Source organism: Schistocerca gregaria, chromosome 8, assembly GCF_023897955.1.
Source record: "Schistocerca gregaria isolate iqSchGreg1 chromosome 8, iqSchGreg1.2, whole genome shotgun sequence".
Lineage (NCBI taxonomy): Eukaryota > Metazoa > Arthropoda > Insecta > Orthoptera > Acrididae > Schistocerca > Schistocerca gregaria.
This window is the reverse complement of record NC_064927.1, coordinates 326,072,896-326,144,984: the sequence shown is the minus strand read 5'-3', so window position 1 is coordinate 326,144,984 and position 72,089 is coordinate 326,072,896. Positions and strand designations below refer to the sequence as shown.

Genomic DNA, 72,089 nt, shown 5'->3' with positions numbered 1-72,089 from the left:
ATAATTTTTCCCTGGCCGCGCGGGGCTAGCCGAGCAGTCTTAGGCGCTGCACTCATGGACTGTGCGGCTGGTCCCGGCTGAGGTTCGAGTCCTCCCTCGGGCATGTGAATGTGTGTTTGTCCTTAGATAATTTGGGTTAAGTAGTGTGTAAGCTTAAGGACTGATGACCTCAGCAGGTAAGTCTCATAAGATTTCACACACATTTGAACATTTTTTTAATTTCTCCCTGTGTAGGTGAGTGTCAACAGAATGTTTCCGCAACAGGAGGAGAGAACTGGTGACTGAAATTTCATAAGATCCCGTCTCAACGAAAAATGCCTTTGTTTTAATATTTATCACTCCAGTTCACGTATCATGTCTGTGGCACTATCTCCCATATTTCGCGATAATACAAAACGAGCTGCTCTGTCAACCTCGTCTCCTATTAGTAATTGAGAGTAGTAGTCTCCGTAGTGCACTGGAATGGAAATGAGCGTTTGGCGCTATTGGCCGGAAGGCCCCTTGCGGGGAAGGTCCGGTCGCCTTATTGCATGTATTATTACATTCGACGCCACATTGGGCGACCTGTGCGCCTGATGGGAATGAAATGATAATGAAGAAAACACAAACCCTGAGTAGACAAAATCTCCGACCCAGCCGGAAATTGAACCCGGGCCCGTAGGATGGCAATCCGTCACGATGAGCACTCAGCTACCGAGACGGACCGTAGTGCACTTATCGCCAGAGTTAAATAGCACCGACCAGCTGAGGAATGGTTACTTTAAGGCGGCCAACTGTCCCGGATTCTGCGGGACAGTCCCGGATTCTGCTGCACCGATCGACATTAGAAGACTTAATAAAAGTGTCTGGCAAAATGCCTAATTTGTCCCGCATTCCAGTAATTTTCACATTCTACCAAATGCAGATTATTCCCACGTATCGTAAGCACTACGAATCAGTGTCACTATGTGCAGTATCATTCGTTGTCTAGTGTACACAAAAAAGATATATATAGTACGACTGGGTAAAGCACCACTTGCTGTTAGCCCGGGGTGACCATTCCTATTTCTCCGAGGTTGGCTGCGATCTGAAAAACAATAGGTTCCAGACGAAACATTTCGCGTGATGCCGAAGTTCAACTGGCGATTGCTTGGTTTGTAAATTAGACCGCGCGGAGACTCAGCACTCTTGATTTGTGTTTGCGTTCAAAAAATGGTTGAAATGGCTCTGGGCACTATAGGACTTAACTTCTAAGGTCATCAGTCCCCTAGAACTTAGAACTACTTAAACCTAACTAACCTAAGGGCATCACACACATCCATGCCCGAGGCAGGATTCGAACCTATGACCGTTGCGGTCACGCGGTTCCAGACTGTATCACCTTTCACCGCTTGGCCACACCGGCCGGCTGTATTTGCGTACTTCGCCCAAGTCCGTGAGCTAATTTGGTTGTTTTTCTTAGCAATGCCACCGACTGTTAAAAAGAGAAGTTGTCAATTTACGGCGTACTTGCAAAAGGACTTGCCTTTTTTACGAAAGTGTACGACACCTTCAGAAGTGCGGTACAAAAAGTGTTCTGGGGTGTTCTCCGTTGCTCACGGTGGTAAACAAGATATACAGTGTCATTTAACATCTGACAAACATAAAAGGGCGCAGACTGCTACAGGTACATCAGCATTCTCAACTATTTCCGTCACAGAAACTTCGCTGACTACGAAGAACTTGCAAGAGCCGAAGGTTTGTGGCCTTCCCACACGGTAAGTCACAATCAGAGTTTTAGATCGATGGAATGCACTTCTAAATTGATTCAAAAAGTGTTTCAAAAGAAGTTTCGGGGCGGGAAAACTAAGTGCGAAGCAATAATAAAGAATGCGATTGATCCTTTTTCTTTAGATTACCTACAGACAGAACTGAAAAACCAGAATGAGATTTTCACTCTGCAGTGTAGAGTGTGCTGATATGAAATTTCATGGCAGATTGAAACTGTGTGCCCGACCGAGACTCGAACTCGAGACCTTTGCCTTTCGCGGGCAACTACCATTTGAGTTACCCAAGCACGACTCACAACCCGTCCTCACAGCTTCCGTTCTTCCTGGAGTGCTAGTTCTGCAAGGTACGCAAGAGAGCTTCTGTGAAGTTTGGAAGGTACGAGACGAAGTACTGGAGGAATTAAAGCAATGAGGACGGGTCGTGAGTCGTGATTAGGTAGCTCAGTTGGCAGAGCACTTACCGCGAAGGCAAAGTTCCCGAGTTCCAGTCTCGGTCCGGCACACAGTTTTAATCTGCCAGTAAGTTTCAGAACTCCAAGACGTTCCCTTTATCTGTATGTGTACAGACGTTTCAAACGACAATGAACTCAAACACTAGTGGGGTACTGTCATTCAAAGACTTCAATTAATCTAAAAATATTAGATATCCTGAATTTACTTCGTGACCCTGCACTAATTATATATGATTCTTTAATGGACATTCTGAAAAAAACATGGGCTTAAGGAGAAAGTCATGGGAATTTGTGCAGTTAATACCAACACAAATTTTGCCGGAGTTCAACGTAAAGGACAACACAATGTTTTCTTCAAACTTCAAGAGGGCTAAGGGACAAAAATAGTTGGCGTGGGGTGCACAGCCAATATTGCACACAACGCTCTACAAACATTAGCGGATTTGTAACCATTTGGCGTCGACTATATTGTTACGAAGATTTATTCGAACTTTTATATACACACTGCGTGTAGAAGCTCTCAACCATTTTTACGAAGAAGCAGAAATGCAATACAAAAAAATCCTGGGATGTAGTGAAACACGATGGTTTTCACTTGCAGTAGAGACAATCCTGCAAATGTATGTACCATTGAAACCTTACTTTCTGTCGAAAGGAAACTGCCCAGCTGTGCTGCACGCATCCTTTTCCAATGAATGTTCGCAGCTTTGGTTGAAATTTGCACATTTACAAACCCCTTTATTTAATGACTCTGTGAAGGTGGTGGAAGGAGATAAAATTTCCTTTCGGAAGTTTCACAACTGTTTATGGATCTCAAAAACAACAACACAAAACGATTATATTCCTACGAGCATACGATATGAGTGGAAAACTCTTGTGGATGGTGGGAAAATCGACAAACATTATTTTATGAGACATATACGTAACTTCTATGCTCGCTGAATCAAGTACCTGCAGAAGTATGTGAGTCAGTACAATGAATTCAAAGCATACGACTGGACTGAGTTAAAAACAGCCTGAAATGGACTGATGTAGATCAACGTACCAACAATTAATTGTGCAGATGCCAACGACAGCAACGGAAGATAGATAGCTTGACAAGGTAAACTACATTTCAGATTATGTTAGTCACGATTTTCTGAAGAGATGGAAAGATGTGAAGAGAAGCAGGGAGGAACAGTGGTTAGAAATGTAATCGGCTTACCTGGGACGAAGGCACCTTCAGATGGAGTATTTTCGTTGATGAATACTATGTGGACATAAGGAAAACATTCACTTAAAGTTCAAAACCTACGTGAAATGCTGATAGTAAAATTTTTATGGAATATTAAATCAAAACAAAGATTTAGTAAAACAACGTCGCTCATGTTAGATATATGATTTTAAAAATAAATTAAAAATTAATAAATTATTTTTCATTTCTAATTTTAGCATCATCAGGATACCTAGTCACTTACCGTCAGTTCCCATCCACATGCTACAAAAGGTCCTACACTGACCTTGGCCATCTTAAGCAACAACCATTAAAAAATTAAGAAATGAAAAGCACCAGTTAGGTTATGTTCTACAGTATTACTTTTATTGTGTTAAGCGGCTTCCGACTTACAAGGCGCCTGCGAAAATAATCATGAAACTATAATAAAGCTCTAAAATTAAAAATAGAACTTCACTTATGTTACATACGTTATTTTAAAAGTAAATGATGTCTTCTGTCGCCTAAGTTTCTTCCCTAGTTTCAGAATAACCGACACTCTGAGTCACGTGTTCATAGTCCCCATCCACGTCCTCGAAACGACCCGCGATTGGATTTGAAAAAGTTAGCCGTCTTAGGTTACTTCAACAACAAGGTTTATTGAACAGACGTTAAGCGGGCAGCTATTAAATAGCCACTTCTTTTTCATTCTAATTTTTCATTGTATTTTACATAAAAAGGTAAATACTTGCACTACTACATGCCACCATTGTAAGGCACTGAATAGTTAACACTTTCTCTACTAACATGCCACAAACATTAAGTGCAACATATCTGCCACGAAAGACTATGAAATTTCATGTAATAAAATGTGAGTTTCTGTGAAGTGCACATTATCTTTGCGTTACTTCTCGTAAATGCTGTTTACACGTTTCTGTACTACATTCTAGTTAAATGTTGACTGCAATGTTAGTATGAGGTGCTACTGCACCTCCAGTTTACCACTGCCCATTTATTTTGCAAGATCCAGAGAGAACAGCAAATGAGGAATCTTTTTTGTTTTAGCGAATACCCGTTTACGCACCATGCAATGACACCATCTGCTAAGCCCTCATGAAGGTTACAAAAACTGAATTTACTACAATACACAACATTCGTTCTCCTGGGAGGATGCGTCCATCCTGATTAAGTACAGAAACACCGGAACTCGTCCGAAAAGGCTACGTGGTGGTAGCGCAGCTGAAGTGCTTTCGTCGGTCGCACTGGTGGCATGGCTCTCTCTGCTGTCGCACAAAAGATAGCCGCTACAGTTTACACTGTGCTTACAATCCGTCTGCCTGCTCACCTTTCGGATATTTGCTGCAAGGAAACATTTTTCCTGACTCTGGGAACTTCACTTGGCAAGACGTTCATGCACGCCCAAGCGAACAAAAACCCTGTTCTCTCGGGCCGTTCTTATGCTGCATAATGCTGAGCGATTCCCCACAGTCGTTAAGTACCGACCTAAGTGAACAACGAACAATGACCGACAAACTCCTGATCATGACCCTTATTCAACTGTGACATCTTCATGTAGAACGTTCTTCGCCTTACAACAAGGATACCACGATGTTCTCACAAACAAACGAGATTAAAATGTAAAAGCTGATTGACTATTGCTGTCATACTTCCGGGTTTCCCATTTCTGTCCTGTTTTTGACTGCGGGCGGCATGGAGAGTCCCGGGGAATAGAAATTGTACAATGTCAAATGCAAATCCGGACTGATACTAGTTTCTGGAGAAGTTCAATGGACTGGGAAGTAACGGATTTCAATAAACCACAGCTAAAGTGGTCTTTGCGAGGACTGCCGTGTTGGTAGTTCGTTAGTTTTGTTTGAAACGTTCATCGACAACCACTCAAAGATGATTTCCTAATGAAGCCCGTTTTCATAACTGAGAGCAATGATAACCCGCCAACAGTCGACCATCTCATGTATCGCACAGCCGCGCCATTCGTCAGACTCTTTGCGCAGCAAGCCCAATGTGCAAGTGTGCGTTTCACTCCACACGTCTGTGCCACAAACATAATATCTCGATACAGCGTTACTGCGAAATGTATAACTTTGCATCGGTAACATTCTTAACCTGTATACCCACCTGTCGAAAGGATTCTACTCAAGACACGTAATCAATGTTTTAAAAATTTGGAACGATATTTACTGTTTTTAATGATTTTCATTTATTTACGGATTTACAGAATAAAAATCTACATCAGTTGCTAGTAATGTTCGAAACCTATTTCACGACCGCTTCCGTAGCTTAGAGCTTCATCATCAGGTGTCATCAAATATTTATGGAAACATAAATATGTTCGTGTTGGGCCAATCAGTCACTGGGCATCATACCCACATGAAACAAACGCGTGGGATCGTACGATCAGGAACCACAGAGCCCACCAGGACAGCACGATTTCTTTTACCAGATTCCGCACTTGTTTTAAATTTTTCAATAAAACCTAACCTAAAATTTTTATCTTAGTAGTGAATCTGCCTTTCCTCAATAAATTTCTTATTCATATTTCTATGTTCAGGACACTTATTAGACATCTATATATCTTTAAAAGGTGAATAAAAAGCAATGATAATTAACAAAATTTGTATTTTCATTAAATTTTTACTTTGGTCATAAAGTGACCTTCTCCTAAGTGTACACATTACGGAAAAGTCGTTGGTATTGCTGAGATCGTATTAAACGATAGTTTATGGCTCTGGACACTACTTATACATCAGTATCTACTTAAAAACGATGTTGTTAGCAAAAGGTGCCATCAATAACGAAACTTTTTGTTCTTACTTTTTTGTGGTCGCCATAAACTACCTCCACCTCCATATTACAGGTCATCGAACAAGTGTTGATATTTCAAGGGTTAAGATCGTCTAACGCTATGATATTATTTGTGTGAAAGTTGCTGATCGGTACAGTGCAGCCGGCCGTGGTGGCAGAGCGGTTCTAGGCGCTTCAGTCTGGAACCGCGCGACCGCTACGGTCACAGGTTCAAATCCTGCCTCGGGCATGGATGTGTGTGATATCCTTAGATTTGTTAGGTCTAAGTAGCTCTACGTTCTAGGGAACTGGTGACCACAGATATTAAGTCCCATAGTGCTTAGAGCCATTTGGACCATTTTTTGCGAATTTGCTCTGAGAATGGTAAGCTAATGTGCGCGTGTTTTCATGCTGGTACAGTGCACGCGTACTCAGGCTTTGTCAGCACTCAAAGACAAACGAGGAAACAATCCGCGTCTCATGTCCCCTCTGTCCGCTGGGAACTTCCGTCGATAGCTACACTATTGCTGACAAACAGCTGGAGACAGCGTCTGCCGTACAATATCCTGGCGTAACTATCCAGAGAGACCTTAAAAGGAGTGACCATTTAAAACAGATAGTGGGAAAAGCAGACACCTAACTCACATTCATCGGAAGAATCTTAAGGAAATGTAACTCATCCACAAAAGAAGTGGCTTATAAGGCGCTTGTTCGACCGATTCTTGAGTATTTTGCATCTATCTGGGATTACTATCAGGTAGGACTGATAGAGGAGACAGAGAAGATCCAACGAAGAACGACGCGTTTTGTCACGGGATTTAGCTGGCGAGAGAGCGTTACGGAGATCCTAAACAAACTCCACTGGCAGACGTTACAAAAGAGGCGCTGTGAATCACGGACAGATTTGAAATTTCGGGAGAGCGGTTTTCATGAAGAGTCGGACAACATATTACCTTTCGCTCCGACATACATCTCGTGTATGACCACAAGAAGAAAATTCGAGAAATTAGAGCCAATACAGAGGCTAATCGACAATCATTCTTCCCACGACTATTCGCGAATGGAGCAGGGTTGGAGGTATCAGATAGTGGTACCGAAAGTACTCTCCGCCACACACCATTAGGTGGCTTGGGGAGTATGATGTAGATATAGATAGATTTATGTGTCCAGGAAAATCAACCAATTTGACCCTAACGTCCGGTTTCTTCCAAGTCTTTGGCCGTGTTAAGTAATTTAAGTAATGGCAGGTGTATGAATAAGTGACGCATTCCACGACCTTTCCATATATACGGGATGTAGATGGTTTCACTCCTAGCTGCTTCGTACGGTTGAACTGAAATGATAATTTTTCGCATATCTAGGCATGTGCTAAACTTTCCACCAATTTCACGCTTCTTGTATTCCTCCATCAAGGTGTTTCAAATACATTGGTATTCAGTATACTAAACAGTATCAGGCAGTGAGTAATTTTTAGTAACAAATATCAGTTTGAGGTCTGACTGGTGCTAGTTCACTTTAATGGTCTACAAAATCTTTTCGTTACTCACTTTACACTGACGTAACTATTGCCATGGAATAGCAACATGCACATATAAGGTGGCGGTAGTACACAACGTATAAAAGGGCAATGCGTTTGCGGAGCTGTCATTAGTACTCCAGTGATTCGTGAGAAAGGGTTTCCGACGTAAATTAAAAGACTTAGTAGCATGGGTCAGTCCATTTCGGAAATTGTTGGGGAATTCAGTACTCCGAGATCTACAGTGTCAAGAGTGCGCTGAGAATACCAATTTTCCAGCATTACTTCTCAACACGGACAACGGATTTGCTGACGGCCTCCACTTAACGACCGTGAGCAGCGGCGTTTGCGTAGAATTGTCGGTGTTAACACAGAAACTACACTGCGTGGAATAAAAATGGTTCAAATAGCTCTAAGCACTATGGGACAACATCTGAGGTCATCAGTTCCCTAGACTTAGAACCACTTAAACCTAACTATCGTAAGGACGTCACACACATCCATGTCCGAAGTCGGATTCAAACCTGCGACCATTCAGCAGTGCGGTTCCGAACTGAAGCTCCAAGAAACGACCGGCCACAGCGGCCGGATGCATGAAATAAATCGTGAATAAATGTGTGATGTACGATGAACGTATCCTTTAGAAACAGTGCCCTGAAATGCTACGGGAGTACCTATTCCAACAGCACGACGTTGAATGCAGCGTCTCTCCTGGGCTCGTGACCATACCGGTTCGATCTTAGACAACTGGAAATCTGTGATCAGGTCAGACGAGACACCATTTAAGTTGGTAAGAGCTGATGATAGCATTTGACTATGGCGCAGACACCAAGAAACGCCGGCCGCGGTGGTCTCGCGGTTCTAGGCGCTCAGTCCGGAATCGAGCGATGCTACGGTTGCAGGTTCGAATCCTGCCTCGGGCATGGGTGTGTGTGATGTCCTTAGGTTAGTTATGTTTAAGTAGTTCTAAGTTCTAGGGGACTGATGACCACAGATGTTAAGTCCCATAGTCCTCAGAGCCATTTGAACCTTTGAACCAAGAAACCATGGAGCCACTTTGGTGGCTCCATAAAGGTTTGTGCTGTTGTTTCTCTACTTTGTTCAAATAATAATTATGAAAGTTATTGATTCGTTGTAGTAAGCTTGGAATTTGTTCCTTTTCGAAATTATTTCAATTCCCTTTAAGCTGTGTTACTCGATTACAGCATAATTTGTCCTCTAGCTTCTTTTGTGTCAATTTTACATAATTATACAGTTTTCCAGACATTCGTTTCAGTATTTTCATATGTCTATAACATCAAAGCAGTTCCTGATCTAAGGATAATCTCTAAATCATTTTTATTGCTATCATTCTCAGATACTAATGTTCTACATTCCAATTAATGCCCCTCTACATTACTTTACACCTACTACTCCCTAATCAGCGTATCTGACCCTTTTCGACCTACTTCTTTTATTTAACAAACTTGTACTCCGCAATAATTTTCTGCATTCTGATTCTGCTGCGCTTAATGAGGCACTTCTTCGATATTTCTCTTCTCTGTATTGCTTATATAATCAGTAATCAACTCTTTAGAGATTTTCTTGATACTATCAATTACGGTTGCCAATCTAAATCTGAAAAATTCTCAAACTGTTCTTGCGAGGTGCAGATTAGAATTCATTGCTACTATCGATCCAGCTTTGACGCTTCCGAAAATTATGGGCGATTCTGGGAAGTTTTCTGAATGATCAGAGATGCCATTAGTTCTCCGATGACTGTGTTATCGATATAACGTCAAAAAAACTTGAGCAACTTTCGTGGTGTTCAAAGTGGCGATGAACGCAGTTTCGCTTGTGCTCACATATTACAGATTCTCGGCCAATACCGAGGTACAATTGACCATTGACCATTCTTTCTATGCTGACGCGCAGTGGCTAATGGAGGGATTAAACCCTGGATCAATGCACGTACCTCGCTCAGTACTGTTTCGTGGCGTATTCTCTATCTGCCTTAAAATTAGTGCTTCACTGCGTCAAGAAGCAAACAGTGTAAACGTACTACATTCAGATTTACTTCAGGCTAACGAAGTAAGCCTTAATGTTACTTACACCAAAGATGTTTATATTTCATGTTGTCCATGCTTCGTTTTTTAATCCTTCAATTCGGTATTAGCTAACATTTTAACCTTTGCCTTCTTCCTGAACAAAACAATCTTTTCCATGAAAATAGGCATTCATTACAAAAACGTTCATCGCAAGAGACTCAAGTCGCACTTTTAACACGTGATGTCCTCAGTGCTAGAGATAACATTTTGATAGAGGATAATTTTTTATTTCGTAATATGTCGGGACATTTTGAATGTGTCCTCGTGGGATATATAAAACTAGGTTTAAAAGAGGCCGAAAATTGTCTGACAGACAGGTTGCAGATACCGAAACTGCATCTCGTGAGCCCCAGACAGTGTAGTAGGGTCTTTGGTTTTAAAGATACACTCCTATGACTTTGCGTACGAAATTACAAATCTAAGGCTCTTCTTAAATGATGCAGACACCACTGAGGAAATTCTGAACGGTAAAAATGAGAATAACGTGCAGTTATATCTCGAAGAAATATAGGATTGCTGTAGAGAAAAGAGAAGTGGTGCTCTTTACGAAGGGGTACTAGCATCGTATCATTTGACTACTGGATTAACTAACATTCGTATCTGGTTTACTGGAGCTGCAATACTGTACCGCTACTGCGAAACGCTGAAAATTTGATTCCAGGGCCGGTTCGAGAAGGTGTTATTCCACAAAAGCGGTATATGATTACCTCCCTTTTTTTCTATACAACATAAGATTTTGCATCTTTATCCCCTTACGTCCGTCTCACATGCAGTTGTTGCCGTTATTTGGGTTCTTTGCAAGATATTTACAGATAAATTTACATCTGTTAAGCGTGCGAATGAGTTAATTTTGCCATTATTTATGATGACGCCTTTGTGACAATATCGCACTATGGCTGATCCTGGCGCTCTTCTGAACTTGCCCCTCCCCCCCCCCCCCCCTTCCCCGCCCTTCCCACGTGGTCGAGTGTAATGCTTCATGCTTTAAACCGGCCCTGGGTAATATGCACAATCTGTCGACCTGGATTGCACAAAGGTGCACATTTCATTGGCAAGCAACAGACATAGGGGTCATGTGCACAGTTGATGCCACACATATGACGATGCGAAACCATGTCCCTGTACTGGATACAGCCTTAACGAAACGCAGTCACACACTATATCACTAATTTGTTTAGTTTGAACAACGTTTCATGTTATATTAGATAAGGTGCAGTCATTATCATGCACAGTCTTAAAACAAAAATTTTCCCCGATCTTTTTCCCGTATAATCACGCTTCTTTATGAGGTACATATCCTGTAGTTTGACGGCGGGCTCTGTGACGTAAATATTTTAATAATTCACACATGGTGTTTAATTTCATATAGCCGTCAATATTTTATTCAGCTTAATAATGGTCTCGCGTTGTCACACCTTCATATAAATGTTTTAAATGTGAAACTTAAATTTTGAAATTAAAAGCTGCCACCAAACTGTTTGAGAGTTTAGAAGAATGAGAAGTTTTCATAATTTACGTCCATCGACGAATTACGTTTGTTTCCTATTATATAACTCAGTCGGCACTGTCTGCAAATGAATCTAAATAACTCATCCACAAAATGCTGCAGTCTGCCTTGATAATTCACAACTTACTTCCGCCACTGCAATTTGTAATAGTTGCAGCCATATAGATGTATTCATATATAAGAGACAGCCTCGCCCTCGGTGACAGAAGAGAATTAGAGGAATGCAGAGGCGTTCAGTCGACTTTCTTCGTCTCCGTATCTCACGATCCGTACCTGGCAGGGGCAGAAAGTTGCTCGCATTCGGTTTCCAGACAGGAACTGTAGTTACGTCGAAAAGATCTTAAGTACTCGCTGTAAGACGGGCCGGATAAGAGATACAAAGCACCTTAAAATGAAGGATAATTTGTCCTGGGCAGCCAGTGGCAACTCCGTTCTCAAGCTTAACATCCGACACCTGTCGCTGTTGGGAGTTTGGGAACTAGGTGAATCCCGCCTGCTCAAATTCCAATCTACCTTCGCATTCGGATTAGGCTTATGGGGCACCGTGGAGTGTGTCCTAGCTGTTTACTGCATCTGGGGAGATCTGGAGCAAACCACCCTTGTTCTCCTGATCACCTTCACCTGCGGCAGCGGCGTCGCTAAGATGGCCGTCTTTCTGTACGACAGACGGCAGTACAACTCCCTGGCTCATCAGCTCGACAAGCTACTGTCGCTCCAAAGCGATTCCTGCTCAGAGGACCCTAACTTGGCAGCCATTTCTGAATGGTCTCGTCGGAAAGCTGCCCGCCTCACGCTGGGTCTGCTGCTTTTCATGCTGTCGCAGAGCTTCTTGTGGAACTTTGTGCCCCTCTTAGTCTACCCAGAGGAGCGGCGTCTGCCTTATGTTCAGCACCAATGGAACAACAACAGCCTGTACGAGCTCTCCTACGCCGTTCAGGGCCTGTCGGCTATCTGGGTGAGCCAGATAAGCTTCGGCGTCGACTGCCTGTTCGCGGTCGTCATGATTTTGGTCGCAGCCCAACTGGAGATCCTCGGACAGCGTCTTGTGAACCTGAAAAACGACGTGGGCATCGTCGGCGAGGATAAATCCGTTTCCGAGAAGAAGGAACTTGACAGCAAAACTGGTGAAACCATGTACGACGATTTGTGCCTTTGTATTGAAACTCACCAAGAAATTCTCAGGTAGGTTACTTGGCGCGATATCTGATTGCAAATACATTTCTATACATTGCAGTCTTTGTTCCTTGCAGAACAATTTCTTAAATATTTCCGTAACCGCTATTTATTTTGAAGAATGAGTGTTGTAGCAATAATTTGCCAGATTTAGATGTCATGTAGCGCTTTCATCAGCAGTTTATTATTTTCGCACTTTGATAATAACATTTTGATTTATCGTCATTTTCATATTTTCAGTAGTTCCTTAATTACTTTATTATTGTTCTTACCATTACGATTTATATCCTCTTGGATAAGCCGTCCGTCTGTGGAACTAAACAAAAAGCTGTTGATATCTATACTATATGCGTTACGCTTCGATCAAAGAGCTTTTACTCTAATAAATCTCAGAGATAATTTCAACAAAATATTCGTTTGTTTTATGATTTATGCAACAAACAGACTGAAACTGGCTAATGACCAGTTGTAGTACGTAACAGATCTTCAGTTGTAAAGCTTATATCAAACTATACTCCCATAACAACATATCTCACGTTCCAAAGCCTTAAATATTGACAGATACTGTTTCATAATAAAATTTTATTAAGTTGCAGATGTGATGTATTCCAACAACTTGCACATAAGCTGTAATATATTTTCATTTACGATTCTAGAAAGGTTCGATAATGTGTGTTTTGCCCAAGTACCCTTCACTGTGATGTAGACGTCGTAAAATCTTGACCGGGATTCAGAAGAAAAATTGCTAAGCGAAAATATTTAAGCTTTTACTATACCATTAACGTTAGTGAGCAAGTGAATCGAAATATCTCTTACCATGGTATGTTGGGGATTTTAATTACACATATCTTCCCCTTTGTGCAGTATGTTATAAGGAATCATAGCTTCATGTTTAAATAGCTCACGTATCTATCGTTTTCTGGCCCATTTACGAGGTAGTTTATACATGTATGTAGAACATTTATTTTCCGAGAAACGTTTCCAAGATTCACGATATATGATCTGGCTAATTTATGTACGTTCACACAAATATATTAACTAGCAACAGAACGTCGTTTTACCAGATACTTGTAGGCTTAAGAAGTGCATCTTTTCATTGTTGTGCCAAGCGTAGCTCTTTACTCTTCGCTTTGAAAATTATGTGCTGAAACTTGATAACGACGCGCGACAAAGCTTGTTACTAACAAATATTCCTTAGCACCATTACTTTATATCTTCTGCAGTTTAACGGTAGCATAAATTTGCATTTTTACTGTTTCTACTATAATTCAGTCTCAAAGTACCACTAACAAAGTGAAAGCACGTGTTCCTTTTTTAGAATGTATTGTCACCCATGTACTTTGATCTAGAATACAATTTCCTATCCTACTTCTGAACACGAATATTGGCTATGCAAATTACTTTCACTATATACAGCACCAATGACTCTAAACTGAATCTATTTGTAACTGAATACAAAGAATGGTTGTCAATAGCACCCGGAATGGCTTCATCATCATTCAGTCACAACACGCTGGCTAATAGTCCCATATTGAAAACCATGCTTTGTTAGAGAAATGCACCAACTGAATCATGCGAAAATATGAATACAGGTCCTAATTCCAACTCAGAAAGTTCGTTTAAACCCTCCAGTTGTTTCTTACTTGCAACGGACCATTCAACTCTGCATTGTCTTGTTCCATTGTTACAATACGGAGTGCAGAAATGGAATAAATCATTGAGCAGCTAACTTCATTATCATTCACTTTAGGCTACTTTGTAAAAATGCAGCTAACTGTTTACGCAGTTGTGTAAGGAGTGAGCGTGTGTGAATATTACTATTTGCCGTCAGAGGTTACACTAACACGAAACCATAATATTCCTTTTGCATTGTAATATACAATGTAAACTAATACGAATAAACTTTATTTATGTTACAAATTGACACTTTACTCTCTCTACAAAACACTTCGAACTAAAAGTGATGGATGGCTCAATAGTCATTAAGATTCTGAACACATGACCGATAATTTGTTCTGGCTACAAAAACGTAGATATTGTCGAACATAGCGTAATCTTTACACTGCAATAATTACTCGGCTTGTGCTTGCAGCAGAGAAGAAGTACACTCCTGGAAATTGAAATAAGAACACCGTGAATTCATTGTCCCAGGAAGGGGAAACTTTATTGACACATTCCTGGGGTCAGACACATCACATGATCTCACTGACAGAACCACAGGCACATAGACACAGGCAACAGATCATGCACAATGTCGGCACTAGTACAGTGTATATCCATCTTTCGCAGCAATTCAGGCTGCTATTCTCCCATGGAGACGATCGTAGAGATGCTGGATGTAGTCCTATGGAACGGCTTGCCATGCCATTTCCACCTGGCGCCTCAGTTGGACCAGCGTTCGTGCTGGACTTGCAGACCGCGTGAGACGACGCTTCATCCAGTCCCAAACATGCTCAATGGGGGACAGATCCGGAGATCTTGCTGGCCAGGGTAGTTGACTTACACCTTCTAGAGCACGTTGGGTGGCACGGGATACATGCAGACGTGCATTGTCCTGTTGGAACAGCAAGTTCCCTTGCCGGTCTAGGAATGGTAGAACGATGGGTTCGATGACGGTTTGGATGTACCGTGCACTATTCAGTGTCCCCTCGACGATCACCAGAGGTGTAAGGCCAGTGTAGGAGATCGCTCCCCACACCATGATGCCGGGTGTTGGCCCTGTGTGCCTCGGTCGTATGCAGTCCTGATTGTGGCGCTCACCTGCACGGCGCCAAACACGCATACGACCATCATTGGCACCAAGGCAGAAGCGACTCTCATCGCTGAAGACGACACGTCTCCATTCCTCCCTCCATTCACGCCTGTCGCGACACCACTGGAGGCGGGCTACACGATGTTGGGGTGTGAGCGGAAGACGGCCTAACGGTGTGCGGGACCGTAGCCCAGCTTCATGGAGACGGTTGCGAATGGTCCTCGCCGATACCCCAGGAGCAACAGTGTCCCTAATTTGCTGGGAAGTGGCGGTGCGGTCCCCTACGGCACTGCGTAGGATCCTACGGTCTAGGCGTGGATCCGTGCGTCGCTGCGGTCCGGTCCCAGGTCGACGGGCACGTGCACGTTCCGCCTACCACTGCCGACAACATCGATGTACTGTGGAGACCTCACGCCCAACGTGTTGAGCAATTTGGCGGTACGTCCACCCGGCCTCCCGCATGCCCACTATACGCCCTCGCTCAAAGTCCGTCAACTGCACATACGGTTCACGTCCACGCTGTCGCGGCATGATACCAGTGTTAAAGATTGCGATGGAGCACCGTATGCCGCGGCAAACTGGCTGACACTGACGGCGGCGGTGCACAAATGCTGCGCAGCTAGCGCCATTCGACGGCCAACACCGCGGTTCCTGGTGTGTCCGCTGTACCGTGAGTGTGATCATTGCTTGTACAGCCCTCTCGCAGTGTCCGGAGCAAGTATGGCGGGTCTGACACACCAGTGTCAATGTGTTCTTTTTTCCATTTCCAGGAGTGTATATTCATGTTTTCCCAAATGTGTCGTCTCTCTATGAAAGGATTTCAGAATTATTGTCTACTCCATTGAGTATCCAGATTAGATTCATTCCTTATCCAGCACGTACCCTATTGGACTTTTACTGGCTAGCTGAATCAAGACTTCTTAATCTCATAGAAGATGTCTGGGACTGTTTGGATCAGCATGTGAAATACAGTGTCAAAATACCCACACTTTTGTTGCTCTACAGTATCTAATCTTCTATGAGTGCCTTCAGCTGGATAGGGCACTAAGTAAGGCCGAAAAAGTTTTCCATTGACTTTCCTTGTTACTAAGTCTACGTGTTCGAACAACTTCATAGCATTGGTCCTAAGTATTTAAACCATGCGACAACTCCAGATGACTACCACTGAGTTGTAAATCGGATGTAGTCAAACCATTTCTCTCTTTTATATGCATTAGCATATTACCATTTGGCATAAAATGTAGAAATACTGACTAAGCTAAGATTAATGAAATTTTTCTCAGGGCTCAGTATGCAATCCAAGTGTACGTCCTCCATTATTTTCAGGTATTAGATGATTAACCGACGTTGCCCAATTACCTCGAATTCCACCCCCCCCCCCCCCCCCCCAAAAAAAAACAGAACTTGAAAATTTTTTTCTAGTAACTTTAATCTCCGATAAACCATGCCCTATTGTTCTAAACCTTTTCAAAACTTCGGTATCTCTACTACACCTGGATTTAAATGTCATTCGGACCATTATAAGTGACGCTAGTATATGTGGCACCGAAACCAAGAACTGTCATTTCGATTGCTCTTTTATGTGACGCCTTCCCTTCACCATACCCGCCTCTAGGAGTGATACGTACGTTACCACCTACCCAACATACACAGAGCGTAGAGGCAATAGTTGGAATGAAGAAGGTTTGAAGTCCACTATGCATAGTTCTACTGGAGATGAGGTTCCAACCCAGCTATTGTGCGATCCACAATTTAAGGTAGGCTCCGAACCATCTAAAAAGCGTTTTCCACATTCACAAGCATTGCCAGAATTAATAAAACAGTCTAGAAGACTAGGAGAGAGTTTCTGCTAGATGGAGAAGATAAGCACTTATTAACGTCTTACTTATAGGGTGAATTGGCATCACTTACCATCAGTAAGAAGGATATAGAGGAATAATAGGCAATGTTTAAGCATTCTTGAGGGTATTTTTGTTGTGCCGTTGCAATTACAAAAATGTTCAAATGTATGTGAAATCCTAAGGGACCAATCTGCGGAAGGCATTGGTCCCTAGACTAACACACTACTTAATTTAACTCATACTAACTTATGCTAAGAACAAGAGACACACTCAAGCTCGATGGAGGACACGAACCTCCAGTGGGAGGGGCCGCGCAATCTATGACTTGGCGCCTCAAACCACGCGGTCACTGCTCGCAGCAACTACAAAAATGCGTAATTTTTGAATCAGACGCGTTTCGCTTTCTTGAGGTAAAGCATCAACAATGGTCTGTAATTTGGTTATCCACATTTTGATTTGCATTTAGATCTATAAACGCTTCGTTAAGGATAAATTGATTTGTACTCACGGTGATTTTCGGTTGACCTCTTGCTTACATTGGGAAATGCTGTCTGCAAGCACATCGTTGTTTTTATGCGTTACACACTGATATTTTTGGTCTATTTTTTATGTGTTCTGCAACACTATGCCTTTCTTATGTTCATCACAACACATTTTTAAGCTCACCACTTTCGTTTTTGTACTTCACGTATGAGTTGTGCTTTGTGGTTTAGTGTTGCCAACATAACCTTTCCACTAATTTGTCTTTGACCTGCAACGTTTCTTTTCAGATGGGTTATTGTACGTGGGTAATTCTATTTAATTATCTTTCTGTGTATTTACTGTGTGGCTGGTCCCGGCGGAGGTTCGAGTCTACCCTCGGGCATGGGTGTGTGTGTTTGCCCTTAGGGTAATTCAGGTTAAGTTGTGTGTAATCTTATGGACTGATGTCCTTAGCACTTAAGTCCCATAAGATTTCACACACATTATACATTTTATGTGTATTTATGTACTGTGTAAGAGTAGAGATGGAATATCGATGGAGGGTTTTTTTGTGTGTAGGGGAGGGGGAAACTGTGATGAGTGGACATAAGTATGTAGCAGTGTGATGTAGTGCGAATTAGAGGAGAATGTGAGCTCACAGTTTCATTACACTTCTTGCTCCTCACTTCAATTTGTTGTAAGCAAAGAACTCCCTCTTACAAGGGGAAGGCCTCATACACGGCCAACCGATTCGGCTCCAATTTGGCAGTTTGTTGGTGTACAACCTAAAACGAAGGACTCCAAGATATTTTGGGTCAGCACCCCTGCGTCTTTGATAAAATCACTCCTAAAGGTTATGACAAGCAATCGACTCAAAATTGGCGGGATCGAAAGATAATTGTAAATAGAGCATTATTCATCATCAGGTCCGAAAACGCATACTTTTCCAGAAATATATTTCATAACCAGATATAGTTCATAGCCAACTTTCAGCACCGATTTTTCAGGCAATGATATCGTATTCGTGGTTGCATCAAAAATAATTCCCGAAAAAGACATTTTTAAGTGTAAACCAAGTTTGTTTTCCACCGACTCTTCGGAAGGAACAGTGTAGCTGTCGAAAGATGGCATTCGTTAGATGTTCTTGGTGCAGTGAGTAAATTTGCTTCGAATGTTTATATGACAAGTACCATCCATCTAGTTGTTCGAAGAAAAATGAGGAGATGTAGTAGTGACTGGAAGAACAATTGTAAAGTGACCTGGAGTAACATTTTAGTTGTTTACTATCCCAAGAGGTTTGGGAAATTTATTTGCCTACCTTATTATTATCATTCCTTATTGATTTACTTAACTTATTAACCCTCCTATCCCTACAACTGAGATATGGAAATATACAAACGAAAAGAAGAACATCCGCTAGGTTTCTTGGAGATTCGGACCTGGGTTCTCCTATTCCCAGCCATTTATCCTTTTTTTTTTAAATTCTTCGTTGGTCTCATTTTGTTCTATTTTGTTCGTTCTATATGTTCGGGGCGGACGTCTCATTACACCCGTTCAGGTTGTTCGTTAATCCGTTCATTCAGTTTTTTTGTTACACGGGATAGTTGCCTTGGCCTATGTGTTGGCGAAAATCGTTACCTATGTGGGTATAGAAGCGGCAGTTGTAAAAGTTTCTTTACTCGATTTCTGGAAAAGTTTGCGTTTGCGGACCTGATGATTTACAATTATCTATCGATTCCTCCAATTTTGAGTAGACTGCTCGTCATAACATTTTGGGGTGATTTTCTCGAAATTGCGGGGGTGTTGACCGAAAGTATCTTAGTGTCTTTGGTTTTACATTGTACACAAGCTACCTGCCAATTTAGAGCAGAATCGGTTGGCCGTGTCTGAGGCCTTTCCCTTGTTAGGGGAAAGACAGTAGTTACTTATTTTGTGGCTCTGTACCTGGCATCCTCACCTCATGTGTCTCATTCTACTTCCCTATATTCCATTTACCCCCTCCCCCCCCCTCTCTCTCTCTCCCTCTCTCTCTCTCTCTCTCTCTCTCTCTCTCTCTCTCTCTCTGTCTGTTCCTCTCCCTTATGTGTCTCTCTCTCCTCCGTCCCCCTCTGTGTACGTCCTTGTCTTCCTCCTCCCTTCTGTGTCCACATTATTGCTCACAACCTTATTGTATATTGCAGATCCTTAACCACCACAATATTTCTTTCCAGAAGAAAATAATGTTTACCAAATATGGGCGAAATCGAAACAGTAGCTACGCTACGCTTTTTACCTGTGACTTTGCCTGCATAAACTCGAACATGTTTGAGACTGGTTCTGATCTATAGTCCTACCATAGTTGCCCAAGGATGCTCTGTGAGTGTTTTAAAAATTTGGTTTTGAATCTATGGCCTGTAAGGTAGGATGATGCCCTCTCACACATGAAGAGTTCAGAAGAGCTGCAGTAACGACAGTGATGTAATCAGACAATTATCTCAATGTCGGTTCGACTACACTCCCTGCAAAGGAAATATCACCGCTAAAAAAAATTAATGTACAGGCTGAGATGTAACTATATATTAGCAAAAGTGAAATATTAGATTTTCGTATTTAAGATTTATTTTAACTTTAAGTATAACTCCATGACATAGAAATATCACAAAATTTATGTACAGGGTGGAAAAATATTATTACTGGATCTTCACAACTGCGAAAGGAAATTCCTAGATCTTATAAGGTTCTTTAATGGAAGGATGGTGATGACCTTGTCTGGGGGTTGATAAATATCCAAACAAATTAAATACAATTCGGGCGAGAGATATCAATTGCACTAAAATGCAAAATGAAAATAATCCAAATTAAATGGGATCAGTAAAGAGCAATCAAAAAGAAGTACACAGTTAAAAGAATTCTTAACTCTGTAGTGAATGATCAAATCCTTTCGTTAGATGGGACATCTCATGTTTCAACTTTAATTAAGCCCGTCAGTTGTAAATATGTTTAACTACAGGTCATGGTTGAATGCACGAAAATTAGGAGGGATGGAGAGTACGGCAGTTCCGAGTGTCCATCGAATATCGCTTGCTATCGTGGGACAAGCACTTGTGATTACCTTGCATTGGCTGAGGCAGTAGCAGCTGTTCGTGCGAGCAATGAATCTGAGAACCTATTCTAAACCTCTCTCGATTATTAAACACCAGTCTGATACATTTCCTACGTCTTTGGTGAAGCTGAGACTCCTATTTTCCCCTAGCTAAGTAAACTGGTATGGTACACACTATTTGACAGGAAAGAAAGTATGTTGTTGCCCCTAAATTCGCTCACAAGCATTAATTGTTAGGTGCGATTCTCTGTGCTTGGAGACTTTGTAATTTAACTCCTTACGACTTAAGAGGAGTCTGTGAACAAGTGTTCTCATAATGACTCTCTCAATCGTCCCAGCATAGTCCGAGTGACCTTGCTGAAGCCCTTGACGATTTTCTGCAAGGGAAGACGCTAATTACTCTGCCTGAAGTTTGCCTACATCAGAGCTGGTGGCCACATGTTTTCTCTCTGGCCAATGAGGGCATACGTGCTTGTTTCTTTCGAAGGGCAGAGTTTAGCTTCTACTGCCTAATACTAAGATAAACATCTTTTTCTTTAGTGCGAGTTTTAAAGCAGTTGGCTACAGTGAGTCACCAATGTTTTGAGTTGGATTCCCCGCACGTTTATCTGCGATTTCCGGCGGTGACCCTGTAGAAAGGGTCTCTGAAGGTCGTCGTTAAAAGCAGGGAGATGGGCTACTTTTCCAAGCAGCCTACATAGTGGGTGCAGCGTCTCGCTGTATCCACTGGGTATCCCGTGATCAGGGTTTCAGCTGCACAAGAAGGCGTGCCGTCATAAAATTGTCCTTTCTCTCAGAACTGCGTCTCGTACCGCAAGTCAGGGAAATTACTTGCGTTCAGTTACTAGTGTGAGTGTCAGTGGTTTATCTTCACGAAATGTCGGTTTCTTTATTTGCTTCACTTTGTCTATCAATCAAAAGCATGTATTTTTACATGGGTATGTTGGGTGACGTACTGAGTTAACTGAAAATGTTCCAGGAATTCAATGTAAGGTACGTTATTTGTTGACACCTAACATATCACCACCCTTTTGTACTGAAGTTAGACAATGGTTGAGGCATTGTCTAAGTCTGTCGAAAATTATACTTTATCTCAAGCATTGAATATTGTTCAACCACTTGGTCTAGTCCTTATTCTATATGATGCTATTGGTTTGTATACTTTGTTATATGGTTAACTTTGTTATTCATTTAATTGTCTCCTTTAAGTGAAGACTATAAATTTTTATACTGACATCAATTTCTTTTTCTTTTTTATTTAAATGTGTTGCGTGTATTTCAGATTTTATATTGAAGACAAGGAGCCTCTCTCATCGATGTTTTAATACTTTTTTGTCAACCACTTACTATTTAAATCAGCTTAAAAGATTGGATACTTTATACATAATCCAAAAATGCAGTCTTTACATTCGCTGTTTCTCTTACAAAAATTATGATTCAAACAACTAATGTGAGCATCAAAATATTTCTTTGGCAAATCCAAATCACTTCAAAATTTTAAGTTTCTGTTCCTGATTTATGGAAATTCAAAAATATTGTAGCCACAAACAATGCTCATGCACACGTATTATTCTAAAAAAAAAAATAGTCTAAGAGACAACAAGGTTTCTAAGAAATGTTGTATTGATAATTATGCATGAATAAAATTTTAAAATATTAAACGCATAGGCAGTAAACTAGCTTCACAAAAACGTTATCTTCAAGACACAATATAGATGAAAAGGTTTTCTTTTTAACATTTTCTTCTAATGAACATTATAAGTAAATAAAACATTTCTTTACGAAAATGCTTCTCCTGCATTGCTCATGAAACAGATGTTATGAAAATACTTTGATACAGTTCTCATTCAGACATTTTCACATATTGTATGGAGAGTTGCAAATTGTATGAAATCGATAGAAAACGCCGATGTCCTATGTTAATTGCTGTTCTCTTTCCAGGTTTTTCTCTGTCTGACACTGATCTTTACCTAAGTTCGATACTATTTTCACACGATGTCTACGAATGTTCTTGCGTGAGTTTGGCAATAATTGTCTTTGCACGAAGCTGAAGAACTAATACCAGATGTTTGTCAGCAAACCTTTGAGAGAGCAGCGACATTCTTCATCGAATTTTGCAATAGGTTGTTGCCATAGTTTGGTGTGACCCTCATAATAATGTGGACCTTTTAGTGCTGAGTTCATGGAGTATTGGCTTTAAAGACATGACTTTTTCATCTTAAGACATTGATGGAGATAGTTTGTTTTTATAGCACTTCGTAGACTACTAGTTTACTGTAGGATGTGAATTTGGAAAAAGAGTATCTTGAAATATTTTCGCCCATCCTCTCTCTTCAAAATCAGTCTTGGGGCTCTTCATCTTCTACTCTTCCAAGTATCTTTCTTTCTCCAGACTTGAACCTTGTCTCTTCTCTGGGTAGCATATAGGAAATTATTGACTACTAGTTGCTTTGTAATTTTATGTTCAGTAGTGTTTAAGTCATTGATTAGGATGTGTGGTTCTGAATTGATTTATTGATTTTATTTCAGCTCTGTAGTTCAAAATAACATCGCAGTCTAATGACAACAGTGCGATTCTACACGTAATATGTTTTTTTCCCAATTGTGCCTCAGCCCGTCAATCCCTGCAGTCTTTCAAAATCGAGTATCGACCGAAAGTGAATTTTCGCAAGGCCTGGACCCAAATTCGATCTTCTCGTGCTCAGCTATCCTCCTTGTACTTTTTTACCACTGCAAGATTGCTACCGCAGTTAGGTACAAGGGTGCCTAAATTACAAATTGCCATCCTCCTCGTATCCTTGCCAGCACCTCTGCATTGTAGAAAATAGTTTATTTCTTCCATTCACATTCGATATACATTTTCAGTTCTCGTCTGCCGCATCGTCATTGGCAGTAGACGATTGTTTCTTGCAGGAGGCCGAGTACAAGAATATTTTCTTATAATCTACCTTATGCCTAATGCCTAATTTACGCGCTTAAGAAATTCTTTACATGGTCCGTCGTCCTACCTTTGTGTCACAATCGTCGTTTCTCTGTCAGGTTGCAGTTTGTTTCTGATATCTTAAGCTAACGAAACTCATTATGTTCGATATTTGTGTTGTCGTGGTGTGGCATGTTAGTAGGTCATGCTATTAGATCATCACATTTGCAGACTCTATATATTATGTTAGTTGCTACATATGAAAATTTAAGGTACTTCTCAGTTCTCTGTTTCTTCTTTCATCCATACTCCTGGTCACGTCCTGTTTGGACGTACTTGATGGCTTCTTTGATATTATTTACTGATGCTTATGAGTGATTATTTATCACAATTTTTAATATGGCTTACATGATGAAGTCCTAGAACATAACCTATCTCATTCTGTGCTTCGTTCGTTTTGTCTACACCACTTTGTTTGAGTGGTGGAACATCGTTACTTAGGTCTGGAAGCTCTTGCTCTTCCACCTATGTTCGACAGTGTTCAGCCATGGCTCAAAGAGTAGCGCAATGCTCTCAAATGTCACGCTACCCTTTCCCATGTCTAACACAGCTCGTCTTTCATTCGAAAATCCGCACCTACTACCATGCCCACCGTTAATTTCCGTATGATAAAGAAATTGGCTTCGATCTTTTGACCTTGGCTGAATAGCATTACATTGTTTGTTTATTGACACCTGCAGCATGAAGTTTGTAGAGACCGTTCACTTTAATCTCCTTCGTTTTCAAGTTCGGTATTTCTTCGTTAGCATAGCATTGGTTTAATAAATTTTCTGATATCGCGGTTAGCTCTCTTCTGCTGCCTGTTGACTACCTTAATTTTTGATTTTTGCTACCAGGGCCTTCACAACTGGTTGAAACTCGACCGGTTTTCACTTTTCTTCCTCATCTCCCTGCAGTAAAGCATCCTCTATGAATCATATATGAGTGGTTTTAGAATTTTTACCTGTGATATCGAACTTCCTGTCAGGTATGCCTCGACCACTATCTCTCTCTCCTCTACCAGTTCTTCTTCACATTTAACTTAGTCTTACGTCACTTCCACTACATTTGCCTTTTAATTCTTTGAGTAAACTCCCAAATGGTCGCATCTGAATGCCCCTGGTATATCTCTGTAACTTTCATTCATTGTACACATTGGAACCTATGCCCAACAGATATTTATTTTCAGCTTCTGTCGACTGTGGATTATCGTCCTTGAGTTCGTTTTCCCTGGACTCATCCCCAAATAACTCTGCCAGTAACCACCCAATTAATTTCTCCCCAGCAAGATGTTATTGTTATCCTGCCTTTGTTTGATCCTTGCTATTCTAGTTCCTCATTTACTACCTGTTGTTACTAAATGTTTATTTCTGTCGATGGTACGTTGTCCTTTTGGAATCGGCTCTCCCCAGTTTCAGTATTAAATAACTCTGCGATGCTAATTACTTTACCTGTTACCTCGATTTCCGTTATGCTTGCTTCGCTTTGTTATGGTTGTCCCGTTTTTGTTAAATCCTCCCAGCTACTTCGTATCCAACCTGCTGTTTGCGGTATCTCGACTTCTTTTGGCGCCTGCGATTCTGTTCACCTCCCGTGGTTAGGTGCATATTTGTCTTATTACGTTGCTGCTGCTTGCAGGAGTAGGTGCGCTGCACTCCTTGTCTTTGCCGCTCTTTCTTCAATTCGAAGGTTTATTGGGGAATGGTGCTCTTATCTCCACTCCTTCTTTTGGTCCTTCCCGTCTATGTTCGACCTATTGACACGGGTTTCGTTGCTGGTAATCTGTCAGCCTGTTTGTCCTCCAATACCCATTACAATTACCGTTATTCCCCCTATAATTGTTATTGCCATTCCTGTGTGGATAACCGTTGCCACTTCTTGTTCCGTACCATACCCGTTTCTCTGTTTGAATGTATTGTCACTTCTGTGCCCCAAGTTATCATGCTGTTTTGTAATACCTGACATTCCCTCGTGCGGTCTTTGGCGCATTTCGCTGTCTTTCATTCACGTTTTCATTCGGGTTTTACTTTTTTCTTGCCCCATCTTCCGGGAATAAAAAATTCTACTTCTTTTAATATTCGTTTGAAGCCATCCACTTCGTTGCCTCCGCGTCCTGCTAGTGACTGTTGATACTTTAGCGTGGCCCCTCCCGCCGGAGGTTCAAGTCCTCCCTCAGGCATGGGTATTTGTGTTGTTCGTAGCATAAGTCAGATTAAGCAACTTTAAATGGAGTGTAAGTCTAGGGACCGATGGCCCGGTTACGAATTGGACACTGCCGGTTCAGCCATCGCCATGTGCTGACGGCTGCGCCGGCGCCGTTCTGCCCATGTGGGCAATTGCTGACGGTAGGCCACATTTTAACGTCCTGTCCGAATGTTAATACACTGCGCGTTGATCTTGGCCTGCCATGTACTCTGGATGCCATTTTAGCAGATGACCCAGGAGCAGCCGCTCGGATTCTTCGTTTTACCCACTTGACGAATCTGTCTCAGGACATTTGATTATGCTGTTTTTTTACACTATGGCTGTTAATACGTCTTTTATAGTGTTGTCCCTTTTAGTTGCTGTTTTAACCTTGTGCCTCGCAGTGCATTCCTAACTTAGTCTGGGCGCTAATGACCATTGTAGTTGAAAAAGACCTCAGCAGTTTGGACCGTTAGGAAGTCAAACACAACTGAATAACTTTTATTTTAGTGGTACCTTCATGGTACACAATTTAATCAATTCTCCCTCGCTGTACGGCACATCCAAACATTGGTTTTTCTTTCTGACTGCTTCGCAAAAAATTACATGGGTCTTCTCTCCGGAATTCTCGAAGTATGGATTTTGAAGTAGTTCATACTTCACCGTAGCTTGAGAGAAACTAATCTCTGAAATATTCGTATGATCGACATGTAGCTGCTACAATTTGCATCGTTTCTGGTACTGTTCGAGACAAATGGGCACATATGAAGTCTAGTTTTTGTGCTAATGTCGAACGTTCCGATAGAGTAACTCTGAACTGATGAATGAATGTTCGTGGATGCAGTGAGTTTCCTTCACGAAAATGCAGAAACTTGCTTACGGTGAGGAAATGACCATTATCGCACCTCGTCATGGCACCGTACAAAAGTCGAGAGTCCTCGTCATTTCTGTTCCCGATCATTTCACTTGTTAGTGTTTTACGTTGTGGTAAATCCATTGGATATCGTCCACCGTAACTTTTGCCTAGTATTGTATGAAGTCGTTGTAATGTAACGCAGTGACTTTCTTTCATCGAATCCCCTGAGTGTCGGTATGCTTTGCGTTATAACCTTCGCTCCCTTGCACTTCCTGCCGCTGCATCATGTGGTCCGCATTGTTCCGAGAAGTATGCATACGGTACCCAATGTCTTTGTGGTTCGTCTGCTCTTCGTAAGTATTGAAACGTGCCTGTGGTATCGTAGGTGGTCGGATATCGCGTAATTTCTTTTTAATCTGTGATCTGAGTTGTTTTTGCGTGAAATCTTTTTTTATTTTTTGTGAAACTTCTTGCCTGGCCGGCCGGTGTGGCCGAGCGGTCCTAGGCGCTACAGTCTGGAACCGCACTACCGCTACGGTCGCAGGTTCGAATCCTGCCTCGGGCACGGATGTGTGTGATGTCCTTAGGTTAGTTAGGTTTAAGTAGTTCTATGTTCTAGGGGACTGATGGGCTCAGAAGTTAAGTCCCATAGTGCTCAGAGCCATTTGAACCATTTGAACTTCTTGCCTCCTGGTGGTGTTATTGACTCAGAATTTGTTACGGATTCAGACCTTGCATGATCTTGTTCACTTAGCTCTTGTATAGTTTGCAACAGTGCTTCTCTGAGTTTTTCGAACTGATCCTCCGTTTTCGCTTGTATTCTCACGACGTGAGTATAGTACCTCTTCAGAACCGCTTTCGTGATGCGTTTTTGCAACACACTATCTTCAACTGTTTGTCGTGCTGTGCCTCTTGCTTGACGTCTAATTTCATTAACCTTTCCGGTTATCTTCGTAATTTCACCATGACTATTATCAGGTAATGTTTTGTTGTCACCAAGCAATGTTTTGATTCCAGTTTGTGTGTTGTCACGCAATGCTTGCTCGCCCACTTGGACCTTGTAAATGTATGTTCTTAATTGTGTTTGAAATATTATTGAAGTTTCGATCACATTTCTGGATTCTTTTGCCTGTTCCTCTATGTGACATAACTGTTGTCTGACCTCACAAAGTTGTTTCGTTGTTTGTGATTTCTCCTCACGTATCTGTTTTGCAGTTGTTTCGTCTGTTGTTTCATCTCCCTGTTTTGTATCTTTATGGTGCACGTTAATTGCTAAAGAATTTCCGACACATTAACGGATCCTACTACTTCTTCTTCCAACACTCTTCGCTTTGCGTTTACATTTTCGTGCCTGTCCGAAACTAACTGCAGTGAACTATCTGATCGCACATTTCGACTTGTGTTGCCTGTACTTGGTTGTGAGGGAAGTCTTATTATATGTACTACGGGATCTGCATATCGAGACGTTCCCCATCTTCGTGAACATCAGCATTAAGCGCCTTGTTGCTCGGTATTTAAGTCGTGCTGCACACCCTGATATATTTCTCGCGGTATTGTGTGATCTGTTATTCTGTCCTGAGATTTCTGCACGTTATCCTGCTGGGTGTCAGTCTTAATTCAGCCAAGGTCTCGATCTGCCATTGCTAATCTCTCTGATTCTCGTCTTCACAATTTTAACTGACGTGCCATACTTCGCTTAATCATGTGATCATACGACCATACTCCCTTCTTAAACTTACTACCTTCGCCCTTTATCTAGTGTTCCTAATTCAATTGACACAAGATCAAGACTGTGCGACCGTGATTTACTAGTTGGGACAGAATCAACTTATGGACGCTGTGTCAGCCATGTGTACATTTGCAAGAAAAACTTTGAGTTAACAATGGCATTGGAACTATACTATGGGGATACTGCGTACGCCTCTCAGTGCATTACACGTCTCTGTCTCCCCATTGACGTGTCAGTAGCCACTAATATTTACCATTGGTTGATGAGACGCAAAAATTTAATACAATGTTATTAAGAGTATGTTTTTCTCTGTCTTAGCAAATACATGTGGTTTACCACCTTAGCATGGTATTTTCCATACTGACAGGGTCCCCATTATCTGACACGTCTGCGAGACTGGTTCTGATGTGTCTTCCTACCAGTTGTCCAGTGACGCCCTGTGAGTATTATAGGAATTTGGTATTGAACTTCCGGCCTGCCTGGTAGGACGATACCATCTGACACATGCAGAGTTCAGAAGAGTCAAGAGTATGGCAGTGATGCAGTCAGAAAATGATCTCAATGTTGGTTCCACTACGCTTCGTGCAAAGGAAACGTTATCGCTAATAGGTATTAGTGTACGGGTTCACGCATATCCGTATGTTATCAAAAGTGAAAGTCTTAAGTCTCGTTTATTAATATATCATGACATAGGAATATTAGTAAAATTATGTACAGGATGCCAAAATATTGATACTTGGTGTTCAAAAGTGTGAAACTAGATTCCTAGCTATTATAAGGTTCTTTAGTTACCATGTTGGGGTCGATAAAAATACGAAGAAACTATATAAAACTCGAGCAAGAGATATCTATTACGCTAAAATGCACAATGAAATTACCCAAAATAGAATGGGATCGATAAAGAGCAATGAAAAGTAAGTACAAAATGAAAAGAATTCATATCTCTACAGTGGCTGATCAATTATTTCCGTTAGATAGGACATCTCGCGTTTTTGCTTTTATTACACAAGGCAATTGTTAATATGTTTGACTACAGGTCTTGGCTGAATGTATGAAAATTAGGAGACGACGGCAATTCTTAGTGTCAAATGAATATCTCTTGCTGGCGTGGCGAGAGCGCGTGTGATTATTTTGCATCGGCGGCTGTCGGTGCGAGCTATGAATCTGAGACCCTATTCCAAATCTGTCTGTTCAACTCCAGTCTGATACATTTTCTACGTCTTTGGTGAAGCCCAGACTCCTATTTTCCCTAACTAAGTTAATTGGCATGGTAAGCGCTATTTGGCAGGAATAGCGAGTACGTCGTTGCCCTCAAATCGTTCACAAGCATTAATTGTTAGTGCTTGGTGCGATTCTCTATACTACAAGACTTTGAAACTTACCTCCTTACGAGTTAAGACGAATCTGTGAACAAGTGTTCTCACAATGACTATCGCAATAGTCTCAGCACGGCGCTAGTCATCTTGCTCAAAATCGTGACGATTTTCTGCAAGTGAAGAAGCCAATTATACTGTCTGCATTTAACCTATATCACAGCTGGTGGTCACGCATTTTCTTTCTGGCCAATCACGGCGTTTGTACTTGTTATAACTTCACCTTTTCGAGTTTTTGTAGCCTTTCACAGCCGTCGTTTCTTTCGTAGGGCAGAGTTTAACTTCTGCTATGTAATACTCAGATAAACATTTTTTTTCTTTCATGTCAGGTTTAACACGAATGGATACAGTGATTCACCAGTGTTCTGATTTGAGTTTCTCCAGATGTTTATCTGCGATCTCCGGCCGTGTTCCTGTAGAAAGGCTTTCCGATGGTTGTCGTTAAAAGCAGGGATTTGGGCTACTTTTCCCAGCAGCCTACACAGTGGGTGCAGCGTCTCATTGTGGCCACTAAGTGTCCCTAGAGAGCCTGTATAGGGAGAGAGTGGCCAACCGGCCAATACGGCGGCCACTTCTCTGCCAAACTGCGGGCGGGACTTTTGAATGGCCAGTAATGGAGTAGTGGAGTACACACTAGCCGTCAAAAGCACATGACAATATGGCGAAATCATTCCTTAAATGCTATTCTTTACAGCTATAACATACCCATAGTAGCCGACTACGTACAGCACAAGAAAATTTTATACAGTGGCTGTAAAAATTATTCGTTACTTGGATTTATCTCCTTTAAAGTTCGTTTACTAGACATATTCCAATGAAAGTAAAGTAAATAAAAAATAGTGTATAGCATTTGTTTTGTATCAGAAGTTTATAAGGATAAAGAGTTAACGTACCTGTATTACGTCAGATGAATGAAAGTCTTAAGCAGTTGTTTACTTGTGACATGCAAAAAGTGTGAGACGTATTAGTACTTCTTGTCACGTCTTCAAACTTTTTGCATGTCACAAGTAAACAACTGCTTATGACTTTCTTTCATATATATTGACTACCTCTCGTAGATAACAAACAAAGAAAATTACACAAATCAGGTAATGTTACATGTAGGCTACTGTAATAACGACCAAATATAACAAGAAAACTACCGTATCCCTTCTACCCCATAGTAAGTAGGCCTATTAAAAACTGTCTTCAAGAGTACCTACAATTATTTACTACGAATAATGTTTCAGCAACTGCGACAACAGTGGAAAACGTGCTTACAACTTGCCTGCGTCAACAGTCAGGAAATAATACTGCAACCAATATAATGCCTAGTGTTCTGACGCTATAAAGTCGAATGGGTATGGCATAACAATTACAGGAACTTTCCGTTTCCAGTAAGGACTGTCAGATATTGGCTTCAGAAAAGCTTGTGATGCTACCAGTATGCACGAACTGTTAAAGAAAAAAGATCTTGAAAATGCATTAAGTTTTAATAGGCGTACCTGTTTTGCGTGACCTTCTTCATTGCGTGGAAATGCTAACATGCGAAATCCACCTTCGCCTCATTGGAAAAACCAAATGCAGCACAATCTGGCATCGTTTACGAACGTCTGCAGAACGAATTACAGATGTCAAAACAATACTGTTCAGTTACTAACGTGTTTAATTCAAACATGTAGGCCTACCGAATTCATCACAAAACGTTTCATAATTTCAACTCCTATTTAAGATCGCAAACGATAATTACGTACTAAAAACGATATACAACTAAATCGGACATGCATGCACAACGCATAAAAAGTCTCAATAATTCAAATGTCTTTTAATCGTTTCTAAAAGTCCTCTGAACTTCAATTCAACTCATAAGCACTGCGAACATAGGAAGCACGAGAGACGTTTGGCAGAAAAATGGCGCCAGAGCTAATCACTCAATCACGGACAACTTCACCTATGGGCACTCTCTCTGTATACAGGCTCTCTAGGTGTCCCGTGGTGAGGGTTTCAGGTTCGCAGGACGGCGTACTGTCGTAAAATTCTGTTTTCTCTCAGAACTGCATCTCGTAGCCCGAGTCAGAGTAATTACTTGCGTTTAGTTACTAGTGTGTGTGTCAGTAGTGTATATTCATGAAATGTCGGTTTGTTAATTCGCTAACATTTGCCTATCAATAAAATTCGTACATTTTCGTCTAACTTATGTCGTGTGACCACAATTGTTTCAGGCATTCAATCTAAGGTGTGTTATTTTTTGACTCTACATCATGCACGTGTCACATATATTTGATATACATGTAACTTATCTCGCACGTATTTGTTTGTATATTTCACCGGTATCTTCAGTGAATTTCGTCCTGCAGTTTCATTTTCACGTAGCTTAATGTTTATGGCGTCATATCTACTTAAAGATACGTCATGGAATGCCATACATTTGGCGGTACATCTAGTTATATACAGGGTGTTTCAAAAATGACCGGTATACTTGAAACGGCAATAAAAACTAAACGAGCAGCAATAGAAATACACCGTTTGTTGCAATATGCTTGGGACAACAGTACATTTTCAGGCGGACAAATTTCGAAATTACAGTAGTTACAATTTTCAACAACAGATGTCGCTGCAAGTGATGTGAAAGATATAGAAGACAACGCTGTCTGTGGGTGCGCCATTCTGTACGTCGTCTTTCTGCTGTAAGCGTGTGCTGTTCACAACATGCAAGTGTGCTGTGGACAACATGGTTTATTCCATAGAACAGAGGATTTTTCTGGTGTTGGAATTCCACGGCCTAGAACACAGTGTTGTTGCAACAAGACGAAGTTTTCAACGGAGGTTTAATGTAACCAAAGGACCGAAAAGCGATACAATAAAGGATCTGTTTGAAAAATTTCAACGGACTAGGAACGTGACGGATGAACGTGCTGGAAACGTAGCGTGACCCCGTACGGCAATCACAGAGGGCAACGAGCAGCTAGTCCAGCAGGTGATCCAAAAGCGGCCTCGGGTTTCCGTTCGCCGTGTTGCAGCTGCGGTCCAAATGACGCCAATGTCCACGTATCGTCTCATGCGCCAGAGTTTACACCTCTATCCATACAAAATTCAAACGCGGCAACCCCTCAGCGCCGCTACCATTACTGCACGAGAGACATTCGCTAACGATATAGTGCACAGGATTGATGACGGCGATATGCATGTGGGCAGCATTTGGTTTACTGACGAAGCTTATTTTTACCTGGACGGCTTCGTCAATAAACAGAACTGGCGCATATGGGGAACCGAAAAGCCCCATGTTGCAGTCCCATCGTCCCTGCATCCTTAAAAAGTACTGGTCTGGGCCGCCATTTCTTCCAAACGATCATTGGCCCATTTTTCAGATCCTAAACGATTACTGCATCACGCTATCTGGACATTCTTCGTGAATTTGTGGCGGTACAAAGTGCCTTAGACGACACTGCAAACACCTCGTGGTTTATGCAAGATGGTACCCGGCCACATCGCACGGCTGACGTCTTTAATTTCCTGAATGAATATTTCGATGATCGTGTGATTGCTTTGGGCTATCCGAAACATACAGGAGGCGGCGTGGATTGGCCTCCCTATTCGCCAGACATGAACCCCTGTGACTTCTTTCTGTGGGGACACTTGAAAGACCAGGTGTACCGCCAAAATCCAGAAACAATTGAACAGCTGAAGCAGTACATCTCATATGCATGTGAAGGCATTCCGTCAGACACGTTGTCAAAGGTTTCGGGTAATTTCATTCAGAGACTACGCCAAATTATTGCTACGCATGGTGGATATGTGGAAAATATCGTACTACAGAGTTTCCCAGACCGCAGCGCCATCTGTTGTTGACAATTGTAACTACTGTAATTTCGAAAGTTTGTCAGCCTGAAAATGTACTGCTGTCCCAAGCATATTGCAACAAACGGTGTATTTCTATCGCGGCTCGTTTAGTTTGTATTGCCGTTTCAAATATACCGGTTATTTTTGAAACACCCTGTATATGGATGATGTCTGTGGAATGCATTGCGAATGGAGTAAGTAGTAAAGAAGTAATAAACCGAGACGTTATGCATGATTCGGCAGTTTTACTCTAAGAACAGGGAAAATGGATTTCGGTGTTTATGATGCCATATCTCCAGAAATACATTCAGTGGTATATGTAAATACTGTATGAAATTCAGGCTGCAAAGACATGGTAGTAAAGAAGTAACATATTAAAAGATGGTATCTGATGTTGCTGTTTCACTGTATTAAAAGCGAAATTGTAGTAAGTGATAAATCCTTTACCTTCCCTTAGTTTGTTTGCGGTTATAGCGAGAAAATGTAAATGTTTGAAATCATGTTATGTTGGATCCTAGTCTCATTCTCAAATAGCAGATGAATGTAATCTCACTATTTGCGCATGGTGAGCTACGCTGCTCTTTCAGTACTATAATCACCCCTTGGAGAGATAATTGCTTCTTACTGGTAGAGTGGTTCTATCCAGACAGTAAGTGATACGTGCACCAAATTTTTTTGAAAACGATTAGGTGGTTTAGAAGGAGGTGTGGAGCGTATATACGTACACAAAAACATACATCCACCTTTAGCGATGATTAAATTTTAAATTTTTTGAGATCGTTGACTTCAGAAAGATGAGACAAAATTATAAAAAAAATTAAAAACTGTGCCTTCGGTTATCCTGAATAGAAATACATTAAACTTTATGTTATTCAGAGTTAAGCTTAACCTTAAAATAATCACATTAAACAATCATAAAAATTTCTTTCTCACAGAAATATAAATGACAAGGGTGACATACGGTTAACCCTTTTTCATACATTCAGCACTGCACAGTCTCAGAAAATGGAATTGGCATGCCAGTTTTTCATACTATTAATGTATTGCCGCATACATATATACTGACTACATCAAACTTGCTAAAGTACATTTCATTTGATGGTGTTATTTAAAACGTTTTCCTCTTCCAGGTTCGTCGCGTACCTCCAGGACATCATGAGCCCCATCGCAATGACGCAGTTCGCCCTCAGCGTTGTCATCGCTTGCATGGCGTTATTTCAAGCAACTTTTGTAAGGCTTCTTCTACACTATGTCTCATTCGTGTAATAAGAGTGACCATAGTTTTCAGTTGAGGAAAACCACTATCATAAGAGAAAAGCATGCGTGCGGAGGTAATAGACATTCTCTCTAATCAAAGGACGACACAGAAAACAGATAGAAGTTATCTCGACTGTTTGCGATAAATAGTATTTTACCTCACCATCATAATGGTGCTAAAATAGAACGAGAACACATTAATGTAACAAAAGTAATATCCTCTTGTATCTAGATGTTCCCGTACCCTAAACATACATATACACACGCAGTGGTCCACACTCAAAGTTCGAATGATGCAGAGCTTAGATTAAGTTTCAGCCATTAGCCAGCCCACTAGTGAGTAACTAGAAACGGCGTGAAAACTTGAAAGGGTATTGCAAGGTAGGTTGTGCAGAGAAATAATAGTTAAGAAAAAATGTGATATGCTACACCGTTCCCTATTTAAGTAACAATGAAGTCATCCAATAAGGTCGCCGCTCGCGCAAATTCAAGCAGGCTGCCCGATGCATCTAGTTGCACTTTGTTATTACGCACTTCTGGTAAGAAAAAAAAATCATACTACCGTACATTGTGGTTCAAAAAAATGGTTCAGATGGTTCTGAGCACTATGGGACTTAACATCTGTGGTCATCAGTCCCCTAGAACTTATAACTACTTAAACCTAACTAACCTAAGGACATAACACACATCCATGCCCGTGGCAGGATTCGAACCTGCGACCGTAGATGTCGCGCGGTTGCGGACTGAGCGCCTAGAACCGCTAGACCACTGCGGCCGGCCGTACATTGTGGATAAGTGTTGTTTCATCTCTTAAAATATGTATCACATATATAGTATTCTGTAACAGAAATAAATATCGAAATCTTACTCCTGTGCGAAATATTAAAAGAACAATCAATTCAATCTATTCAGCGTAATTCGTGAGATTCTTAAAATTTGTAGTGAAAGTAAATAGAACTTGAGGTAGTGTATTCTTCTAGCATCAATAAAAATTTCCTCTCTATTAAACTAAATGGAAAATATTCCTTTTCTTTCTCTAAACTGCTACTGGGGCATTTTAATTCCCTAATTTAGAAATTATTGCACTTTTCATTGGAAAACGTGCGACATAAATACAAAAAGTAACATCTAATTTCATAATTGAGTGCTACACATTAGACACCGTTATACTGCGTAACATCTACATTTACATTTATACTCCGCAAGCCACCCAACGGTGTGTGGCGGAGGTCACTTTACGTAAATTGTAGATCTGAAGAAAACTCATCAGTAAATAGTTACTTACTAATAAATTTATGATGAAAGATCCTGATAACAGATAAAAAGTTGCAAACATTTTATATATGGAACTGTAAGTCAAAATACAAGATGTGTATAATACGATAGAGAAATATTCTCTTAATAACGTCATATGTAATCCCTAGAGTTGTTCAGATTACGTACCGTTAATTTTTTCTCTTGATAAAACAATCTATTGACTTTTTATACATTCTCGTTTAGCAGTACTTTTCTGAATAGAGTCCGGATCTGTATATTTCGAGGTATCGCTACCAGTGGTTAGTCTAAAGCGCACCCAGTCGTTCTTGGGAAAGTACTCGTACTGACCTCAGGATAGCTTTCTCAACTTGAATTAGAAAAGCTCCTTGCACCACTTACCACAGATACTGACAAAACAAGGACGATTTCTAAGCTTACAAGAATTTTGGGGAACATTTCGGTAAAACTGTTTCTTTTTTATTTTTACACTAGATAATGAGCACTGGGAAGATCTTCCTGCAGGAAGGTAAGGTCAAGACATCACCATCATTTGACACAATCTCAGTGATGAAATTTGAACCCAGTTACGTGGGTATTGAACTGGAAAAATTACTTTTCAAAAATATTGATACTAAATAGAAGACTTGTAACCACAATTTCGCAGTTACTCTTATTTACGAAATCGGGTTATAGACTTGGTTATAAGGCTTATGGGTCAGCGATAGACGATTCATCGTGCAGCAAATGTCTTTATACAAGCGTGTCGGAACTAGATGTGTACCTCCAGTTTGTCTGTCATTAACTACGTAAATAAAATTAGTAGTGACTATGCTTCACAGCCTCTAAGAAAAGTTACTAAGAGATGTTTTGGATCTTTTAGCTTAACATGCAAGAGGCTCTCGGCTACTGGCCTTACCGGAAATTCTTAATAAACACACTCCAAAAAGTGTAAACATCTGCACTGTGTGGGACGAAACAGATTCAAAGAGCTGTGATGAGAACTCATCATATATCATGAAATGAGCTCGGAAACGCTGGGTGCATAACTATTGCCACTGATCTGTTGAAAGAGAGCTTCATAGCTTCCAGCAGCGTACCAGTTACACATGTGCTTTCATTGTCGGTAAATCAGGATAACGTAAATGAGGAAATTCAACACAGTTAACCGAATTCAGCGAGATAGTGAAGTGGATCTGCGGCTAGGCAGATGGGTATTCTGAATACACGTTGTGCACGTGAAATGTAGGAGCGACGGTGGCGGTAATCTTTCTTACCATCGTGGGTCCAGATCTCAGGGTCGTTGAGATTTTGCTGATCCGATTCCTCACCCTGCTACACTCTCACTTCATTTGGCTTAAACACATAGACGATGATCACACGTCGCTAAAACGCCGGAAAAATCTGTCGACTCTGAAGCACTCTAGTCGAAATGAAACGCGAAAGCCGGCCGTGGTGGCCGAGTTGTTGTAGGCGCTGTAGTCTGGAACCACGCGACCGCAACAGTCGCAGGTTGGATGAGTGTGATATCCTTAGGGTAGTTAGGTTTAAGTAGTTCAAAGTTCTAGGGGACTGATGACCTCAGATGATAAGTCCCATAGTGCACAGAGACATTTGAACCATTTTTTTTTTTTTTTTTGAAACGCGAAAGTATATTTCTAATTACCAGGATGGAAATATATTCCTCTCTCCCAACAAACACTGAATTAACGAATTAGTATGTATATTGTAGTTAGAATGAAACGTAATAACTTGAAATAGGACAGAACCCACATCTACTCTGCAAACGCCGTATGGTATATGGCTGATGCTACTAATTTGTACCAATGTCATTTCCTTCATTTTCTGTTCCTATCGCAAATAATTTTCCAACTTGTGGTTACTTATAAACCCCAATAGTGTTTATAACATGTAGCTTATGTATCTGTAATTGTCTAATGTTGTCTCTGCAATGGAATTCGTGTGCCTACAAACGATTAAAGCGACCCTGCCATTGACAACCTACATCAAGGGATTTCCATAAAACGAAGAATCATGCCATTACCTCTCTTCAGTTTAGCGTATCAAACCAGTCTTTCCTATCAGAATGCTATTAGACTGGATCACAACTTGGATACCATAAATGATTTATTCGCTAAGAACACAAAGAGTGCTAAAAATTATATAAATATGAAGTACAAAATGTCGGATACTACTCTAAATGTAATTCCGAGACTTTCAGAACATATGTTTCACTTTTCCCCCTTGATTGGAATGACAAAAAGTTGGCTAATACTGAATTGCCTACACCCTGACTAGCTTATCAGATGACGTACGTGGCGTACCCGTAATTCTCTCCCAACACAGTCGAAGCAGTAAGCCACCCTCCGACCTGCATGACCGAATGTGCCTCAATAAGAGGCAAAACATAAGATTTCTGTTTGCTCACAAGCCAGGAAAAGAAACTCGGTTCAGTAATCCTACCATAAGGAAACATTTCAATGTGAGTCAGACTCCACAGACAGGCAAAGAATCGCCACCTCAAGAAGCAGAATAACAACTCTGTTCACAGAGAAACGACTTCACGTCCGCGTTGTGTCGTAAGCAACACGTCTCGAAGTCTAAACGCCAGCTTCGCCGCTGTGGCTTTCGCCAACGGAGTCTTTAGATCGATCCCCATAGGGAAGTGCCTTAAATCGATCCCCATAGGCCAGTGCCTCTCTATGCCGCACACCCACTACGCCCACGCTTGCCCTCAGGCTACGAATACCAGTGGTTATTACGAAATATTACCTCCAACTACATGGGTCATGCCATCTTCAAACCAATTACCTGACGCTTATACTCTTTTCACAAGATTGCCTGGAGAATTCCATTTTTTCTTCAACGTCCTTAGCAATCTGGCAATCAAATATGCCTCTCTGCTGTTCAATGGGAAAAATGCCCTGGCACTTAACGTGACAAGATCCATTGGAGGCCATATCGCGACCTTCGTTTGTGACCCCACACGTACCAAAATGATATCTTTTAGCGTTATTCCACCACTAAAGCTCTTTCACCACATGTGCAATTCTGAATTATTTTTTGTCCCATCTAAGTGCAACCTCCTGCCCATACTGTCCGTGCTTCGGGCGTTCTGTGGTCTCCAACGTTGTAAAATGCCGTTTCCGCACCCTGCTCTCTCTTAGGGCAGTAAATGTATAAACACGACAACTCTGTTCAAAGCTCTTATTCAGCCGATACCAGTTTCTGAAGATCCGTAACCAATGTCGCTCATTCTGTCAGTGCTCAACTCTAATTAACTCCTACACATGCCGTACTACAGAAATAAAACCAGTTGCTATTTCCTGTTGCGCACTTCTAGTATTTAAAAAGTCGTGCATCCCAAGATATGACCATAAACGGCCAAAGAAGTGATTAATAATTTTATTGTCGACCGTACAAAGTGATCTAATACAACTGCAAATCGAAATTAATTTACAGAATACTAAATGTATGGTGGTAGAATTTGCCACCTTACACATTTATTGCGACATCTGTCATTTTGCTTTTCTAAAGGAGAAACAGGAGTACGATCTCGATCAGTGAAAGAGTTTCGGAAAAAGGAACTTAGTATCCCGAATCTTTTTATGTCATTCTCCATTTCGGTGGCAATAAGACCACAGCGTGAGTGGAAAGGTATCTCCATTTATTGATACAATATATGGCTTAAAATCCTTCGGATATTGTGTTAGATCATTGCACTGTATTTTACCTTACAGTTAGATGGACGTATGTTGGTTCTCCATCTGGTCATCCTGATCTAGTTCACGTTTCGCTTAAGTACAATGTATTGGCGACGTTTAAATGTGAAGCACTCTTTGCTTTGAAGCACTCTTTGCTTTCCAGATAGCTCTCTAAGCCGGTTGTTGACGACTGGCGGTGTTCAGAGTCTTCACAACTTTTCCCGAAAATACCTCTCTAAATTGTTCGTCCATTTATACTCGAAACTGTTATGTAAAGAGACGAATGTTTGTAATTGGCTTCTCAGGTATTATGACATTTATTTTTTATCACACTAACTAAATTCAAATAAAATGATAATTAAATCGACACCCTAGTTGCAAACAGGCTTTGATATACATCAGTGGGGACATATTGAAAATTTGTGCCTCGACCGCGACTCAAACCTCGGATCTCCTGCTTATATGACCGATGCTATATCCATCTGACCCACTGAGGGCACAGACGATACTGCACGTGCAAGGACTTACCCCTTGCACGCTCCCCGTGAGACCCAAATTCCCAACATGTCCACACCACTATATTCGTAGTGCGCGTAATAGATGTTTGCCTATCACACTCATTACTCGTGGCAGATTGATCTACCAAGTGCCGTGCGAGTTGTGAAATACCGTGTGCATTCGCAGAAGAAGGTCAATGGCCGGGTAACCATATTTTAACGGAACAAGAAGGTGGTATCGGTTCCTGAAAGAACAGATACCACTGATGACCGTACAGCTTCTCTAGAATGAAATGATAATTAAATCGACATCCTACCTGCAAAGAAGCGTTGATATACATCATTGGGGACATGTTGAAAATATGTGCCTCGACTGGGACTCGAACCTGAGATCTCCTGCTTATATGACCGATGCTATATCCATCTGAGACACTGAGGGCACAGAAGTTACTGCATATGCGAGGACTTGTCCCTTGCACATTCTTTTGGGAGTAGATACTACCTTCATATGTATTTGAACACAAATACACTACTGGCCATTAAAATTGTTACACCACGAAGATGACGTTCTATAGACGCGAAATTTAACCGACAGGAAGAAGATGCTGTGATATGCAAATGTTTAGCTTTTCAGAGCATTCACACAAGGCTGGAGGCTGTGGCGACACCTACAACGTGCTGACACGAGGAAACTTTCCAGCCGCTTTCTCATACACAAACAGCAGTTGACCGGCTTTGTCTGGTAAAATGTTGTTGTGATGCCTCGTGTAAGGACGATAAATGCGTACCATAACGTTTCCAACTTTGATAATGGTCGGACTGTAGCCTACCGCGAATGCGGTTTATCGTGTCGCGACATTGCTGCTCGCGTTGGTCGAGATCCAATGATTGTTAACAGAATATGGAATCGGTGGGTTCGGGAGGGTAACACGGAACGCCAACTGGATCCCAAGGGCCTTGTATCACTAGCAGTCGAGATGACAGGCATCTTATCGGAATAGCTGTAACGGATCGTCCATCCAGGTCTCGATCCCTGAGTCAACAGATGGGGACGTTTGCAAGACAACAACCATCTGCACGAACAGTTCGACGACGTTTGCAGCAGCATGGACTATCAGCTCGGAGTCCATGGCTGCGGTTACCCTTAATGCTGCATCACAGACAGGAGCGCCTGCGATGGTGTACTCAACGACGAACCTGGGTGCACGAATGGCAAAAAGTCAAGTTTTCGGATGAATCCAGCTTCTGTTTACAGCGTCATCATGGTCGCATCAGTTTTAGGCGACATTGCGGTGAACGCACATTGGAAGTGTGTATTCGTCATCGCCTTGGTGGTATGGGGTGCCATTGGTTACACGTCTCGATCACCTACTGTTCGCATTGAATGCTCTTTGAATAGTGGACTTTACATTTCAGCTGTGTTACGACCCGTGGCTCTACCCTTCATTCGATCCCGTCTAAACCCTACATTTCAGAAGGATAATGCACGAACGCATGTTTCAGGCCCTGTATAGGCCTTTCTGGACACAGAAAATGTTCGGCTGTTGCCCTGGCCAGCATATTCTCCAGATCTCCCACCAATTTAAAACGTCTGGTCAATGGTGGCCGAGTAACTGGCTCGTTACAATACGTCAGTCACTACTCTTGATGTACTGTGGTATCGTATTGAAGCTCCATGGCAGCTGTACCTATACACGCAATCCAAGCTCTGTTTGACTGAATTCCCAGGCGTATCAAGGCCGTTATTACGGCCAGAGGTGATTGTTCTGGGTAAAAATTTCTCAGGATCTAGGCACCCAAATTGCGTGAAAATGTAATCACATGTCAGTTCTAGCAAAATATATTTGTCCAACGAATACCCGTTTATCATCTGCATTTCTCCTTGGTGTAGCAATTTTAATGGCCAGTAGTGTACCTTTTCACCTTTCTATACATTCATCCTGGCACCAATAACCAGAGAAATCGTCTTGATTACAGATTCCCTGTCCCACGTTGATGAAGGCAAAACGTTCGAGCCTTTTGTAACCAGGAGATCTAAGATATTGGATCCTCTAGTCGGCTACCTGAATAATTAATCAGTGTAATTTCTTGCTAGGTTACTTGGAACAATATCAGATGAGTCCTGCCCGTATGAGCTGCTCTAATCACTTGTGTCTCCCATTCTAAGGCTGATGCGCGCTTTAACCCAGAGAAGTATACAGCTTTATCAGTTTTCCTTTTCACCCTCGGTACCAACATATCTCTGATAGGACCAGTCATCTGTAGCTCGTTGAAGACATCTGGGATTTCGTCGGCTGTTGATTTACTCCTTTGGTGGCAGTACGGTTGAATGTAGTTAGTCGAACAGAAGGTACCTAAAATGTTAATCTTCAAGGAAGGTCCAGTTTCTGATTCACTCGAATACACATTTGCCAGAGACTCCTCTCAGGGTCTTTCTAGTCTTAAGAAACTAGACAGTATCGGTACATATCATTCTCTCTGCTTTCTACTTATATTTCTTTGTTCAGTATGATACATACATATGTCTTATATCTGATCATCGTCTCGTTAGCTAGCAGATTTTCACATAGGTATCCATTTATTGCTGTACTTCAGAACAAGTAGGTCTTCATACACACTGCCCGAAAATTGAGTGAAGCAACGACTGTCCTGCAACAGTCTGCATGCTGAGAAGGTTAACACCCCTTATTGGTGTACAGTAGATTTTAGTTATAGTATTATAATTTAATATTTGTGAAGTATAGATTATTGAATTTTTAGGTTTTTAAGTTAACTTAATATAAAGCTAATTTTACATTAATAACATATTACAATAAATGATATAATTCGTTCTAATAAACCTATTACATTATCTGATGTCACTATAACTTCGTAGTTGTCCATACCTATGGTGGATATGTAAGCAATTACAGGAGCAATTATCTGTGAGAAGTAGAACAGTCACCAGAGTGCATTAGTGGTTTTCGTGTTCAGTGTTCTTACCTGGACTGGTAGGCTGTATAACAGGTGTGAATATTATCACATATAATGAAAAAGTGAGGACGTGAAACTGCCACGTACTCACGTGAGACAGCACTAGCAGCAACTGCTATTGTGACAAAGGGACCTCATTGTGGCGTCAGTTCCACTAGCTGGCCGAATACTGCAGTATTCCGATTTGTGGACTTTTGGATGTGACAACGGCCCAATTTGTGACTGCGGGAAACTATACGGGCGTGACTGCTTGTCATCTAAGTTCCGGTAGACCATATCTGATGATCACAAGGAAGAATCGCTCAACAGGATACCAGGCACATTGTAATCCATCCACATCTGCCTCTGCTATTAAAGAAGAAGTCATGGACTCCCTGCAGCAATATTTGTCATCCGATTACTTCACGATTTACGTAATCGTACGACCCTTACACGCGATATCTTAAATGCCATAAAAGAGGAAGCAGGAAGATATCGTGGTTGGTAGTCACAATTTATAGTTAAGACTATTTATTGACATTACGCCTTTTATGGAATTTGATGATTACAAATTGTGGACGAGCCACTAGATAAAGCTTTGCAAATACAATTACAAACCCAACATACTCAGTACTCAAATAAACAGTCCATTATTAAGAAAAGAGAAATACTGACAAACTTCATAATTTCAAACTACCATTCAGCATTTATCTCAAAATACATAAAATAAAAATAATTACCAGTAAAGGGTAACATAATGACACTTTAAGACTAGTGCCAAGCTAAGACCCAATTACATAAGATGATAGAACCACTACAGCAGAAACACTGATCTTCAAAAATAAATCTTCACATACTCAGAAGTCTTAATAAAAAAATTACTAGAAAGAGCAGCACAGGGAACTCAGTGGATACTATGCAGCTGAAGGCTTAGGCAGTTGCCAATCCATAATATTTAAGGAAACAGGTTCATATACGAACAGGTTACATGCAATGTATATTTATATATATACCAGCTTAACCTGCCTTGGCGGAAGGAAGATAAATACTAAACTTTGGAAGGCGACATGTGAACAACTCCATGTAGTGGCCAGATTCTTAAACACTGCCAGGCCCAGACCTCGGACGACATTTCACTCCCTGCCAAGGAGCTGGCACAGTCAAAAGATTATTCCCGAATCACAAAGACATTCCAATAACTCCGAAACATAGAAACACTCGGCAGAACCTCTGAATCGGTATATGGGTAAGCATGTAAAGGAACACGTTACACTACTGACAAAAATCGAAACTTTGACCTTAAATATTTTACACATGCACAACTGTATTAATAGAGTGCAGGCTTTGAAAACGCCAACATAAAATCATTTGATTACAGGAGACACAAAGCACTAGTAAAACGTCTGAGAAAACTTTCAAATAACGGCCACCATTTAACTAGGCAAACTGAACCATTTCACACGATCTTAATGGTCGACTATGAAAGTCTCACCACAATAGTAAAGTTTAAATGGCTCTGAGTGCGTCGGTCAACAAAACAAAATTACGACCATTTACTTCATATCACCTACACAATACGAGGGAGCGGGTTCCACAGCTTCACTTCAAATTTTGTTATCGGAGAAGTCACAGAACTCTCCAAGCTGAGCATGTTAGCAAAACGCCCAACCAATGTCACACCACAACACGTAACGGTCATCACGCTCGTTCGGCAGCCGTTGCCACTCGTCTCCCAGCGAATGTCACGAGATCTCGAGGGTTATCCGTCGAAGGCTAACAACCAACTAACTTCCCCCGCCAACCCAGAAAATAAGACACACGAAAATCAAAGATAGAGTAACTCAACCACAATCGACGTCAACGATACATGGACAAAATTACACTGGGGCCAGTTCACCCGCGCCATCTGTCGGAATCCAGCACTAATAGACTAGTCAGTTACCCTCCTATGCGAGGGTTATCACTAACGCAATGACGCTAACGGCTACGTCTCGAGTGGTGCGGTGTTCCGAAAGCGTGGATTGCTGATGAATGACGTCGCTTTGCTTTCCGTGATGAATGACCGGCGGCAGCAAGTATGGGGGCTGCTTGAGAACTCGCCCCAGTCTTCCAGCGTTTTGCAGAGATAAAGCGGTATTAAGCATGATGCCACAGCGTGAAAAGCCACTGGATATGACTTCAGTTCCCGGATGGTAGTGACTAGGAAACACAGCATATGGGATATCGCGGACACGCTTACTCCTCGTGTGTTACAGGCAGTATTGTTGTACCATTTTTTGGTTGGGACAATACTCGTACACTGATAGCAAGTGTCTGTATTGACCGTGTATGTGAAGCCGAAGACCTCTAGCAGTACTCGGGATAGATCATGGTGGGACCAGCTCGGACGTCAACCGAGTCCAGTGCTTGAACAGGAATATCATTTGTCGGCAAGCTTGCCTCAGAAAAGGAAAACCGACTGCTTTATGGTACTCTGGCCAACTGAATGACCTTACGCATCCAGGAAACAGGCGGTACAGCGCCATACTATTAGGTGGTTCAAAATGGCTCTGAGCACTGTGGGACTTCTGTGGTCATCAGTCCCCTAGAACTTAGAACCACTTAAACCTAACTAACCTAAGGACATCACACACATCCTTGCCCGAGGCAGGATTCGAACCTGCGACCATAGCGGTCACGCAGTTCCAGACTGGAGCGCCTAGAACGGCACGGTCAAACCGGCCGGCTGTTAGGTGGAGTCATACTGCCAAGGTCTTTGTTAATTTCACTTTGGTTTGTAATCGCATACCCTCTCAACTTATAAAGTTCATCTCATTTCCTCTTCCACCGCCGGCCGGGGTGGCATTGATGTGTGTGATGTCCTTAGGTTAGTTAGGTTTAAGTAGTTCTAAGTTCTAGGGGACTGATGACCTCAGAAATTTATGTCCCATAGTGCTCAGAGCCATTTGAACCATTTTTAACCTCCTCCACTTCTGGGCGTTTCACTTTTCTTGTCGGACAATGTACTTCGATAAATTAGGACATCAGTGTAATTATTATGTATTTATACATTAGGTTTGGATTGTAGTGTGACTATAAATGGCTAATGCAGGTGCTATCATGAGATGTCTTTGTTATTTGTTGATCTATATTCACTTTATTGTTATTCAGTTAGACTTCTGTGTGCAAGTCTCACGGAAAATTTTGTTACACAGATACAAATTTTAAAGTTGAAAAAGAAAAGTAACTAAACGTTGAAGTTAAAAAGAAATCAGTTTGTAAAATTCAATGACACTATTATTAAAGACGAATTTATCCCATTTTATGAAAACAAAATGTGTATTTTAATAACTACGTAGTAAAATGGAACACGTACTACCGTCCTTTCGATGTTAATTATTATATGGCTACCATTTGCGGTGATTCAGTCCACCATCTTCCGACATTAAGTGACTTTGAGAGGGTTAACGCAAACCGCAACGCGATTATATTAGTGGGCAACAGCCATGCACTAGTTTTTGCAGAGTACCTGTAACAACGATTCTAGTGGTTTCAGATACAACACAGTTGTTACAGGTAGCTATGCTTCCATTTCCTCTTCGTTACTCTACTGAGAAACTATTGACTTTCAACGTCTATTTTGTCAAACTGTTTGGTCGTACTGAAATAACCTGTTCATATGCCAGCTGCAGCCTGCAATTTATGACAGGCACCTGGTTTCAGCTGTCGTATCGGCCCTCCCATACCATGTGACTGTCGTTCATATCAAAGCCCCCCCCCATTACCATTGTCGTCTTACCCCGTCACCGAAGATGGAAAAGGGTTTCACTGAGCTAATGAATTCGTGAAGTCGCACGCGGCTTTTTTTTACAGTGCCAGGAGGGAGTGTCATGCAAAAAAAGATACTAAAACTGCTGACCAGTAGGGTATCAGCATAGAGGTGGTGGTGGTTGTGGGAGGGGCGATGAAATATAATTTCTCATGTTGTACTTGAATAATTCGAAAACAGCGAATTCTAGCGAAAATTTTTCCGAGTACGAAATCAAAGTGCGCTAGATTTCCTAGTCGCGGGAGATGGAAAATTAGCATATTTTCTGAAACAAAGTATTAATATCATAAAATTATTTTTGTTATTAGATGAAATAGGTTGATAACAGATTTAAAAGGGCGTACCACATTTAAGTGCAGTAGAAGCGTATTAAGGCATTCATTGTGTTCTGGGTGTGTGTTCAATAAATATGGTTCGTATTATTCAGGACTCCAATGCACCATACTATTCCCTACTCTTTTTGTTACAAAACCCTTTTTTTCCAACATAATCTCCGTTCAATGCGACAGCCTTACACCGCCATACGCGAGAGCTACCACACTACTGGTCGACGTCGGAACCAACGTCTTGCTGCCTCAATAACCTGCCCATCATCCCCGTGCTGCTTCCCGCGGAGTACATCCTTTACTGGAACAAAGAGGAGATGGAAGTCTGAATGTGCGAGACCTGGGCTGTAGGGTGGAAGAGGATGAACGAAGTTTTGTGAGCTCCTCTGAGATGTTCAGACTTACGTGAGCCCTTGCGTTGCAATGGAGAAGGAGAAGTTCGTTTGCATTTCTGTGACCGCGTCAACGCTGAGGCCCATTCTTCAGATTCCAGAGTTTAGCACAATACATATCAGAGTTGATGGTTGCACCACGAGAGGAGAACACCAAACAGAATAACCCCTTCAGAATCCCAGAGGTTCGTCGCCATGATTTTACCGGCTGAGGGTGCAGCTTTGAATATTTTTTTAATTTCTTTTACGAGAGAGGTTTTGTTTACTCTGACAATTGTCAGGATCAGCCTCGTAACGAGCAACCATTTCCGCACAGATGTTCCGCCGATCACCTCGAATGAGAGTTCCAACCGCTCCAACACTGCATGAGTCACAGCCGGACGCGAGAGATTCGACAGGGTTGCGCGACCTTGCTCGGATGACCGCTGATGCCGCATCTAACGATTCGCCGTTTTTTGTTCACTGCCAGGTCTCGGAAGACATTCTTTAAAAAGCTTTAAGAATTTGGATATAAAACGTTCAGTGGCATTACTTTTCAACATGTTACACACGTGGCAGGCACACCTTGAAACTCCGACAATATTAAATAAAAAAAACTGTTGTAAAATGTTTTCTCGAGAATGTGTATGTGCACAGCTCACTTAAGAGCTGAAAATAAGTGTTCACTTAATACACTGAAAGCAATTGAATAATAAAACAGAAGCCCAATGAACTTGTCTTGGACAACAAATGGTGGGTCTGTCTGCAAACGGAAAAGTGAGTTGGACCCATGGTGGAGGGGTTTGCCATTGCTTAAAGAACACGACAGCTGCCGTATGGGAAAACCAGGAATCGACCTCCCTTCTAGCAGTGTAGAGCAGTGGGGAAAGATTTACATACTTTCTGTCCACGTACATTTGTTGCTTTAGTACTATTGATAACTGATATCTGTATTCCCTGTAGCGTTAATGAACTCCACGGAAAATAAACTCCCCTCGGGCGTAACGATGCGTCGTCGCTAGTCGTTCATAAGTACGCTGCGGTAGGGTCGGTATATATTTGTGAAACATGACGCAGTCACTTCTTCTGAAGTAGTGAAGTATATAGAAGTAAGGATCGCCCGATTATTCTTCATTTTGCAGATCTATGAATGAAGTAAGCGCATGACCCCAATCTAGCGACCTACCTGCGTCCCCTTCCCCTGCTCGTCCAATTTATCTCTTGAAACGGCTCTATTGCGCTAACGTGTGTTAAAATTTGTTCTTAACGAGCTTTATTTATTAATAATAAACAATAATTTCATAATAAAAACACTATTTTTTAAAATATGTGATTTTTCTATCCCCGCAATGTGGAATCGTGTGCTTGTAGAGAAAAAATGCACAAAACCTTTTCTTGTAGATAATTTAATGTAGGGTAACTTTGCACAAGGAAACATTTTTGTTAGAAACCACAACGTCTTCGAGTTATCTCAGAAAAACATAAGAACTGACACCCCTCAGCTACGCTCACACCCTATCGGTCAGGAATTTTAATATTATTTTCATTGCACTTCTTTTTGCATTGCACAAAAATTTGCCACTATGCGAATGTTTCCTATTAATTTTCCTCTCCTATCACCCTGTCAGTGAAATTACAGACAAAGCCATTTTGTTTCGACTGCAGCCACCAAATCAACAGTGATCACAGAGAGCCGGCCTGAGCGTTCTTCGTCATGGACGTTTTGACGGCCATTTTTAAACTCTCTAACCCATTGACGCACTTTACCTTTACTCATTGCATTCAAGCCATAAACTTGTGTTATCTGACGATGAATTTATGCAGCTGACAGGCTTCTCGCGGTCAAAAAACGTATCACTGACCGTATCTCACACTCGGCGGGCCATTCAATAATCGTAAACATTGTAAAGTAGCACAGCGATGCGTACACGTCAGCTACAGAGCTGCGACTTGCATCAGTGTGAACGGGAGGGATGCCGGCAGGTGGCGCGGTGGCTTGTTGCGGCGTCCGCGCGAACTACGGGACTATAAGCGCGTAAGGCCCTTACTTAACAAACAACCCTCGTATATGCCCTGCCTACTACAAGTCCAACAGTAAGCGCAAAATATCCAATAGTGCCTCACCTGTACACTTGACCTTGTGGAATATTCAGTGAAACGCTTTTTCGGTGGCAAGTGGCATCTTGTGTGGTGAAAGGCGTGGACACAGAGTTTTCCTTCGGAATGTCGTCAGTTGTCATTTTAGCCCTCAGGAATGCTGACCACACACCTTGAAACTCCGACAATATTAAATAAAAAAACTGTTGTAAAATGTTTTCTCGAGAATGTGTATGTGCACAGATTTATTCTACGTCTGGGTATGTTCTGGAAACAAGCAGTTACATATTAGTGTATGAGAGCTATAGAAGAACAATATTTGTTAGGAAACTTGCCGAATGCTGCATAAAATCAGGTGTACTACGGTTTAGAACGCACGGCTTCCGCCTTTTGCGAGGAACATAGAGATTTACTCAAGCACATCCATGTACGTAAAAGGGAATCAGAAGAACACAGAAACCGACTACATATTATAACAAATCCATTGTAGTCGAAACTGTAAGGTACATGTAGTTTTGTTTAATCTGTTGCTATCTCTGTGTTAATATAATCCAGGCCATACATCTTTTCAGGTATTTATATATTTGTTTTGACTTTTCGCAGAGTGAAGAATTCAGTGCAGTATTGAAATGCGCATCATTTCTTCCAATTCCGGGAGGCCAAGTCTACCTTTATTGTTGGGCAGCAAATAACGTGACAGCGCAGGTGAGCATGAGATAAACTTACTGCACTGAATTACTCGTACTTGTTTCCAGGATTTTGCCGGCAACTCTTCCACAGTTATTAAGCTGATTCGAAATTTCAGTCTCTAAGGCACTCAAGCCAAGGTGTTTTTGTTATTACTATTATTATTATGAACCTAGACTGTACCACTACAAGCAAAGGAAATATCGTATCATCATTGTTTTTTGCAACGTTAACGAATTTTTTACGAACTGTCTCTCTACTAGGAAAAGCAGCTAATAGATCTATGACAAAATTACACGGTATTCAACATACGAGACCCACATTCGGTCTATGTACTGTTGAAGTACGTCATCATCATCATCGTCGTCATCATTAGCCTCTAGACATTCACTGCTGATAAAGGCGTGCTCCAGTTTCTTCCATGCACCCAAGCCTCTCCTGCATGCTTTATAGTATAAGATATGCTCCTTCCATTAGGTCATCATATCGGTCTCTTCTTACCTCTTGGTATCCTACATAGACTTTTTTTTGGTCCAGACATGGTTTTAATCGAAACCTCTCATTCTCGAATACAGTATAGACGTTTCACGAAATGCAATAGACTCTTATTAGCTGTGAAACATTGATGTTAGGAAGTTTAGTCTAGAGATAAGTATAAGAAGAAGTATGGAAAGAAAATCATGGCCCTAAATGGTTCCTATATGTTCATCAAAGAAACTGAGTCCACTGCAAGCGGTATACAGGGTGGTCCATTGATCGTGACTGGGCCGAATATATCACGAAATAAGCGTCAAGCGAAAACACTACGGTGTACGAAACTTGTCTAGCTTGTAGGGGGAAACCAGGCGGCGTTATGGTTTGCCCGCTAGATGGCGCTGCCATAGGTCGAACAGAAGTCAACTGCATTTTTTTTAAAATAGGAAGCCCCATTTTTAGTACATATTCCTGTAGTACGTAAGGAAATATTAATGTCTTAGTTGGGCTGCTTCTTTCGCTCTGTGATAGGTGGCGCTTAACAGTCACAAGCATATGGCTCAAAATTTTAGACGAACAGTTGGTAACAGGTAGGTTTTTTCTTTTAAATTAAAATTCAGAAAGTAGGAACGTTTGAACATTTTATTTCTGTTGTTCCAATGCGAAACATGTACCTTTGTGAACTTATCATTTCTGAGACGCATATTGTTACAGCGTGATTACCTGTAAATTCCACTTTTATGCAATAAATGCTCAAAATGATGTGCGTCAACCTCAGTGCATTTGGCAATACGTGTAACGACATTCCTCTCACCAACGAGTAGTTCGCCTTCCGTAATGTTCGCACATGCATTGACATTGTGCTGACGCATGTTGTCAGGCGTTTTCGGTGGATCACGATGGCAAATATCCTTCAACTTTCCCCACAGAAAGAAATCCGGCGACGTCAGATCCGGTAAACGTGCGGCCCATGGTATAGTGCTTCGACGACCAATCCACCTGTCATGAAATATGCAATTCAATACCGCTTCAACATCCCGCGAGCTATCTGTCGGACATCCATCATGTAGAAAATACATTGCCAAACTCTCATGCAGTGAAACATCTTGTAGTAACATCGGTAGAACATTACATAGGAAATCGTCATACATTGCACCATTTAGCTTGCCATCGATAAAATGGGAGTCAATAATCCTTCCTCCTATAATTCCGCACCATACATTAACCCGCCAAGGTCGCTGATGTTCCATTTGTCGCAGCCATCGTGGATTTTACGTTGCCCAACTGTGCACATTATGTCGGTTTACGTTACCGCTGTTGGCGAATGACGCTTCGTCGCTAAATAAAACGCGTAAAAAAAATCTGTCATCTTCCTGTAATTTCTCTTGTGTCCAGTGTCAGAACAGTACACGACGATCAAAGTCGTCTCCATGCAATTCCTGATGCATAGAAATATGGTACGGGTGTAGTCGATGTTGATGTAGCATTCTCAACACCGACCTTTTTGAGATTCCCGATCTCGCGCAGTTTGTCTGTTACTGATGTGCGGATTAGCCGCGATAGCAGCTAAAACACCTGCTTGGGCGTCATCATTTGTTGCAAGTCGTGGTTGACGTTTCACATGTGGCTGTACACTTCCTGTTTCGTTAAATAACCTAACTGTCTGGCGAACGGTCCGGACACTTGGATGATGTCGTCCAGGATACCGAGCAGCATACATAGCACACACCCGTTGGGCATTTTGATCATAAAAGCCATACAATAACACCATATTGACCTTTTCAGCAATTGGTAAACGGTCCATTTTAACACGGGTAATGTATCACGAACCAGATACTGCCTGCACTGGCAGAATGTTACGTGATGGCACGTACTTACACGTTTATGACTATTACAGCGCCATCTATCACAAAGCGAAAAAAATGGTCCAACTAAAACATTTATATTTCTTTACGTACTACTCGAATATGTAATAAAAATGGGGGTTCCTATTTTAAAAAACGCAGTTGACATCCGTTTTACCCATGGCATCTCCATCTAGTCGGCCAACCATAGCGCCATCTGGTTTCCCCCTTCAAACTAGACAAGTTTCGTTCTTTGTAGATTTATCGTTTGACGGTTATTTCGTGACATATTTGGCGCGATAACGATCAATGGACCACCCTGTATAATCGAAACGTAATAGAGAGGAGTGCACTCGCCTCACAGAATTTCCACATTCGTTGCGAGCAGGGTGCTGTATCTTGGAGAAGTTTCAAAAATAATATCATAAGACGCCACTTTAACACTCTTTGATAACAGAGAACCTGTGCCAACCTTGAGCCGCGCGGAATTAGGCGAACGGTCTAGGGCACTGCAGTCATGGACTGTGCAGCTAGTCCCGGTGGAGGTTCGAGTCCTCCCTCGAGCATGGGTGTGCGTGTTTGTCCTTAGGATAATTTAGGTTAAGTAGTGTGTAAGCTTAGGGACTGATGACCTTAGCAGTTAAGTCCCATAAGATTTCACACACTTTTTTTTTGTGCCAACCTTGAAGAGATTTTGCTCCAAATAGTTGTCTCCACAGTTTTCAAGTCTTTGGACAGCTGCACATCTCCTTGAAATGTCAGCAGCTCTCTGGATCACGGAGTCCCGGGTTCGATTCCTGGCCGGTTTGGTGATTTTCTCCGCCCGGTGTCTGGGTGTTTGTTTAGTCCTCATCATTTCATCATCGTTCCTGGAAGTGGCGAGATTGGACTGTGTAAAGATTAGGAATTGGGACGGGCGCTGACAACTGTTATGAACTGTAGATTTAAACTGAAGAAACTGCAAAAAATGGGAATTTAAGGAGATGGGACATGGATAAACTGAGAGAACCAGAGATTACAGAGAGTTTCGGAATGAGCATTAGAAAACGGTTGGCGAGAACAGGGGAAAGAAATATAGTAGTAGAAGAATGGACAGCTTTGAGAGATGAAATAGTGAAGGCAGCAAAGAATGAAGTAGATAAAAAGACGATGGCTAGTAGAAATCCTTCAGTAATAGAAGATATATTGAATTTAATTGATGAAAGGATAAATATAAAAATACATTAAAGGAAGCAGACGAAAAGTAATACAAACGTCTCAAAAATGAGATTGACAGGAAGTGTAAAATGGCTAAGCAGGGATGGCTAGAGGACAAATTTAAGAATATAACAGCATATATCACTAGGTATAAGATAGATGCTGCCTACAGGAAAATTAAAGAGACCTTTGGAGAAAAAGAGAACCGCCTGTTTGAATATCAAGAGCTCAGGTGGAAAAACAGTCCCAAACAAAGAAGTGAAAACAGAAGGGTTAATGGATTACATAGAGGGTCTATGCAAGGGAAGTGTACTTGAGGGACACATTATAGAAATGGAAAAGGACGTAGATGAAGATGAGAAGGGAGACATGATACGGTGATACTGCGTGGTGAACTTGACAAAACAGTTGAAGAATTAAATCGAAACAAGAGCCCAGGAGTAGACATTCCGTTGGAACTACTGATAGCCTCGCGAGAGCCAATCGTGACAAAACTCTTCCGTCCGGTGAGCAAGATGTGTGAACCAGACAAAATATCCTCAGACTTCTAGAATAACGTAATAATTCCAATCCTAAACAAAGCATTTGTTGACAGGGGGAAAATTACCGAACTATCAGTTTAAAAGTCACGACTGCAAATAATTAATACGAATTCCTTACAGATTAATGGAAAAACTGGTAGAAGCCGACCTCGGGGAAGATCAGTTTCGATTCCGAAAAAAATATTAGAACACGCCAGGCAATACTGAATCCACTACTTATCCTACAAGACCGATTAAGGAGAGGCACACCTACGTGTCTATCATTTGCAGACTTAGAGAAAGCTTTTGACAATGTTGACTGAAATACTCTCTTTCAAATTCTGTAGATGACAGGGGTAAAACACAGGGAGCGAATGGCTTTTTACATTTTTACAGAAACCATATGGCAGTAATAAGAATCGATGGTCATTAAAGGGAGGCACCTGTTGCGAAGCGAGTGAGACAAGGTTGTAGACTGCACGCGATCATATTCAAACTGTATACTGCGCAAGCAGTAAAGGAAAGACAGGGAGAACTGTAAGTAGGAATTAAAATCCGTGGAGAAGAAATAATAATTTTGAGGTTTGCCGATGAAATTGTAATCCTGTCAGAGACATCACAGGACCTGGGAGAGCTGTTGAACAGTATGGATAGTGTCTTGAAAGGAGGCTATAAGATGAACGTCAACAAAAACAAAACGAGGAGAATGGAGTGTAGTCGAATTAAATCATTTGCTGCTGAAGGAATTAGATTTGGAAATGAGACACTTTAAGCAGTAGATAAGTTTTGCTATTTGTGGAGCAAATTGATTGATGATGAGTCTGAACGGCAATACCGTCTCACATACAGTACCTTCAGCAGCAAAGGATCGCTCATCCCGTCCGCCAGATCATTAAAGTATACAGAAAGCATGACCGATCCCACAACACATCGCCGCGGCGCTCATGATAATAACATTGCCTCTGATGAATACTCACCGATGACAACGTAGAGGGTGCTATTACTTCTGTAATCATCGAGAAACTCACACGTATATTTGGGAAGCTCTTCCATATGTACGGACGTTCGTTAACAGACTGCAGTGAGGCACCATTAGAAGTGATTCCGAAAATCAAGGAATATGGAATCTGCCTGTCACCTGCATCCGTGGTTCACAGGATGTCGTGTGAGAAAAGGTCAAGATGAATTTCGCACGGGCGATGCTTAGTTAATCTGCGCTCATTTGTGGACAATTGGTTTTCGGTCTAAAGGATATTTATTACATTCGAAATGGGAATAAGTACAATGATGTGAACGACATTGGTCTGTAGTTTTGCGGGTCCATTCATTTACCGTTATTATGTACAGGCTTCACTAGTGTTTTTAACCGTTGTTTGGGACTTGGCGCTGGACGAGAAATTTACGATAAATGCAAGGTAAATAAGGTACCAGAGCCATAGTGTACTGGGATTATGTCCAGACTTTGCGACTTATTTATTTTCAATTCTTGAAGTTGCTTCTCAACGCCGGGAATGTCGATGTCCTCCATACGGGAATCTGTGCGACGGTCCAACTGTAGTATGTCTGTACGATCGTCATGCATGAATAATTTATTAAATGCGTAATTTAAGACTTCATCATTAGTTTCGCTGTAATCTATCGCGATCCCAGACAAATCGACGAGTCGCTGAATCTCCGGTGTGTTTCATGGTTCAAATGGCTCTGAGCACTAAGGGACTTAACATCTGAGGTCATCAGTCCCCTAGAACTTAGAAATACACACATCCATGCCCGAGGCAGGATTCGAACCTGTGACTGTAGCGGTCGCGCGGTTCCAGACTGAAGCGCCTAGAACCGCTCGGCCAAAACGCCGGCAGTGTGTTTGATATTCAAACCCTACAATTGATTTACTTTGCTTACTTTCACTTAATTACCCTATATGGTTTAATATTTTGAGGCCGCACCGAGAATGTCATTAGCCCAGAAGAGGGGAGTCACACTGATCTGGTTCGCCAACTTCTTGTAGATCATTGCTGTGGTATTTCAAAATCCTAACTCAGTGGTCTCTGTGCATATTTTTTAAAACTTGGGATTTGTTTGTGACATTATTGACGTATTCAGAAGAAACTGTCGCATACACTCAGTGAAAACTAGACAGATTTGCACGTACTAGATAACACTTCCTTAAACGCTGTATAGAAAGATGTGCAATAATCAGCAGGATTAACTTTCAGTGAGCTTGAAACAAAACTGAGGAAGTGGAGCTATAAACACCAAGTCATTAATGTGGAACATGAATGGCAACTGTCTTGTTACACTCCCCTGTGGCACATCAGTGCCTCTAGATGACTCTCCGTCCAGAACCGTATACCTCCATAGTCATCCCATAGGATAGTATTTTATTTGTAAAGCGTAGATGTAGTACTTAAGGAGAAGCCTCCCGAAAGCCCAGAATCATTGAGGAAACCTAGTTTCCTCTATTTATGGCGTCGAGGATATCATGCGAAGTGTTCGAATTGAGTGCGACATACTTCCAGCATCTGATGTTCTTTATATACATTAATAGGAGATATTCTTATTATTGTAGACTGTGACTGCATTCGATTGGCGTTATTACCTTAAGTATAATATTGATTTTGCCATATAGTGTTTTTGTGGGAATTTGTATAAATGTTACTTGGACATTCGTTGTAAACGTACTTTTGCATCTCTCTTTTACGTATTGATTAGTCGGTTTTCGTGTTTATTTTCCTTCTTGACAGTCTGGATGACAGCGGATCACTGACACTACATGTTTACATAGTTACCACTAGGAGTAGGTGATGTGTGGAAATTCGGCCATGCTTTGATTAATTTCTGAGTTTCGATTCCCATTATGCCACCCAAGCTGTGAAGAGGGAAATTTACGCTACTTCCTTTTTCTTAGCGTTTTTACAATAAATACAGACAAAAAATGATGAAACCAGAAGGGGATCATGAAACAAAATGAAATTTCATGTCTTGAGAGGGTATTTGACGTTATTGTAGAGATCACAAAACAAAATCCAAGTTACAAAGAACTTGGCGACGTGAGCCAGCTTCCACACTTTCTGACCGGGACCCGCACCTCTTCTGAGCAACGTTGGTCCACAGTTGTTGTTACTGGTCCATGAAATCCTGGATATAGTCACTGGGACCGAGTCGACATCCTAACTGATCCCAAAAATTTTCTATTGGGGACAGATCTGGGCATCGTGGTGCCCACGAGGGTACCTCAACATCATGTACACCGTTCACGTAGACGGGAATTGTCCTGGTCAAAAATTGCACCACAATACCCTCATGTGAGAGGTGACAGAGGAGGGCGTCAATGTCTGTCAAGTACAGCTGCGCCGTCAGAATTTCCTCGTTTGTTGCCAGTCTTCATCTGAGCTATATCTGATACCTGCCCACACCATGACGCCACGAATAATACCGTTGTTCCTCTTTGAAAAATTGGAAAAAATGGGATCTCTCCCCGCATCGATGGCATACTTGCTGACAGTGGCCATCCGATGTGGTTCATCACGGAGAACAATACGACGCCTTTCATCTCCAGTCCACGATTCGTGCACATAGCACCACTTGAAAAACAACAGCATCTGTTGTGGCGTTAGTGGAAGGGTACACATGGGATTGTAATGCCCTTGTCCGACTGCTGGTAGTCTTTGAACACCAGTGTGTCATTGCACAGAAATTTTCTGGGAATCCATTACTTCTTGTCGGATGGGAGATGCTGAGGTGAGAGTGTTTCAGAGATCTTGGTGCGCGATACTGCGATGCTCCCATGTGGTTGTGGGATGTGGTGGAACAGATTAGATTAGAGTAGAATAGTGTTTCGTTCCATAGATCCGTGTTGAGGAGATCCTCGTGGACGTGCACATGTCACCTTTTTTTCTTATTTATAGTTGAAATAACAATACTAATAGTATGAATATATACAACACATCATTTGTTTCTATTAAAAAATTCGTCAATGGAGTAGAAGGAGTTGGCCACTAGTAAGTCTTTCTGGCTCCATTCAAACTGATCTTTATTTGTAACTAAATTTTTTTATGTTTGCTGGCAAATTATTGAAGATGAGTGTTCCTGAGTAGTGGACCCCATTTTGAAGTAAAGTAAGTCCTTTTAAGTCCTTGTGCACATAATTTTGGTTCCTGGTATTGTATGTATGAACTGAACTGTTTGTTGGAAAAAGATATATATTATTTAGGACAAATTTCATTAAGGAGTAAATATACTGAGAGGCAGTAGTTAGTATGCCCAGTTCTTTGAAGCGGTTACTACAAGACGTCCGTGAGTTTACTGCACAAATAATACGTATTACATGCTTTTGGGCTCTGAAAACCTTTTGTTTGACTTGAAGAGTTACCCCAAAATATTATACCATATGACTTTATGGAATGAAAGTTGGCAAAGTATGCAAGCTTTTTCACTGTTATGTCGCCTGTGTCTGCTAACACTCGAATTGCAAATACAGATTTGGTAAGGCGTATCTGCAGTTCTGTGGTGTGCTTGCCAACGAGTACCCTGCCCTCATGTTACCAGGCAGTTCAATCTACTGTCGCATACCAAAGGGTACAAATTTGGATATGGCATGAGTCCATCAGAGAGCCAAATGCAGATCGACAAAATGGTTCAAATGGCTCTGAGCACTATGGGACTTAACATCTGAAGTCATCAGTCCCCTATAACTTAGAACTACTTAAACCTGACTAACTAAGGACATCACACACATCCATGCTCGCTGCAGGATTCGAACCTGCGACCGTAGCAGTCGCGCGGTTCCAGACTAAAGTGCCTAGAACCGCTCGGTCACAGCAGCCGGTGCCAATCGACAACAAGGCCTATCTCAATGTCTGTGAGGTGCAGGTAACACTGTCTCACACAAGTCCACAGCTCACCGCGTCCATCACCATGATAATCCAACATCTGACAGTGTTCGGCCCTCCACATACGCCCTACCAGGCGTGGTACCAACACTGGACTTGAGCGACACTTGTGGACTCTGGTGGTCATTCTACCTGTTTCAGACACCGAAATTGTAATCATTAACATAACCACTGACGGCAAGTACGTCCGTAAAAGTTCAATTGACATCCGACCATGTCTCCTGGGTACTTTACTTCATTGTCAAGATGTGCATAAAAAAAATAAAAATTTTATAACATGTACACAGTAGCGTGTCTTGTTTACTACAGGCAGAGGCGGTCTCGGTGGCAGCATACAACAGCTCTTGGGTGGACGCGAGTGAGCGCTTCAAACGTGCTCTGAGGATCATCGTCAGCCGTTCCCAGAAGCCGCTAGTTCTCACAGCTGGACATCTCTACCCCATCAACAGGGAAGCATTCCTCACGGTTAGTCTACATACATGTTCCGTCAGTCAATAAAAACTAAAAACTGAACATAGCCGAAGTTGTCAGGCGAAAATTTACTGTGTGAACATCGGGACTGCTGTAACCACCAAATTCATCTTTGTAAAACGACCAACGTGTTTATTTGAATCTTCCAACTAAACACTAAGCAGCTGTCAACCAGGAAGCTCGTCTTAACAGTGCATTGCTTTGCTAGCCACAGTCATATTTGGCTTGGTGCTCCACTTGCTTCATCCAACGATGTAACTGACTTATCCATTCACTTACAGAGGGATATAGCTTAACATAGACTTTGCAGACTGTAGAGTTCTTCATTCTGCACGGTAGTAAACATTGCCAGAGGTGAAATAAGTAATAAATGGTAGATAAAGTAGTACAGGTAACTGGAGATCGAACCGCAGCCTTTCTGAACTGTGGACTCCCACTTTACCATATCTTGAATAGTCCGTCTTTCTCAGAATAATAAATAAACGTAAGAAGACTGTTAAGCCGTAATTATGATAATTACTGCTGGTAACATCGATTTCTCCTGTATTTAAACAACACGGCAACGTTCATTCATTAAAAGTTGTGAATCTAAGTGAAAGTGTTTCGAAATTCATTGGAAATATCGGTGGTCTAACGTAAATTATTTTTTATGCTTACTTTTCACATCTGGAATGTCATCTTTGACATACTCTGAAAATTACGTGTATCAACCAGGATTACAATAGACGAACCACTGAAATCATGAAATAACTGTTATTTTAGACACGTCATTTATGTAAAACTGAAATTCATGAAGACATTTCAAATAATTGTGTATTTTTAATTTCATGTTAGTATGTATCGCAATAATATTAGTTAACATAAATCACTTGTTTATCCTATTGTTTGTGAATAAACACAATGTCGATATCTCTGTTTCAGTTGGTAAACGCTTCTTACTCATACTACGCACTGCTGAGTCAAATGAACAGTCGCTAGAGCTACCAACCACAACAGCCAGCGCCTGTGATATAATGGAAGAAATGTGATTTGGTGTAAACCATACTTTAAAATCTTCTAATTTTTTCATCATCAACTACATTCACTAATTCACAGCCAACACTAGCTTATTTAAATTAATTTATGTGGCATTATATTAAAAAATCTTACATGATTTTGTAATCATACTAGTAAACAGTAAATGCTGCTTTAAATGCCAAATCATCAGTTATGTTTTTCTAAATTCAAATTACTGGTGACCTTTATTACATCTGAGTAAATCTGAAATGCAATTCTATGTGCCTAATGAATGATAAATAACTCAACATGCTCTGCAGCTGTCACAGGCAAGCGAAAGTACAAGGTATGGTAGATCAAAAATACCTAAAACGTTTCAACCAAAAATTCATTTTATTCTTAATTCTCGATATTTCTTTATTGTAGTAACTTAGTTCTTCACACTGCACGTTCTGAAATAACGCAAAAAGTGAAATAGAACACAAAACGTAGTTATTTTCGAAGTGTCACTGAAAATCCATACTATCAACCAAGTAAGGTTATTTCTTTCCCATATGGAGTGACAGTTTTTGTTAAGGTAAACAGACGCTGGAGCCTTAAATAACAGGAAATTGACTGCTGAAATGTATGATCATGAAGTCCTCAGATAAGGTGGTCTTGTAGTGCATCTACATCTACATGATTACTCAGGAATTCACATTTAAGTGCTTGGCAGAAGGTTCATCGAACCACAATCAGACTATCTCTCTACCATTCCACTCCCGAACAGCGCGTGAGAAAAACGAACACCTAAGCCTTTCTGTTCGAGCTCTGATTTCTCTTATTATATTATGATGATTCTTCCTACCTATGTAGGTTGTAGCTGTGAGCAGCAAGGCGCAAGCACCGATCAGTGAGAGCACGCTACCCTCACAGCCGGACCAGAGCGGAGAGGTGGGAGAGTCACGTGGGGCACACAACAGCTGCCGCCAGTCAATGTAAATCCGCGGCCACCTACAGGGATATCACTCCCGAATTATTACTGCGAAAAATGAAACAAATAAAGGAGAATGTACACGTACCACATAATTTTATTAGCTTAGTGCATGCCTCTACATTCGTATTAATTAGTGAACTGTTACACAATAAAGGGTGTCACTGAAGTGTGGGATTCTCGGTTATCTTGTACTTTTTGCCCTTTACAATTGCGTCTATGTTCGGAGTAATTGTTCTTGTGCATTGTAAACGCTGCGTGCAGTTTAAATTTCGATCAGACAATGCGTTTCTCAGGCGCGTCTTGTTACATTTCATTGCAGAGAACAGTTGTTCACAAACATACTTGGAACCGAACATTGATATTATTGTAGCCGCCAGTTTGTGCAAACGAGGAAATCTATCCTGAGGGAAGGGTTTGTAGAATTCCAAAATGTTTTTCTTGTTTTGAAATTTGTCTCTGTATTCTCCGTCATCCTGCAGGTCAATAATTTCTAGTTGCAGCTCAAGACGAATCTCTTCAATCTTCGCTGAACATGTAGAGGAGAACAGATCAAAATCACAGTCTAGTGCTGTCAGATCTAGAAAGCGTTGCTAAAATTTTCCCTTAAGGGCAATTAAACTATGTGAATAACGTTCACATTCTTTGCGAACATCTTGCATGGATGATAATTTAGGAAAACAAGCTAGATTTCCTATTTCCAGCTGACTCACCCAAAGTGTTAATTTTATTTTAAAGCTCGTATTCGATCTATGAAATGAGTAATTAGCAGACCTTTACCTTCTAGTGAAATGTTCAAAGCATTCAGATGGCTAGTGAAATCTGCTAAGATCACATTTCCATGAAGGCTCTTTCAATTCGGGAACACACATGTTATTTATTTCCATGAACATATTTATCTCATCTAATAGGCAAAAAAATCGATTTGATAATTTGCCACGACTAAGCCAGCAGACCTCGCTGTAATAAGGCAGGCTACCATACTGGGTTTCTACATCCTCAAGAAAGCTTTTAAATTGTCTGTGTTGTAGCCCATGCTTCCTTATATAATTGGTTGTACGAACAACAACATTCATCACATTTTTTAGAGTGATACTCTTTGCACATACGTTTTCCTGGTGGATCGCACAGTGAACGCCCCTTATTTCATTGGCACGGTCAGTTTTTGCATTTTCTCCTTCAACAGCTCAACGAAACCTGATTTTTTCCCTGTCATCGCTGGTGCACCGTCTGTAGACACTGAAACTAAAGAATTCCATGACAATCGTATATTTTCAACACTTTCTTCAACACTGCTTAAAATTTCACCTCCGGTTGTAGTGTTCTTCATGGCTACTACATCGAGGAGCTCCTCCCTCACCTGAAGATCTCTGTTAACACCTCTAATAAATATGGCAAGCTGCGTTGTTCAAGTGATATCAACACTTTCGTCCAGAGCTAGAGAATACGCCATAAAATCTTTACAGATTTTTGCACGCTGGCTCTGGACGTCGTCTGCCATGTCCTGTATGCGACGCATAATAGTCATGTTAGATAATGGCACAATACGAAACTGTTCAACTTGAGATGGACACAAATATTCCGCTGCAACTACCAAACATTCTTTTATTAAATCGCTATCACTGAAGGGGCGCAGGGATTTTGCTAAAAGCAAAGTAATTTTGGAACACACTCTGAGAGCTGCCTCATTTGATTTTTCTTCGTCGTCCAGATCTTCTTCGGATAGCTTCTTTTACGTTGAATAACTTCCTGTGCATGATCTGGCCCATCACATTTTCCACTTCCGTAGTCTTTCGTGTGGTACGACATATAATGTCGCTGCAAATTAAATTTCCTAAAAGAATTCAGCGTTTTGTGACATACTAAGCATTTTGCAACACCATCTTTTTTCTGTAAACAGATACAATTCCTCCCAATGGGGGTTGAACTGTGAAAGCATGGTTGGGGTTACACAATGGGACTTGACATGATTCTTAAGCAGCGAAGTGACTGTTAGGCTAGGCGCAGATTGAGACGCGAATAGCACGTGTGACGTGAGAAGACGCTACGTCACACGCACGTTCCACACAGGTCGCGCGGGTCCAGCGCATATTGCGACGCGTATGCCATACATGGCACGCGCCAACTGGCGACGCTCTGCGCTGACAGAACCGAAAGCGCGCAACCTGTTATCTTTCTAAAACGATTTTACACAAACTATTCACTGAAAATATTTGATTTTGCCTTACTTGTAGCGTTATATGTCAGCTTCTTGGCGAAGTGCCCATCATCTCGCTAATGGCCATTATTATTGTGATGTACACATTTTAGTAATACACAACGGAGAACTTAACAAATTTGAAACGAAAATTAGGGGTCGCTATGATTTTGTATTTGATGTGCATTATACCATATTTTGCTGCATATGAAATTTAGCTAACATGTTGAATTTTTTGTTTGCGAGGTGGTCTCTATCTGTCGCCGATCTCGAGAAAATGGATCCTACGTAGCGCGCCGACTTCCGATCTCACTCCCGCGATTGTAAAATAGTCGTAACACCTCTCAAATCTGCTAAACCGCTCGAGACATCGAAAGGAAATTCTGGCGAATGATAGCACACAAGCAGGAGAGTGTTTGACCAATTCTTAAACGCACAGAGCTTTCTTATCTATGGCGATATATCAGTACTTATAGTTCCCTTTTTATTTATTTCACTCCCGTGACTGTAATTTTTTAAGAGTTATCGACAGCTAGCGAAAAAAGAGCTTCCTAGTGTGAAAATAAACATGAAATTTCTTCTTTTATATTACTGCAAACCGACACTATGAGGGTTTTCGTAAGCTGTCGAGCTCTCTGCTTGCCAATTACTTGTTTAGTGAGGCACTCCGTTTCGGAATTCTGTCGCAAAAGCTGCTGTGAGATGAGTTTGGCAAATTGCACTGTGACAAAGGAAGTACAATTAAACCTGTAACCAAGAGAAATGTAGCCGTTATAAATGGTGATCCTTCTTCGAATGAAAAAAGGTTAACAACTCACACAAAAATAGATTGCCACTTCTGTTGGAATTTTAGAGGAATCCCCATAACCCATCGTGTTTTTAACACTGAGTGGCTAGAATGGAAACTTACTAATAGACTTTATTCCTTCTCTTGATCAGAGTAGTATTAAAATAATGAGGAGCGTTCCTTCAGGTGGAATGATAGGCCTATGCCATATACTGGTTACTCACCTACGGCTTGCCAAACTGACAATGTGTGATCACGAATAAAATAGTAGTTGTTGAGAAAAATAAACAACTGATCTGTTGCACAACGCAATGGTCAGTGTATTGTGAGCAGCGTAGGATAATGTGCGCGATAGGAATGCAGAAGCTACCCATGTGTGCCTTCTGAGCTGGAGTTCGAAAAACATTGCCAAGAAAGTAGATCTGCATTTGTCAGCAGTACATTTCAACAACTTAAATATATCTAATCATGACAGTCTTTTAGGATATTCCTAATTTCGTAATAATACCGACCATTTTCTTCATTTGTGTAGCCTGTTGTATAATTAGTTTAGGAATGCTGATAATGTGCATGCAACAATTGGAATGCTTTTTCTCATCACGGCGAACCAATTAAAACATTGTTATTTGTGACTGCTTTTCGACTGTTTCTAGCTTGCAGTGGAAATGTGATGTTCACATGCATATAGTACAGTGTGTCGTATTACACTATTACATCCATATTCAAGTAATAACAGTGAGACTTCTGTACCTCAGATGTTGGACGCTTTTTACCAGGAGCACAAAGAGGTCAAACATGTGGAGATTATCCCTTTCCAAATTTTTGTAATAGATCGTACAGATACGCCAGTATACAAGACAGCGAGAAGATAGCCTTGTTTTACTTTCCTACCTTGCTTCTTAATCACATGATTTTATAATATTCCTTGCTTCCTTATTCTGTACCTCTGTCCCTTCTTGCGATCTGAAAACATCGCAGAGGCAAATGATACAATTCCAGCGGCCAAAGGCTCACCAAGTGTCCATTTTTCTTGACAGAAGAAAAACAAAACTATACAGATAGTAATAACAGAAAAGTATAATGTACTAGCGAAGAAAGCTTGAGATTTTAAATGGCGAAAAACGAAACGCTACACAAATGCAATAAAATTTAGTATACAGTGGCCGATGTTAGCATATGGCCGGGCTACTTTTCCGCTCCCCGCCTCAAATTTCCCCTCCCTCTCTCCCACCCTACTCCGCGACCTTGGACCTGTTCTTGAGCACGTGCCTGAGCAGATGCGAGTACTCGCGCTCAAAACCGGCTAGTTGTTAAGCCTGCCCTAAGGTATCTACTTCTAAGAAACTCCTGCTAGCAGCTGTTCGTGTTTCAAATTCTGAAATATTCCATTCGTCTTCTCTGGTGACGGAATTTCGGAAAACTGCGTTCAATAACTCCGCTTTAGCGGCACAGTCGTCGGTAACAGTACCATCGGCACTGCGCAGCGAAGGTATTGACTGCGTCTTGCCGCTAGTGTACTTTACATAGGACCAGAATTTCTTCGTATTTTCTACCAAATTTCGACATCATGTTTCGTTGTGGAACGTATTAAAGGCATCTCGCATTGAAGTCCGTGCCAAATTTCGCGCTTCTGTAAATTTTTGCCAATCTTCGGGATTTCGCGTTCTTCTGAACTTCGCATGCTTTTTCCGTTGCCTCTGCAATAGCGTTCGGACCTGTTTTGTGTACCATGGGTGACCCGTTCCATCACTTACTAATTTATGAGGTATGAATCTCTCAATTGCTGTTGCTACTATATCTTTGAATCTGAGCCACATCACGTCTAAATTTGCACAGTCACTTCGGAAGGAATGGAGATTGTCTCTAAGGAAGGCTTCTAGAGACTCTTTATCCGCTTTTTTAAATAAAACTATTTTGCGTTTGTTTCTGGTTGATTTGGAAAAAACGGTATTGAGCCTAGCTACAACGACCTTGTGATCACTAATCCCTGTATCAGTCACGATGCTCTCTATTAGCTCTGGATTGTTTGTGGCTAAGAGGTCAAGTGTGTTTTCGCAACCATTTGCAATTCGCTTGGGTTCGTGGACTAACTGCTCGAAATAATTTTCGGAGAAAGCATATAGGACAATCTCGGAAGATGTTTTCTGCCTACCACCGGTTTTGGACAAGCATTTTTGCCAACATATCGAGGGAAGGTTGAAGTCCCCACCAACTGTAACCGTATGAGTGGGGTATTTACTTGTTACGAGACTCTAAATTTCTCTGAACTGTTCAGCAACTATATCATCGGAGTCTGGGGGTCTAGAAGGAGCCAATTATTAACTTAGTTAGGCTGTTAATTATAACCTCCACCCATACCAATTCGCGCAGATTATATAATTCGACTTCACTAAAAGGTAAGAGTGGATATTATTTTGCACACTGTTGTTGTTTATTGAGAACAAGAGCTTTGTTCATGTGAAAAATTGGTTTCAAAATAAGTGCAGATAATTTATCAGCGAATTAAAAAGTTTAGCTAACAACATATAATGACTTTTGGTTTCATGACATCTGAAAAGGTGTCAAAAGCAAGGTGAAGGTTTTTACACTAAGATGTTGCAAATATAGGACTATTGGATTAACATAATGGTAGGTAGCGTAGTCTTTAGTATTAAAAGATAGAAAAGTGACTGACGCTGATGTAGTTACAGACAGTATTGTGAAGTTTCGATGTTCTAGAATTGTTCTGTTGGACAGATATCCGAGTGTGAAAATTTGGCCTTTGTAGTATCCATGTGGCATATTTCAGTATTCAACCACAGAGCATTTATGGAGAGCAGTGTTCTCTTTTCAGGAATCCATAAGAATTACCCATTGTATTAACTCTAATTAGAGGTGAAATTAATGACTGTGAAAACGTTGTTTAATTTGCATCGGGTTTGGACAGATTTCTGTGTGGTTTGAGTGCGAAGTTAGTGTATTAATTGTGAACTTGACGAAAATGACCCATAGTTTAAATGTGGACTGAATAGTACCGTTTCTTTGACTGTAAGAACAAATAAACATTTTTGTGTGGAAATTTTGGACGTTATATTCCAGAAGCCAATCAATTATCTCACGGCCCGATAAATTTTTTAATGACACTTTTTCTACAGAACTTTATTTAATTACTAGAGTTGTAAGTATCTACATTGCCGAGCGGAGGGACATCGAGCAGACGCCGTTCTGAGGTAGGTGAATATCTAATTTGCAGCCTGCACACGGAAACACGCAAAAACCCGCACCACCGCTGTGTGTCTTTTTAACTTAGTGTCCAAGGGCTACAGTGAGGATTTCAATAAACTATCCGTTCTAGAGGTTCATTCTTAGACTATAATTTAGGTTTCCTTCGCTAAAAGACAAAAACAATGTGTGTTGCAAAAACCGCAAACCTTTGGTCGATGACACAGGCGTGCTTCCGCAACATTGCAATAATGTCCGCCTGCTTAGCTGAGTGGTAGCGTGTTTTTCTACCACGCAGTGGGCCTGGGATCGATTCCCATCCATGTTTGAGGCTTTCTCCGCTCGTGGATTGGGTGTTGTTCTCATCATGGTCTTATCATCACCGACATACAAGTCGCCTAATGTGGCGTCAACTTACATAAGACTTGCAACTCGCCTGCCGGACTTCCAAGGTTGAGGCGTCCCAGCCCTCAATGCTACACGATCAATTCATTTCATTTCATTGCCATACTAAGTAGATAAGGAGTGGGCTGTTCTACAACTCGAAAAGTAGTGAATGTGTTACAGCATCGCAGTAATGCTACGCACACACTGATGTGATCGTTTCAGACTTTAGAAAAACATCTTCAGTTGACCCAACAAGACGTAAGTAGTTCAAAATATCAAAGCACAATACGAATTAATTCTGAAATAGTCGTTCAAGTAGCAAATCACATCTCTTTCCTTTAATAGACACGTTTATGTTTTCGTCTTGCATAGATTCGTTTATTTATAGGGTACTTTGATTTGATGCTGCAAACGGAATAGTCTTTTGTTTTTGTGGCTGTAACACCGTCTGGTATTCCTCTGTAAAATTAGAAAATGTCCTATATTGCTTCTAAAAGGGTGACACTTGAATAGACAGCTAACAGCTAAAATACAATTTGTAGATAGAGCTCAGCCAAGCATCTCCTGTAGATCTTCACCTGAAGCAGCAGTGCTATCACCCATGCTGCACAGAAAGTAAGGTCATTAGTTCGAGAAGCCGACCTCCAAGTGCCCGTATAATATTTCACTCCAAAAATACAAACTGGAACGTTATTCGCATGACAAACACTTGCGATTAACTCACACCATGGAAAACGGCGTCTTTGTCTCATATACTAGACAAAGGTGAATAAAACATCTGTTCTATCATATAAGAGTTAAACACGACAGCAAAATAATGTAAAAACACTAAAGAGCAACAAATGCACTCAAAAAATTGAACCAAGCAGAAAGGCTCTATTCAGTTCTACACGCACCTCATAAATATCATCGACAGCAAATTTACTGATGATGAACCGTAGCTGCCACAGAAAGGTTTAAAGCTCCCAAGTGAATGAACATTACATGAAACATTTTATCATGAGATATGAATACATAATGCCTCAATAACAAAGAAAGGCGACTAACATGAAGGAGGTAGGGAACTAATAGGCAAAGAATTTAAAACGATCATAGACACAAAATATGAACACAATAAAACAATAGAAATAATCACGGAACGTAGAACTCTGAAAATACTTAGAGAAAACTGTAAACAGAGAAAAATTAATCATAACCAAGGCAGACAAGAAGAATGCAATGGTTCTCATAGATGGAAAGCAGTACATGAGAAAAGGCAAGAACATATTATACAGAGGAAAATCACAAAAATGAAGTTGGAGCCAACCAGCAGGTTCCATTCAGAAATGAAACAGGGCTAAAGCATATTGAACACGTATTCAAGACAGACGAAAATCTCAGATTGTACGTATGAAACCCAATTCTCCAAAACTCTGTACCCAAAAACAAATTCATAAATTAAACATATCCATGAGAACAGTCATAAAATACAGATAAGCATCCACAAACGTTAAACACGCTCATATTACAGTACAAAACAAAGAAAAACTGAACAGTGAAAGTCACAGACGAACTAAAAAATCTAACAGAGGACACATGTATTTCCAAAACACCTGTGTTAATCTCATTTGATGTAGAGAACATGTATTTTACAATTCAAGTCGAAGAAACGGCCCAAATAGTAAAAAATCTGGATTTCAATTTTTTTTCCCTTGAGTCATCTGTCTTCTGACTGGTACGATACAACCAGCAACAAATTCTTCTCATATGCCAACCTTCTCAGCCCAGCACTTCTACCTACGTCCTTAGTTATTTGCGGGATGTATTCCACTTGCTGTCTTCCTCTACAGATTTTGCTTTATACAGCTCCCTCTAGTACCACGGAAGTCATTCGCTCATGTCTTACCAGATGTCCTATCATCCTGTCCTATCACCTTGTCAGTATTTCCACATTGTCCTCTGGTCTCCGACTGTGCGCAGAACCTCCTCATTCCTCACCTTGTTGTTTTTGTTGTGGTTTTCAGTCCTGAGACTGGTTTGATGCAGCTCTCCATGGTACTTTATCCTGTGCAAGCTTCTTCATCTCCCAGTACCTACTGCAACCTACGTCCTTCTGAATCTGCTTACTGTATTCATCTCTTGGTCTCCCTCTACGATTTTTACCCTCCTCGCCTTATCAGTCCAATTACTTTCAACATTCGTCTGTAGCACCAGATCGCAGATGCTTCGAATCTTTTGTGTACCAGTTTTCCCAGAGTCCACGTTCCACCGCCAATAAATGCTATGCTTAAAATACACATTTTCAGAAATTTCCTCATCAAATTAAGGCTTATTTGTGATACTAGTGGACTTCTCTTGACCAGGAATGCCATTTTAATCCGTTCTTCTCTGCTTTTAAGGCCGTTTTTGCTCTGTCCGTCACTGGCTATTTTGCTGCCTAGGTAGAATTACTTCACGCCATCTACTTCGTGACACTCAGTCTTGCTGTACTCTCTTGAGCCTTTACCTTTCCTAAAAACATTCTGATCGTCTCTAACACATTCTCAACATCCTTTTCCATTCTTCTGTGTATTCTTCTTGTAAGTAACTTTGGACTTTTAAGTTGATTGTGCAATAATTCTGAATCTTGTGAGGTCTTGTAGTCTTTGGAGTTGTGTGGATGATATTTTTCTGAAAGTCAAAATGTGTGTCACCAGACTCATACATTCTACTCATCACCGTGAAGGCCGTGCGTGATAGTCGCGCGTTCTAGGCACCCGTCGGATTTTCGAGTCCTCCCTCGGTCATGGGTGTGTGTGTTGTCTTCAGCGTAAGTTAGTTTAAGTTACATTAGCTAGTTTGTAAGCCTAGGAATCGATGACCTCAGCAGTTTGATTTCATAGAAACTTACCCTAATAATTTAGGAAATTCTGATGGAATGTTATCTTGCCTTCCGCCTTATGTGACCTTAAGTCCACCAAAGCTCTCTTAATTACTGATACTAATACTGGATCCCCTGTACCTCCTATATCGACTCCTATTTCTGCTCTGTCACATCAGACAAACCTTTCCCGTCACAGAGGCCTTCCATGTTCGCTTTCGCATATCCACTCTCTGCCCTGCATTTAAAAGTGGAATTACCGTTGCACTCTTAATATGACCACGCTTGGTTTCAATTTCTCCGAAGGTTCTTTTGACTTTCATGTGCGCTGAGTCCTTCCGACAATCATTTGTTTTCCGATTTCTTCACACTTTTCATGCAAAAAATTCATCTTAGCTTCCCAGCACTTTCTATTTATTTCATTCTTCAGTGACTGGTATTTCTTTATTCCTGAATTCCGTGAACATTTTTGTACGTTCTTCTTTCATCGATTATCTGAAGTATTTCTTCTGTTAGCCATAGTTTTTTGACATTTGCCTTCTTTGTACCTATCTTTTCTTCCCAACTTCTGTGATTACCCTACTTAGAGGTGTCGATTCCTCTTCAACTGTACTGCATACTGGGCTATTCTTTGTTGTTGTACCTGCAACCTTAGGGAACTTCAAACGTATCTCGTCATTCATTAGTAATTCTTTTTTTTCACGTTGATACTTCCTGTCTGATATCTGGGACTTCAGCCTACTCTTCATCACTGGTACATTGTGATCTGATCCTGGTTATGCCTTACAGTCCAAATCTCTGTCTAACTGTGATGTAGTCTAACTGA

General features: G+C 41.2%; 1 protein-coding gene across 1 annotated transcript; it reads left to right on the top strand.

The window, feature by feature from the left end:
- Positions 1 to 11,695: 11,695 nt before the first annotated feature.
- Positions 11,696 to 60,977, top strand: LOC126284659 (odorant receptor 43a-like). The gene is made up of 5 exons (XM_049983763.1): positions 11,696 to 12,486; positions 34,665 to 34,764; positions 50,404 to 50,505; positions 59,722 to 59,877; positions 60,805 to 60,977. The coding sequence occupies exons 1-5, from the start codon at positions 11,696 to 11,698 to the stop codon at positions 60,859 to 60,861; spliced, it is 1,206 nt and encodes a 401-aa protein (XP_049839720.1). The 3' UTR covers positions 60,862 to 60,977.
- Positions 60,978 to 72,089: the final 11,112 nt, after the last annotated feature.

Bases quoted from the DNA above. Each gene is read 5' to 3' on its own strand.
- LOC126284659 (XM_049983763.1), top strand. From the start codon at position 11,696: ATGAAGGATAATTTGTCCTGGGCAGCCAGTGGCAACTCCGTTCTCAAG. The intron at 12,487-34,664 runs GTAGGTTACTTG...TTCCTCTTCCAG, and splicing joins ACTCACCAAGAAATTCTCAG to GTTCGTCGCGTACCTCCAGG. The intron at 50,506-59,721 runs GTGAGCATGAGA...TGTTTACTACAG, and splicing joins CAAATAACGTGACAGCGCAG to GCAGAGGCGGTCTCGGTGGC.